Genomic DNA, 72,089 nt, shown 5'->3' with positions numbered 1-72,089 from the left:
CGCAGAACTCAGTTTGTTTTTAAGCTTCTAAGTAAAAGGGAATTGTATAGAAAGGAGTGAGGGAAAGGATTTCCTTTCTTTCTCCTCATAAATTCAAAGCACTGTGTCCAAGTTAAATAAACCAATAAAACAATAATAACGGTAGAAGCCATGAACCAAGCTAGCAAAATAGGTGCCAAAAGAAGAACTGACATAAATATTCAAGAAACATCACTGTGTTCTAGAGATAGTTGAGATAGTTGCACTTTAATCCTTCAGAATCATATTCTATTATTTAATAGATCGTAATATATACTCATTAACATCAACATGGCCATATACATTAGATAAATCTTCCTCAAGTAGAAATCCCGAAATTTTAGTGTAACAAAATGATGAACTGCTAATAATATATCAAACTATTTGTTTGAATAATTAAAATTTGTTTCCAGTCAGATAATAAATTCAGTATACATGTATTAAGATATTGCAATTCTTTTCATATTTTAAACAGTTCAATCAGTAAATAAATGAATGAACCCAGTTAGTTGGGGTTCATTGATGTGCATCTGTTGCCTTTATATGTATATCCGTATTACCACAATTAATTTCATTTTCATCTTCTACTTTTATATTACATAGAAAGAGGGAGAATTAAATTTGATACTCTATCATTAATGTAAAAGTATCATTATAGTTAAAAAAATCATTTTACATATAATTTTTAAAATAATGATATGTCTGTACACCTTGTAAACTGTAATTGCAGCCATTGACCGTTAACAGTATGCAAGTAATAATTAATAGTTGAGATTTAAATAATTATATGTTTTATATGCGAGTATATATATTTTTTGTGACAATCTTATTTAACTGTAACTACATTTTATTCTCTCAAATACACTTCTTATATATGCTTATGCACAAAACTAATGACCAGGAAACTTTCATTGTAAGAATATATCTACTATTTGATATTAATTATAGCTACACTTTTATATTAAAATTCATTATGTATATATAACCAACAAAAACTACTTATAAATACTAAATATTAAGAATGAAACATTTATGTTGTAAGTATTTTCCTCTTTTTTTCAATGGTGAGTTACTGCAAACAAATTTTTTAATTGTAAATGTGTAAGCAGTTGTGTTTTATAAAGTTTTGCTTAAATTCATGAAAAATACAATTATGTAATTTTAACATACATTTTGTCATTTTATTTGAAGAGTTTCATTTGTCATGATCCGTTGTCTAAGACTTTGTCAACTAATAAAATTTACTTAAAATATATATAACTTTTAAAGTGTAATTATTTTTTTTTATCAGCAATGAATAAATAAAATTAAAGGGAATTCTTTAGGGGTATCCCAACCCATATACAGTAACCAGAAGTGGACTTCCTATATCCACAAGCGAAACTCACCTTTATGGTTGGAGCAGAACAACCTTAAAGTGAGAAAACCCTACCAAAAAATAACCAACATCGGCGACCACCGATTACACATATAGTGGACGTCGCTTCATCGATTGGCGATCATGTTGACCTAAGGAGATCGCCGCTTCATCAACCGGCGATCATGTTGATCTTTGCATACCACCGACTATGCACATGGAGATCGCCCGTTGATCGACTGACGATCATGTTGTCCTTGTAGCACTTCAGCACCCTCCGACTAGGTGATCATGTTGATCTTTGCATACCTACGGCGACCACCGACTACGCACATGGAGATCGCCGGTTGATCGACCGGCGATCATGTTGTCCTTGTAAAACTTCAGCACCCTCCGACTACACACATATGGAGAACGCCGCTTCTTCGATCGGCGATCATGTTGACAGAACGCCGCTTCATTAACCGGCGATCATGTTACCCTTTGCATACCTTCGGCGACCACCGACTACGCACGCATGGAGATCGCCTTTTTCGACGACCACCAACTACGCACACATGGAGATCATCGTTTCATGTTGACCCTTGCAGACCTTCGACGACCACCGACTACGCCCGCGTGGAGATCGCCGGTTCATCGACCTTGTATAACTTCGGCGATCATGGCGGAATTTGCCTCATACAAACCTTGCTGGATTTGGATCTGCTCACATCAGTGAATACCTACAGCGATTTTATAATTGTTAAAGTGTAATTATAATTGTTATAAAAATATATTACAACTAATTTTAAAAATAAAAATAATTTACTATTATTTTATTAAATTAGAAACTATTTTATAAACTAAAAAAATCATTAATATATAAAGTAGTTTCTAAATTAGTATCTACCTACGACTTACCAAATTTTAACTACTTAATACTTTATATTTTAAATTAGTCTTTATTAATTTTTTAAAAAACTAATTTAAAATCTAAAATAATAATAACTAAAACATTCCATTGATAACTAATTTATATATCAATTTAAAAATTATTTTTTATTTTTTTATTAATAATAAAAATTATTTTAGATATAAATAATTTTTAATCTCTAAAATAGTGTATAATTTAGTTAATATAGTGACTAATGATTTTTTATTTTTAAATAATTTAGTTAATATAGTGATTAATGATTTTTTATTTTTAAATTTAATTATTATTTTATAATTTTCTTATAATGATAGAGAATTTATTGTTAAATTACAAAATATAGATAATTATTAAACTCTAATTCAATGATTTTATTAAGAGCATATGCCTATTTAAAATCTTCATTTATATATAGTTTCGTCTTAATAAGAATGTGACAAGCACCAGTTGGCTATATAAGAACTAGAATTCTATTTGTGGTTTTTTATTATAAAAAAATGATAAAATTTAGCAAGTAAATATTGATAAAAATATAAAGATGTGAGATTTATTTAGTAAAAAAGATATAAGTTGCAGGGTTTAAGAGAATAAGTTATAAAAAAAAAGTGAAAGGATGCATTAATATGTGAGGTGTGAAAATGCGCGTGAGTGATAAATTGAGGAGTGGTGGAAGCAGAATATTGGATGGTAGCTGCAGATGGAGTTTGTTTGTTTTATTTTGTTCTTGGAAGAGTGTTTGAAATTATGAAATACTACTATTGGTTGAGTCATGGTGACGTGACGTGTAATGTTAGACACAGTAGACGGGGTGGCTATATATGGTTATGACATGCATGCTCCTTTCAAAGCCTACTATTCCACCATCTCCTCAATCTAACATGGGTCATCCCTGTCTTCCATCATAATGTTTCATCCTTCATTCAAGGAACGCACACGTGAGACCCACTCTCACGCATCATAATATCTCTTCTTCATTCTAAACTTCCCAATAATCTATATTCTCCTCCCATTTCTATTACGCATTATCCTCATAATGTTATAATATACTTTCTTTTCTTTTTGTAGTTTTCTTTATTTTTATACACTTTTTTATCAATAATAAAAAATCAATAAATATTATACTTTATCATTTTCCTAACTCCCAAAAATATATCTAATCGGAAACAGAACCTCAAACCCTGACAATAGTAAAAACCCGCAAGTTGCAACATCAAGAAACCAACCTCATACAAATCAAAGGATCCAGACACCAATCAGAATAAGGGAACGAAACAAAGTGTGACTTGGAAGAAATTCAAGACCAAACATTTACTTGAACCAATGCGAACAATTTTGACTCATTAGTCATGCCCATTTTAAAGATGACATTGTTCATGTGTTTCCAAATTTTACTTACTACTTCAACCCAAATTGCATCCCAAACGTCATTAATTGAAACAGAAGCATTGCACATCTTGAATTGTAAAAAATTTGACAAAAGATCATTGTGAAATATAAGTTATCTAAAATGTTCATATAAATTCAATGATAATTATACTACTTTTTTCCTTTGCCTCATTTTTCTTAATTAATATCCCAAAAAGTAAATGAAATGTAATTCTTATTCTTCATTTTGTTATTTTGTTGATTTAAACTAAAAGGGATTGAATTTATGCGCATTTGAGAGATCTATTAGGAAACTAGACATTTAAGTGTTAGGATGGTGTTGCTTTTACAATAAGGTAAACTTTTTAATGTAATTGTTTTTGTTAATTATTTTGAAACGATTATCACTTCAAAAGTTTACAAGTTTATTTTGAATTTCTATCAAACTAAATGAGAGACCTGGTGAAAGAATAATTTAATTAAACATGATTTCCCAAATATTAATTTTATTAAGTGATAATCATTGGGCAGAATCTTTAACATACTTTTAGAAGAAAAGGAGGGAGTATTGACCAACCCAACCTTTGCACTCCCCTCTCTTTCTCTATTCCTCCACACCACCTACAATAAATATGAAATTAATTAATATTTTTTTTAACCTTTTTTAATAGGGTGGAACGATATCTAAAATACTTCTATTTATTTATTATTTTTTATAAAAAAAATTGTTAAGTCTTACTAACTTAAAATGTTTTCACTATTTATCTTTCCGTTAAAGTTTTCTTAACATGCACTAAAAATTAATAAATACTTTTTCTTGAAATATCCTTACACCTTTTAAGTACACGTTTTTTTTTTATGAACACTTGATATGTACTAAGATTTCCCTATCTAATTGACTTATAGCTTGCAATGTATTGATGACGGTATAACAACATTCTTTTTTATCTAATTATTTAAATTAATGTGAGTATTTTAAGAGACATTAAAACATAATTCCAACTATTACATTGAAAGAAAATCTGAATTTTTTTGAAGAGAATATGAAGGAAGAAAATAAATGAAATAAGTTAGTTTGAAGTGAGGTTAGTTAGTTAGTTAGAAAATAAGGTAAATGAAAATGAAAAAGTGTTAATGGATTTGAAGAATGAGAGAGATGATAAGTGGGAGATTAGTGATAATAAGAAGGGTTGTTTGTCTGGTGGGAAGAGGTCAAATATAGAGAATCTGAGAGGTCAAATCAAGGAGGTAGGTGGGGTTAATTGGATCCATGTGATGTGTGGCTCTCAGAAATTGGGTCTTGTCTGATGGATGGATGGAACTTCACTTTATCTTTCTCTGCACAAAACAATAAATGGATGTCTCTCATCCAAACCTATTCAGACTGTCATGTCACATACACCTTTCCTCTTCCCAATTCCCACCATACCCCTCTTACCAATAACCCTAATCTTCTCTTTCTTTTCATCAAATTTCATTCATCTAACTTCTTTAACCCACTTTTCTATATTCAAAATTGTCTATTTTCTCTCTACATAAATCATGATAGCTATCTCAAATTACAGATATTTAGTAATTATTTTGCCACCAAAGTGTTTTAAGACTTTTCTTCAGGGAAAGTATTTTTTACAATTTTTTGTTAATTTTTTTCCAAACTATTCTTTTTATATTTATTTTAAATTAAATTTTAATTTTCTTAAAAGAAGTTATCAGTAGTCAAGTTAACATACGACAATATAAATTGTTTATCATAAATCTAAAATAGAAAAAAAAACTAATTGCGCATATTAAAATACTACTAATCAATTAAAATAGATGTATTTTTATTAAACTTCATTTTTTCCTTATCGAACTCGAGATTTTCATTCTATATTTTGTTTCCTACCAAGAAGAGCCGAAAATATGTTATACTACTTCGCAAGAATATTTGGTTTAGCCTACATAATATTTTTAGAAGTGTTTAAGCCTAGATTTTAAAAAACTTTTATTAAAAAAGTTATATGTTAACTCGTTAAAAAAATTTAATAGATCTATATATATTCAAATATTAAATACACGAGTAATAATATTTGACGACACTTATTTTATATATAATTACTTGAAAATCTTATTATAGTAATGTAATATTTAAAAAATGTCTTTTTTTTTATCGGAATTTAAAAACTGTATTGTTAGTTTAGATATTTAGTTATAAAGTATCTGTATAGAAAATAAATGTTATCAAAACATTAATAGTCAGGTCTATAAAATTATTAAATGGTAAATTTACACATTATAATATTTATTTTTTAAAATAATTAACATATTATGATGTATTTATATACATAATTAATTATGTAATGCATATAAACAACAAATACATAATATAGAAAAGGGTATAATTACTAATGTATCTAGCACAAACTCCATTGTTGCCATGGTAAAGGAGGCAACAAGGTTTTGTTGCAGCACTTGTGAGGGTTGCAGAGAGAGATCATGGACACGTGTCTGAGGTATTCATAAACAGCTTCATCTGATGGATTTGATCAATCCAAATCTCCTGCTATGTATGCCGAGCGGTATATATGATATAGGAAACGTATATAAACTAATTCTTCATTGCAATAAAAGAGAAGTTACAGATAAGATCTACTCGGTGACAGAGAAAGTGGTGATGATTAAAGGAAGAAGATGATTCATTTCTTTATTCTGTTCACACTGAGTAGGCCACATGACATGTAACAAGACATGCAAAGTGATATTGCTTCTACTCCAACAAGTTTTGGTTACAATGATAGTATATTTGGTGGTGTACGATTCAAACATTACCTGATATGGCAAACTATCTTTGGTCATCGCTGAAAGTGATGGAAAGCTCAAAAAAACACCAAACCCTTCCATCCATGCCTACAACGCCGTACAGACGTGGCCATTGATCCTGACACAGTCACACTCATCACAGTCAAAACCCTCCATTGCTTCAATCTCAAACTCCTAAACACTGACTTCATTAACTCAACACATACGGTTGCAGAACATATGTTTAAGTAACTCAAACTTAACTGAATTTTCGATGTTACAATGCTTTATGTGTAGTTTAATCAACTAGACGTTGTAATGAATCTCATGCATACTGGTCAATTAGCTACTTTATTAGTTAGGTTATGTGCTTTGTGTCGGAACACCTACATGTGTTAGTTAGGTGACCAACAACTTTCTTTATGGATCGATGTGATTTATTGTACTTTAAATCACATCTCTACTTAATCTCTGTTATGATAGTAAAGTTCACGTTAGCTCTAATTGGAATCTTCTCTTAAATTTGTCCTATATATGTAGTTCAAACATGGACGAGAAGTTCCAATTTTTTTAATTTAGATCTTACCCAATTTTTTTTTACGTGAAATTACTTTGGTCCTATTTATTTAAATATTCCACTCGTGTACCTACATTAAAGTGATAACAAACATTAAAAATAAAATTTATAAGAACAAGTTAAGAAGTATTAAGACATGCTCACTTAACTCTAATTATTGAGTTTAGTTACCGGGTTTTAATTATAAAACTTTGCTTTACATCAATTTTATAGGGTATTTTTTTTTAATATGATATTAATTTTATTTTCTTTGCTTTTCATGTGTGTAGTCTGATATGGTATTAGAAGATAAAAATTAATGTTGTTCTTTCTTTAGAGTTTAGGATTTAGGATTTACTTTTTATAGTTTGTCATGGCCAATCCTCTAGCTGAGATCCCATCCATTATTTTTTCTTGCACCATTTTGATGGCTTTGAGCTTGATCTCACGTCTCAACCTCTCGATCATAAGAACTACACCACCTGAAGCAAAGTGATTCAAGTGACTTTATCTGTCAAGAAAAAATTGACCTTGTTGACAGGTCTCCTACTCATGACATCTTTGTTGCGTGGTCTCATGTAAATAGCATTGTTTTTTCTTCTTTATCTACAACATAAAGAATAAATAAATATAAGCACATCAGGAGTGCTCCAATCCTTATACAATATAAAATCCACCTAAATTCTCAAATAGTTACAACATCATGTTTGTGCCCCCTATTCAGAAAAGCAACAACCAATTTTGGAGAAATATTACATCTAGATAACCAAAAAAATTGCATCCAATTATGCAAAAAAACACACCCAACAATGCAAAAAGCTGCATAAGAAAAACAAAAAAACCATCCAACTATGCAGCAAAGAAAGTACAATAACAACATATCCTACAAGCAATTTAACTCTCTACTCGTCAAAAAAGACCCACCATTATACCAACCACATTTAACCCTCTAGAACTCAACCCAACATATGTAAACAAAACATAAAGTTCCCAAAATCAAAATCAAAATAAGAGAAAACTGTTATTTATTAAACTGACTCCTTAATATTCTCCAACAACCAATGCCTGCTACCTTCACAACATCTTTCTCTGCTCCCAATCCTTCCTTACCTTTCTAGCTGTAGTTTGGAAATGGTTTTTATGAGCTTACTCACAAAGCCACAAGACTTTCTCTTCCACTATCGTATCATCCAGATAACACATCGGATTGTTCAAAACCATATATAGGTCATACTGGCCAGCCCCCAATTCCATCTAACGTTAGATTTCATGCTTTCCTTATAGACTTCATACACACAAAAGGGTCCACACACCAATCTGAGTAAGAAAAACTTGTGACAACAACCATAGAAGTGATCCAAGACCATACCTTTAATTGCACAACAGTGAACACTTCGACGTGGTCAATTCTATTGTTCCTGAATATGCTCTTATTTCTATGCTTCCATATTTTTCCTACAAGTGTCATCCAAATGCTTCCATACATTATACACTGATTACTTAACATCATTATCCATCTATCTTCCAAATTGACTCTAGTTGTTATCTTGATAATAAGAACCCTCCAGGTCATGTGTTGTCAATTAGAGGTTTATCTGCCCCTCCAACCTCATCCTTTAACAACTTATAAGCTTATTTAACCGAGAATGAGGTTGTCTCTCCCTCTTTCCATAACCACTTATCTTGCTCCTCCCTTACTGGATTCTTGTTATCCAATATTGCCAACATCTGCTCCACCTGATTCTCTTCCCCTTCAAACAAATTCCTTCTCTAAACCAAGTTCCATCTCCACCTATCGTTACTCCACTTCCCTGCTTGGTTCAATCTTAAATCCTTGTCCGTTGTTAGAGAAAACAACCTTGGGAAAATATTTTTTTAAACCTCGCCTTCTACCCACTTATCGGACCAAAACTTGATTTCTTTCCTGTTTCCAAGTACCTAGCTTATGTTATCATCAAACACTGACTTCCATTCCTCCTTTTTCTCCAAAACTCCTTCATATCCCTCCACCAGTTCCTTGTTCATTTTTCCTTGAGTCGCTAGATTTCTCCAACCACCATACTTTGACTTTATAATATCTAACCATAAACCCCCTTCTCCTGAATTCATTTTCTAAATCCATTTTCCTAAAAGATCAATATTGAATAGTCTTATATCTGTGATTCCAAGCCCTCCGAAATCTCTTGATTCATATATCTTCTCCCATGACACCCATGCTATTTTCCTCCATTCTGAGCCCTAACCCCACGAAAAATTTGTTTGTAGCTTCATTTATTCCTTTGCCACTGTTGTTGGTACCCTATAGAACGATAAGTAGAACAAAGTCAAAGATGTAAGAACCAACTTGATTAGGCAAATCCTTTCCGCCATAGAGACAAATTTTCCTTTCCAACTTCCTAATTTACTCCTGATTTTCCCCAACACACCTTCCCAGAAGCTAGCTCTCTTGTGACATCCTCCTACCAACATTCACATATATAAAAGGTAGATTCGTGGTCTAACAGTTAAGAATTGATGTATACCGCTGTAAGGTACTGGAATCTACTCCCACCATCCAATTTTGCTCTTCAAGAAATTGACTTTGAGACCAACATTGTTATCTCCTAGATTTACAATTCAGTTTTCGAAGACATTATAAGCAGCATATCTTCGCCACTTGTGCAAGAAACCTGGAAAGATATGAAAACAAGTTTCTAAAAAAAGAATGGTCCTTGCGTATTTCAGCTCTAGTGACAATTAATGTCTTTAACAAGGTCCCAATGATGTAAGTACGTATTACCCAAAGCTCAAATCCATTTGGGAAGAAATTTCCGATTACAAACCTCTTTTCCCTTGTACTTAGGGTGGTCTGTAACATCTCCAAATACATACCAAATTAGAGTATGTTATGTCGTTCTTAATGGGGCTCAAGAATTCTTTCTATCAAATTCGTGGTTAGATTCTCCTTTTTTTATCTCTTTCCCGGTAATGTCTTATCCCTTGTTCTTCAAGAAAATGCTCAATGTAAAATTATTGGTATTCATTTTAATTCTATTACTACTTTAGACAATATTGCTTTTATTGTTAATACTTCCTAAAACCTAAAATTTGATGGCAATAAGCCTAATTTTGTTAAGAAAGCTAGGTCAAAATGTGCTCACTATGATATGTTGGAACACACAAAATATAAGTGTTATAAACTTGTTGGTTATCCCCTAAATTACTTCAAGAAATGTATTCAATCCACTGTTAATTAAGTTGATGATGCTTTTAAAAGTTCCATCCCTGATCAGGCTTCCATCCTTACATCGACAGTGTCAATAATTAATTTATTTTCTTACTATCAAAATGAATATTGAAACCAAGCTTGATGTTATGGTAACCCATGTTATAGGCAATTGTTTAAATGTTGACACTCATAATTCCCTTCATATATGGATAATAGATTTTGGTGGCATTTCTAACATTTTTTGTTTTAAAGATTTATATGATTCTTACACGCTTACTCACAATTTTAATCTCCTTTTAGAAAATTCCACAAAGGTCAAAGTTGAAAGCATAGGTAGTATCAAGATTTTGGATGATATATTTCTGCATAATGTGTTTTATATTTGTACCTTTTGCTTTAATCTCCTATCTCTTTTGACTTTAAATTGTTGGTAATACATTTCAGTTCATTATGCAGCATAATAGTTTTATTTTGTGGGACATGAAAACCTTGAGGATGATTGGCATTGCAAAAGCTCATCACAACTTAGTGGTTTTTTATTTTCCTAAAAAGAACTCTTATTTTGGTTGTGTTCATACTTGTAATGTTACTTATGAGACTTGGCATAAGAGATTAGGGCATATACCTATTCTTGTTTGCAAATCTATTGCAAATAAAACTCATCTCACTTCTATTGGTCACTCTTTTCCTTGCTCTATTTGTCATATTGCTAAACAAAATAGATTATCCTTTCCTAATCCTAAAAAATTTAGTTGAAATTGTTTTGATTTAATTCATGTTGATATATGGTGACTCTTTAGACAACCTACTTATGATGGTTTTAAGTATTTTTAACATTTTTTTATCAGTAAAATGAATAAATAAATAAAATATGAAGCCTTTTAGGGATGCTCCAACCTTGTCACAAAAGTTGAAAGTTATATATTATACATAACCTCCAAAAAAACCATAAAAAAGTGGCATGTCAACCACCCAAAAACCCATGTGTCTATCTAGGCTTATATTATGGCACCTCTCCAACATCCTCCCTACTCAACTAAAAAAAAATATGCTTCTACTGAGATAACCATTAGCTAATTCTTACTATACTTAAGAATGTTTCCTAACTATTGATCCCTCGCATAATTATAAGAACAACTTAAAATCAAGCTTGGACGTTAATGACAATTAACTTTTGAAGTCTATTCCTAGTACTCAAATATGTTAAGTATTATTGTTTAGGTTAGAACCCTAAAAATACTTTCCATTCATATTTAAGATTCTCAATTTGTCACAACAATTTAGAAGTAAAACAACAATACCAATAATCAATCAAGAACTGAATATTATAATATATAAATATCACTTCAATACATAAGAGTTCAAGCAGATTACTCTCAATCCCAAAGGGTAGAATTATCCACGAATACTTCTAGCACCTTTCATTCTCCCAATAGGGTTACAATTCACTCTATGGTTTTTTCCTCTCATTCTAGTACACTAGGGTTGAGCCTCAAGCCCTCTAACTAACCTATTTTCTAGGGTTAGGCCGCTTCCTATGTTAGGCTGACGGGTTAAGTAATAAAACATAAAAAGACTCAATTTGTCTGACGCATTCTTGCTCAAGCGAGGAATTCTTGCTTGAGTGAGAAAGGCGTCGATTTCCGAAAGCAGTCCTGGAACATTCTCGCTCAAACAAGAATATCTCGCTTGAGCGGGATACTCTTGTTGCGAAATTGGCTTTTTCGACGCTTTTCTCTATTTCTGGGACCTTTCAGCTTTCTCATTTTAGCTCAAATCATTGTCCTTTACTCCAAATCTTCAATTCTCCCTAGAAACCTGCAATTAACACCAAATTTTGGAATAAAATGCTCTTATTCAAAAAAAGATCATAAAAAATGTAAAAAGGTATAAATTCATAAATTAGGGATTATTTTATATGTAAATTAATAATAAATCCTCATAAGTGTCTATATTTTAATATGAAATATTATTGGAATTAGGCATTTATCAGGTACCCCTCTAATCCTCTTATGTTTAGGTTTATTATTATCATAGATGGTCATTTCTATTTCCCTACTTGCAATTGTTCTTAATTTTACAATCTCTATCCCCCATGCGATTTAATTCATTAAGGACCTCTTCCTCATCCCCTACAGATGTTATACCTATTTGTTTCCCATTTCCCACAATTGTATTGATTCTATTTTATCTATTGAATTCCATAAACGATTATTGTGCTAACAATTTCACTATTAAAAATATATTGATATAGAGTATGAATAGAAACTTGGTTGAGTTGCTCTTCTCAATTTGAGTTGTTTCCACACTAGTTAGAGCCTTCCAGTGTGGTTTCTTACTTAATTCCCCATGCAGTAGCCCCCTTCCGTGTTAGAAAACCTTTGAAGTTATTTGAGCTTCTTCGATTAGGTGCATCTTCCGAACAATAGGTTCGTCTCTATGATGTGTCGTCTGTACACGATCTTGCATTGCCCCCATTTCTTCTCCAACGAAGGCTTGACTGATTTGTGTTTCTCCTCTCAATTGACCAGAATCTTCGTTCGCACTTAATTTGAGGAGAACCTTGTCTTTTGTTAACTAAGGTTCATCCCCTCTTATACCTTTTTGGGTTTGGACAATAGTAGATGGTGCACTTTCGGCCAAAACATTATTGGGCCAGGTAGAAAATTTGTTGATTGCAGCAATGATATTACGTAGAGCGTTGATGACTTTTCGACGACAAGTGTATCGTGTTGTTAGAAGTAATAATTTGTCTGTAAGGATGGATATCGAATCCACAAGGAACAGTTAAATAATCAAGTAAAAGATTAACTAAATATAAAACAGAATAATAAAAGTTTGTTGGGATTTGTTATATTGGAAATGATTAACAAGAAAACAAGTCAAAAACTTGTTGCTTCAATTGGAAAAATAGGGATTGGGTTTCATCTTTCTCACTCTTTTGTATTTTGATTAGCTTGACAATATTGTGTACTTTGATTGATATTGATGCCCGTATAAAAATCATTTATATTGATTCATCGCATATAAAATTATTAAGATGCTTCCTAAATATCAATTCCTCGCATATTTATAAAAACAACTTATCCTAATGTGAATTTCAAATCTCTTTGGAGATAAGATTTTTGCTCTGTTCTCTTCCCTCTGAAGAGTTTCGGTGCGGCTAGGATTTGTATGGGTGGTTGTTCATTCTCCAGCTTGGTGGTGGACGGTGGCGCAGGGATCGTGGGTGCAGGTGGCGCGACGAATCTCCACGTCTGCATACAGGGTGTAATTTTTTCTTAAATATTTTTCTTTGTAAAGTTGTGTTAATATGCTTTTGGGATAGAGTTTCTTGAAGTGGTACTTTAAACTTTCTTCTTTGAACTTCTATTGCACACAAAAAGTTGACACCTTTTTCATGTAGCCAGTTCTAATTTGTGGTAAAGTCAAGATTTTTATCAAAAATTGTGATAAATTCAAGATTTTTATTAAAATTTGTAGTAAAGTCAAGATTTTCATCAAAATTTGTGGTAAAGTGAAGATTTTTATCAAGAAACGTGTGCGAGTGTTGTTGGTGGGGTGTCAAGGAATTGCATACAAAAAAATTTCCTCCTTTTTCATGTAGCCTGATCTAATTTGTAGTAAATTCAAGACTTTTATAAAGAAATGTGTGTGGGTGCTGCTGGCTTGCACACAACAAAAGTTGTCACCTTTTGTGTTTGCTTTGGTGCGACTGGTGTGCGGCAGTGGTGCGGCCAGTGGGACGATGGCGGTTGGGGTGGGTTGGTCGGAAGCTTGTTAGCCTTTGAGAATGGTTGAGGACACTACGGGTTTCCTCATCCCATAGGCTTATTTGATGGATCGAGAAGTATTTCCTAATAAGAAAGCATCTGTTGTGTCAGACCAAAGGAAGACTTTTGCTCAAGCTTTGGGAAATACATGTGGCATTCCTTATCCCAGCTACCTACTCCTTGTATTAAAGGAGGCATGGTTGTTGTCTTGGTTGATGAGGAAGATTACTTGGTTGGTCTTGAGAATTGTAAGACCCATCTACATGGTCAGATTATTCTATCTAAGGAGAATAAACCTTTCACACACATTGATTTAACTAAAAAGTTGCAACTTGTGTAGAAGGCTATTGGATCGTGGAGAGCAATCCCTCTTGGGAAGGGTTTTTATGAGTTTGAGTTCACTTCTTTAGAAGACATGCGGTGGGTTCTCGGGATGAGTTCATGGCAGTTATCTCTTTTCTTATAGCCTATTATTTTGTTTTTCTTTATTTTAAATTATTCGTTTTTGTTTATTTTTTAAAAATTTAGTTATGTTTTCTTTATTTAACATTTTTTGTTTTCTTTTATTTATTTATTTTAAAAAATATACTTATTTTTTTCTTTATTTAAAATTTTTCGTTTTACTTTTATTTTTAAAAAAATGTTATTTGCTTTTTTGTGCTAATTCTTACTTTAGTTATCTTATGATATATGATATTAAGAGAAAAATTTCTAGAGATCAATTGTAGTTAGATTTAGAAAATGAGAAGAACTCGGAAAAATAAAGTAAGAAAAGAGAAGAAAAGTAAGGACAAGTTAGAAAAGAACTTTCAACTATGTTTACCCCTCACATTGAGATAATTCAAGAAGAAATTAACATGGCTGAGGAAGGATATTAAACTAAGCAATAAGGAATAGAGAATGACAAGCAATAAGGAATTAGACTAAGCAAGCCAAGTAAGTGTGTGTGAATCTTAAATAATTTGAGAGTTTCATTGATGAATTGACAGTTGTGGTTACTTGATTGTTTATTTTATGTTACATCATAAAAGAGTATGAAAATGATTAAGACATTTGTATTAATTAGAAACTCAGGGCCAAATAGTTAACCTTTGTTTAAATTGATTATGTCTCTCTGCTAGCCCTTTTTGAGCAAAGAATATTTTTTTTCAATTATTATTGTACCCTGAACCTTAACTTATATTTTCCTACCTATATTAGCGTGTTTAAGAAAGGAGAACATAAATGCAACTTATATATAAAAAAAAATGAATTATTGGCTTTAGTTGTTTGAATAATTTAAGTTTAAATACTTTATTCGGTTGGGTTTATTTTTATTATCAGAAATTTGAAAAAAAAAATATACAAAAAAAAATTAAAAAAAAAATAAAAAAAGAAAAAAAGAAAATGGAGAAAAATATTAAAGTCAAAGAAATTGGTGATTAGATAACACATATGTAATGTATTTAGATTAGATTGTAAGTATATTCTTTTTATTTTAAGTGTGCATTTTTTTATCTAAAAAACTAATATACTTTTTTGGAAGCCCAACCTCATTATAACTCTACAGAAGACCTTAAGATTCATTTTTCTAATGTGATTCTGATATGAAGGTGAAATGAAAAGCAACTATGATTTGTTAGGATTCAATGAAAATTAAGAGAAACACCTACCTGTGAGAATATGAGAAGAAATTCCTTGATAAATTGTCATTTCATTGTTTCAGTTGTTATCTTGGAAGTCGATTGTATTTATATCTTGTTATATTTGAAGTTGGAAGCACCATAAGTTTCTAATTTAATATGTTGTTTAGTAAATAACGTTGTTTTCATATTTTAACTCAAATATGTTTTGTTTATATTCATTTACTTTGCTAGAGGACAAGTAATATTCTAGGTTGGGAGAGTTGATAAGTGTCATAATTCAATAATATTTCATACAAAAAGATACGCCCTTATGGACTTTAATTTATAAAATAGTTATAATTTAACCTCTAATTTAGGAATTTTAACCTTTTTACATATTTTTGGATTATAAGATGAATAAAAACGATGTATTCCCAATTTTGTGTTAATTACTCCAAGAATATGTTAATTAGTCCAAGACTGTGTTAATTACTCCAAGCTTTCTACGTCATACTCTCATTATATATGTCCAATATTTGTCAACATATAAACAAGACACTAAAATTCTCATTGAAAAAGTGTCATAGAAGATGAGGTTGTTGCTACCATGGAGATTAATAATACTTGGTTTGTCATCCATCTGCATAGTAGGAAAAAGCATATTAGCTACAAGTGGATTTTCAAGTTGAAATATAATTATGATGGCATTGTTTCCAAGCATAAAGCAATGCTAGTGGCACCTGGTTTTACATAACAATATGGATTGAATTTTAATAAATGTTTTTCCATCTTGCAAAGACAACTACCCTACAACTTCTATTCTCCTTAGTTGCCTCACATTAATGACATTTTGCTTAAATTGATATCAACAATGTCTTCCTCAATGGTGATCTTGAAGAAGATATTTTTATGCATATTCCTCAAGGATACAATCATCATTTTGCAATAACATCAACGACACTTCTTGTCTACAAATTAAACAAGTCAATCTATGGCCTAAAGCAAACCTCTAGAATCTGGTTAAACAAATTTAGTGTTAGTCTTATTTCTTATGGCTTGAAAAATTCAAAAAGTGACTATACTCTATTCACCAAAGGAATCAAATGCACCTGTGTAGTTGTTCTTGTCTATGTTGACGACATCATCATCACTAGTCTCGGTCCTCTTGAAATTACCAATATCATCAAAATCAGGTTACATGATAACTTCAAATTGAAGAATCTAAGAGACTTAAAATTCTTTCTTGGTTTGAAATTCTAGAAATCTCAAGCAGGTATTTTCATATGTCAGAGTCGTTATACTTTAGCTCTTATTGAATATTTTGGTGTGATGTCCTGCAAGCCCTCAATTATTTCTATGGAACCCAACTTAAAACTACATGCAAATTCTTGGACACCTCTACTTGATCCAGACACCTATAGAAGGCTTATTGGTAGGCTATTCTATCTCACTATTTCCAGACTGTATATTTGTTATACTATATATATGTTAAGCCAATTTATTTGTAATCTCTATTCTGAAGACCTTAGTGTAGATTACACCCTTCTTCGTTATTTAAAACACATTGTTGATCATGGTATTCTTTCCAAATCTAGTTCTCGCAAGAAAATACATGTCTATGTTGATTCTGATTAAGGATCATGTATTGATAGTAAAAGATTCACGACTTGTTTTTGTACCTTCTTAGGGGATTCTTTAATTTCTTGGAAAGGAAAAAGATTGCACAATGTTAGCAAATCTTTAGTTGAGGTTGAATATAGGTTGTTGACTTTTGTTTTTGCAAAAATCATTTGGTTAAGAAATTTGTTAGTTGAATTCAATACTTCAACCTCTTGTGGTTTTTTATTGTGATAACAAAGTTGTGATTCATATTGCTATTAATCCTACTTATTATGAAAAAATCAAGCATTTTGAGATTGAGTTGCACTACATCTAGGAACAGGTTGACAACAGGCACACTCAAACTATTTTATGAAAGAAAACATCATCAATTGATTGACATCTTTACAAAACTCTTACCAAAAATGCTTGCCTTAATATCATTACCAGGATATGAATCAAAAATATTTTTCTTCCATCTTAAAGAAGAGATTATTGTGTGTTTTTGTTCAATTATAGAACTTTGATAAAACTTTGATGTATATCAATTTTATGGAATACTCTATTTTCTTAATAATGAGATTAGTTTTTTTTCTTTATTATTTCCATGTTCTTAAATCAAAATATATAATATGATCTTCGTGATGTACACATGTAACATTAATTTTAAAGGTTAGTTGTAAAAAAAACATTAGAAACAAAACAGAATACTATATCTTAAAATAACTATATTAAATAAAAGATACAAAGTTCATCTAATCATAATTTTACAATAAAATTAGCACAAATATATAGAAAAAAAATTATCATAGTAAATTCTTTGAAGCTTCAAACTTATTTTTCGATGTTTACTCTTAAGGAAAAGGCCAATAATATCCTAAAAATAGCGTAAGTAAAAGAAGATTTTGTTTTGCTAGCATATTCTACCTTCAATGGACTGCACACAATTTTTTAGCAATTGAAAATGTGTCATTTCCTAATTTAATTATCCTAAGTTAATTAGATATAATGAATTGTCCTAATCTAATTATTGACTCCTTTCACAAACACGGTAATATTTGAGTAGATCAATCTCTACTTTCGTGGATATAAAACCTAATCAAATTCATTGGTAATGAAAAATTCCAAAAGGCTTTAACCAATTTCAATTGTTAAATTTATGAGTTTTTTAATGTCAAATAGTCTTCTTCCATTAACATATTAGATCATATCAGTAAAAAAAAAAAACAAGCTCTTTACCTAAAAAAAAAACTTTTAAAGTTGAAAAAAAAAATCCAACATTAACATGCAAATTCAAAAATAAATCGTTAGTTCCTCTTTCGAATCTCCTAGTTCCTAGAAACAAGAAATTACTCATTCACGATGAGTTTACAATCCCAAACCATGATATTACTCATGAAAATAATTCCAAAAAGATTAAAAGAGTAATAGTAAAAATTGTAGGAAAAATTCTAAAATCTTAAATTATCTAGCGATTTTAAAAAAAAAATTGAGATGGACAAAAGAAAAAAAAAAGACAAAGGATATGAGAAGAAATATTAAACAAAACATAAAATCTGAATATATACGAGCAGTATATTCATTATAGGTCTAGCTAAAGGGACAATGTAAAACATATAATAAATAAAGACTAGAATAAAAAAAATAAAATAAAGGCTAGACATATGTACAAAGAGAATTAGCTAAGAATTAGAAAAGACAAAATTAATATTAGCTTCCTTCTAACAGTTTTATATCCATATATGTATCAGTCGAGGCTGAGTGAGCCAATTCCTCGGTCCCGTTGACCGACCGACCAGGTGATCAACCACACTAAAGAACAAATTGACAATGACAAGTAAAGAAACATTCTATAAATATGGGTCACACCCCTTGAAATCAGCTAACACTGGTTTATTGAAGATATGCTCTAGATTTACCTTCCTACAAATCTGGGTGACACCCCGAGGAATCACCTAATACTAATTTATTGAAGATATTCGCTAGATATGACCCATCAATCAAATAGCTCAATATCAAACTCTATAAATAAGCTTTCTACGAAAGATTAAGGTATGTTTTTATAGGGTTTACAATATACACTCTCAATACAAGTATTTACTTGATCGTTTGAGAACTTTCTGCAAATTTACTCGGTTGAGCGCTAAGGAGCTAAAGAGAGAAAGTATTGAGGACGGAAGGAGTGAAGGAACAGAGGAACTTGAGTACAAAGGAGTATTACCGAACGACCGACACCAACAACAATAATTATAACTAATATCAGATATTATCTATGCCCACTTTATCTATACAAGTACAATATCCTTTGTTATTTTGTTAAATTTTCATAATTTCCTTCATCATGCTTTCCCTTTCGTTCTTAATCTCTATTTCTCTTTATTTAATTTTATTTATAAACTCCACTTAAATTTAGAAAAATTAATTAAGTAATTTTGTTGTATGTATAGGGGTCCACATTTGAAGATTAAAATGAAACATGATAAGATGAATTTCGTTACATTTTGTTCATTCTTCCTACTTTAATCCCATTTTTTATCATTGATTATATTTACGAAATTACTCTTTTATCCTTCGTTAACCTAAAACCTTATATATATGATTTAAGTTCTTCCAATTTTTTAGAATATATTATGAATTATTTGGAGAAGAAAGTTTGAGAAATGGTCGATGTTGCTAGCTAGTCACAGTCACTCTACTTGTCTTAATTACAACATCGCATGTGTCCTAATTTTTTTTGTTCGTTCCGTTCCTTACAAAATAATGCATCAAAACTGTAACCCAGATAAGGATAAGGGATTATTTACTTTCAGGACTTTTTCTTCTCTATTTTTCTTTTACAAAATAAGAACTTAATAAACTAAATACTTTCCCTGTGTCATAAATATTAAAAGGTATATTTTTTATAAGTTTAGATCATTGTGTAAAATTACGTAAATTAATCTAATAAGAAAACTTAAAACATGTATCTAAAGACTTTTGTTTGGTCACCAAAATCATATTTTTTGACAAAAAAATTAAAGTGTTTTCGGTCTCTAAACAAAATGTACCTAGCAAATTTGGAGAAAATATATAAAGTGCATATACTTTCCACTAATCAAATCAAATTTCTGTAAATTCAATTTTTAATCCACATATTTGAAAGAGGGATGCTACTTTTTGATAATCTCATAAAAATTAGAATCAATTTATATATTATCTTATTGATTCTAAATAATATAATTATAAAATTATTTTTTTCACTAATCCTTCATAAAATATGACTTTTTAAGGAGTGATTGTTGTTATATATTCAATATTCTCACATAAGTTAGGATAAGTTAGGAGTCGAACGCAATGATACACTTTAAATACATATTTTTTTATTAATTTTAAAATATTTTTTAAAAAAAAAATTATGATGAAATTTAAACTTCAAAACAAACAATGCCTTCCATTAATTTTAAAATATTTTATATAAACAAAATTGTAAAGAGGCTTCAAACTTTAAAAGTGACCAAACCTAATAATTAATAACTCATTCTAATAATTTTATCTCAAAAGAATGATTGTGAAAAATATCTTTTTTCTTCATATAAAACTCATTTTAAAAAGACATTTTGATATGCTTCCATCTAAACTCTAGACCTCCTTTCAAAATTTGTGTTTTCAGCAAACATTCGCACTTGCAATAAAAGCAAAATGCATTGAAAACTTATAACAACTCACTAATAAGATTATTTTTATTTTTATCAATAAAAAATTAATAAAATTAAAATAACATATCTCAGAAATTTCTCAACTCTTATACAATCACACTTAGTTTAAGAATTAAGAATAGCATTACATGCTATCTAAAACTATACTTAAAGTTCAAAAAAAATCCTAAGCTTTTTAGTGAAACTCCCACTGCCATAGATAAGTGGATTATGCATCAAAACAATAAGATTAATAAATATGGTGGATGTTTTAAAAAAACTTGTTTTCTTTCTAGAAGAACATGGAACGTATATTATAAAATAATTAAACTTACTAACGTAACATGATGGTGAGATTTAAATTTAAAATTTTAATTTTATACCCTATATCTTAAGAATACAAACACGTTTCAATACATAATTAATTAACTTTTAAATTATAAAAATAGAATAAAAAGTAGAAAAGTATAGGTTTTATAAAACTTTAGAGCGAAACTTGCAAAAGAAGCTTTAAATATTATGAGATTTATTTAAAATAAAATAAAATTTTATATAAAAAATTATAAGACTTTTACTTTGGAAATATAAGCTCATCATAATGTATAGCATAGTTGTATACAAACACATATTTTATTTAAAAATTGAAAGTCTAATATAACCAGATTTAATGTAGTGAAATAGATTAATTAAAAAAAAGCATTTAATCTATTTAATAAGAAAATTTGAAACAATGAGCTAATGTGACGTGCCTGTTGGGCCTTATATACCATATGCTTTAATATTTGGTTAGATTAGAAACTATTTAAAGACTGGTAGTGACCAAAGTCCTCTTCTTTAGAAAAAAAAAAACTAAAGCCTTTTTTGTTTTAAAAGAAATACCAAGCAAATGTGGAGAAAGAATATATAAGTGTATATTGTCTTTATTGTTGTCCCTTTAAAATAAATATATATTGATATTTATAATTATTAGTAAAAACAAAAAAGTATTGTCAGAAAACAAAAATGTTTGTAACAAATAAATTTTATTTTATTTTAGTTCATATATCTGAAACCCGTAAATAATTTATAAGACATAACTTTATTCTATAATTAAATTTTAGATTTTAGTAGATTTGTACAATGAAAGGCTTTTTATTTGCGACATATTATGAAGACACAAGTGTTTCATTTGTTAACACTGTGTTGTCTACGTCTAATAAGTAATGTGTTTGCTTAGATGATGCACATATAATCTTAAGCTAACATAATATTTTTATGAATATGTTTATTTTATGGCTTCTTACGTTTGACCATTAAGATTTGCAATATGTGCATGCTTTGTCAATCCTAAAAAAGTCTATCTTTTACATACGATTGTGTTTTACAAAAGTTCAAGTAAATACATTCTAATAAGGTTAGAGAGATATGAGTACCTCCAAGTATAATGATGTTTAAAAAAGAAAAAAAAAACATTTAATGAATGCATGAAGTGCATTTAACCCTTCCATCTTATGTTTTACCTGTTTTTCAAGATTGGTATCAAAGTCTAGCCTCTAAAGGGTTGAGCACCTTCCTTGACTATAGAAAAAGATCCAAGTGGTAGACATGGAACCATATTTGCTAGCAAAAGGAACTTCCTTCTCTAGGCCTCCTATGTTTTTGGGAGAAGACTTTCCTTCCTCAAAAGACAAGATGGAAATGTATTGAAGTCCACATATTATCAACTGTGACAAATTATCACCTATGGTTCTTATTTTCGTTTTATTTCAAAAACTCTTCTTTTGCTACACAATTTTACATTTTATTTTAAAAATTTAATTCGTTTAATATCTCCCAAATTCACTCAAATTCTTTTGGTTACTCTATTTTAATATTTATGCACTTAAAATTTCTTCCTCAAAATTTGACAATGAAGAAACTAAAATGTATGTGCTCTTTACACTAAGTTTATAATAATATCATATTTTTTTCTATATTTTTTATAAAAATTATTCAAATATTAGGAGAATATGGATACAGATGCAAGTACGAGTACAATTGCTACTCGAAAGGGATGGAGATACATCACAAATTTCATACTCAACGAAAATGAGGACCAAGATGACTTTTAAATTTGATTTTGAAACTAGGACGAGTGTAGTGAAATTCGCATCGCTCAATCTTTTTGTCATCCCTAATTCAAACATCCTTTCAAAAATTGAGTTTTATTGGTGTCGTTATCACAATTGACAAATTAAAATTAAACAATATTTTTAATATCTTATTATCTTTGAAAACCTCTTTTTCTTAAAGCTTTTATATGTAAAAAAGTTATTTGACACGTTCTTTCAAAATTTTATTTGACACAATATGTTTTTTCAATAAAAATAAAAGCCTAAAATAACTAATTTTAGTTAAACATGACTAAAAGAGATAAAAATATTTATTTGGATAATTTGATGACTTAATCTTACTTAATCTAACTTACTAAATTGATTTAAAGTTTATTTATGATTGAGTAAAACTTAACTCAATCTATTTTATAGAAGGTGATATATTTGTCCATTGAAATTGAGACTCAATACAATCTGAATACAATTATTAAATAATATTAATACTTAACTACACATTTTACTACCAAAATTTGTTCATAACATGAACTTTACTACTAATTTTTTTAACATATTGCACTATGGTGAGATAAAAATTAAATAAATTTTACCATTTCGTCAATTGCAAGGCAACAATACTTACATGGTAAATAATGGTTTTTTTTTATTAGTATGGGTTTTTTTTTTTATCAAAATGGAGTCGTTTTTACGAGGTTAGGAAAATCGTGTCACCTTGACATGACTTCACTTTAAAAACCAAAAAAAAAATTAGTTTCTAAAATGATCTATAATTTAGTCATTATAGCAACTAATTATTTTTTGTCTCTAAAACTTGGTTTCTATTTCATGATTTTCTTGTAGTGAAATAATCAAAATCTTGAAGAAAAAATATTAAAACTAACAAGAACTAAAATTACATTTGGAATAATCTCTCACAAAACTATTTTTTCTTAAAGTTTAAATTAACTTATGTTCTTTTATAAAAATAAATCTGTGAAAAGTAATTCTTAAATTATTTTACATCAGAACCACTTTTTTTTTAAGAGATAACAAACAGGCCATTAATTTTAAATAATTGAATTCACAGTGTTCTTGAACTGAAGCAGCACAAGTGGCTTCTTCTATGTCTAGTTTGATCATCCTTGTCTTATTTAAACTTTACCTCATCTTCCCCACTCACTTGTATTTAAATTATAATGTCTGTGGATAAGATAAGTGAATGACAAAGACAAATTCACCAATGGCAGCAGTTAGTGAATGTTACCCTGGTTTTGTCAAAATAAACCTAAGTCCTATCAATGGGGAGCATATGTTTACAACTGAGAGCCACAGAATGTAAAATTTCAATCAGTGGTCCCTCCCTTAAGGCTGTCTCAAGTACTTTGGTACAACACCACCAAACAAGACACCAAGAGTTCTGCCACAGCTTAACACCAATATGGAAATGTGGTCCATGATGCTCAAAACTAACAAATGTCAGACATTACGTTACTTTACTACTGCTAAAATCCTGTGCTTCAGTAATGACACCAAAATGTTGTTTGTTCTTTTCTCCCTCAACATGTTCTTCAATTTGCTTATTTTTGTTTCAAAGTTATGCTTCAATTCATTCAAGGGCTTTGGTTTTAATCTTTCTCATAGATACACCCATCTTCTAGTGTTAACAATGTGAATAACAGAAGAATCTGCTACTTCTGTTAGGTAGTATAGTATACTTTATAATAATAATAATTACAACAAGGTCTTGTCTAATCAGCTACATGAATTTTACGATGTGATTGTTACAGTTAAAAATCAAAGTTTCAAGAATATTATTTATCATAAGATGTCTGGTGACTATTTCATCCAAAATTTATTTTGGCCTCATTCTTGTCTTTTTCATTACCGCTGGTCTCATTATAAGACTATAGTGGCGATAATGTTAGTGCATATGCTACTATAGTATTATGTTTATGCGTTCAAAAACTTTCTGCAAAAAAAAACATAGGCAGCTGCAGATTTTGTCTTCTCTTAATTTGGTGATGGGGTGAACATGGCTATTGAAAAGATGAACAGAACTTTTAGATGGACATATGCTTTATAATGAGCACCTGGCAGCATAAAAGAACATGTACGTAAGATTTGTCATTTCCATGCGCAATATAAGCTGACAGATCAAGATTATTATCTGCAGGTAAATCAACATATGTCTCTAGCTTGTTCTTCATGAAGTGACCATATTGGAACCCCTTTTGATGAAGAAACTCTGTGTAAGTCTCCAACGATCTAACTTCTTACTAGCTTGACAATACCTAACATTACAAAAAAGTGAACCTGAGAAAATAGTAACACTGATTCACACAATACATAATGGTAGACAGTACAAACTTGATAATAACAACTATTGTTGAACTCGAAGTCAAGTAGTTAATTCTTCATAAAAAAAAAAAAAAAATTAGACATGTTTAAGTTAAGACTCTAATTTATAGAACAAATGAGAGGGAAAAAAACATAAATATAATCATATGAAATACATTGCTGATAAAAAAAAAAATCATATGAAATACTTACACGACAATGCTTTCTTGCAAAAAGTGCAGTTTATGAAAAATACTTGCTGATGTATTGTTCATGATAGTCTAGTTACTATGGCATTGATGATAAACTCCATTAATGTACATTGACCAGTTACATGCGTAAGTTATTTGCATGATAAAGTTTAAATGCATTATCGGGAAGTATAAAATATTCAAATGAATGAAAGGTATATTTATAATCCTACTCAACTTTAAATTTTTAAATGCACAATTTACAATGGCACTTAAATATACAAAAACAAAAAAGCAATTTAATATAATATTATTTACATATATATATATATATATATATATATATATATGTTTACATATATAACTTTTGAAACTCAATATTTATATAGAACAGCTCAGTAATAAAGCATAGGAAACCACATGTGTGATATTGCATTGATTCTAAATAAGATCAAACTTCATGAATGATTAAATCATACATAAAAATTTTTACAAATGAAGATATCAATTTTAAAGTGAAAATATTTCTAAAGGAAAATTATTTTGACACTCAAATAGTAAACCACACATTTGACAAATAATTATAATATAATAATATTTTAATTAAAAAATAAAATAAATATAATTAAAATAATAATTTATTAGTGTGTGGAGTGTATGTATTTTACTGAATAAGGTGTTAAAGTACCACCCATTTCTAAAAAAAATTCAAATTATCATGAGTCCTAGTCAAATACTAACCCTAAAAGGTTAATGGAACAAAAATTACGTGAATCGTAATCCAAGAATATATACAAGTTTACTCGAAATTATTTGAAAGAGTTCAACGAGAAGTTGACTTATTTTTTCTAACTAAAATTGTAAGCTTATAATGGTTTATTATTCATGGTCTCCAGCCCAAAAATAGATCTTCTGAAAATTTTGCTATTCGTTTTCTTCTTCATAACTTTCTTATCGTTTTGTCCACTTAATTGGCAATCAAGCGCTTCAATCTCGTTATTCTTTTTTCTTAATCCCACTTTTGTTAGCCATCAATGTAGCAGCGATAAATTTGCAAACTCCAGGTTGGAACCTAGAGAAGTATTGAGAGGATTTGTCTATCTCATTATGTCGGTCGTACTATTCTTAAGCTCCCTTCCTTTTAAACTCAACAAAGACATTCAGTAAGTACTTGGTTCATATGATGACGTACCTGATTCTTGAAATATATGTTATTTATATTACTTTTGGAGAACTTTCCATATTGGATTAAGTTAAAGAGTTGGACCACATTTACGACTACATTACCTAACTTTTAATCTTAATTGTGGATTAATTTCGCTGACCTTGCTTGATTGAACATAATTGAACTTGTGATGTCGGTCAACCCTATGAACGTGGACCTCTTTACCTTGGTCGGCCCAATAATAGGGACCGAGATATGACATCAGTGATACGACCCTTACCGGTACAAGTATAATCTAAACATGCAATAATTTTTAAGAGAATCTTTAATAGTGCAAATGTCTTCATGGTTGTCTTATTCTGATACAGTATCTAATTTTATTTTTCTTCCCATTGACACAAGCATGCATGGCATAGAAGTTTTTTTCAGAATAAACTATGTATTTTCTACAGAATACAGTTGCATATTAACAAAAAATATTTTACTGATATAGGAGAAGAGAAGAACACCGAAGAAGGGAGAAGGAAAACAAATCAGTACCCAGACCAAAAAATTTAACAAATCATAAACAGTAAACTTGAATATTAGAACCAACAAATCAACGAAAATGGTTAAAAAATGGTCTCCTTCCACAACCAACCAGTGCCAACAGATGCAAAGTGCAACAACAGTCTTCTTGGAATCTCAAAGAAGCTCCTTAAGAACCACGATCTGATGGGCTTGTAGAAGTTCGCAATCCAGGCCCACCGAGTGGTTGGAGGCATCGTCTTCTGCCGTATGCTCCTAGCCTGAGCTCCGATCGCTTCCAGCCTAACGCTTCAGACATACCATTCTTCTCCCACGGTCTGATCATGCAGGGCTAAGGTGTGCACGGTTACATGGGACTGGGGAAGAAATTGGAAGAAAAAGACTTCGGGGATAAGTTTAACTTATTTATAATGTAACATAACATATGACGTATCATTCCGAGAGTCACTTAAATTGTACTAGAAGTAATACTCAATAAATTTCTTAAATTGATGACATTAGATATACTGCTACATACCATTGTCCTATCATGAGTCATTGAACACTTAGAGGCCACTTTGTATTCTTTTGTGCACGGTTTGGGTTTTAGAGCTTGTTTTTTTAGTAAATCACTTTAGTCCTAAAAGTGTGTGTGTGTGTGTGTGTCTATATATATATATATATACACCTGTCACAATAGTCCTAAAACTGAAAAAATTCTTTAAAAAAATATCATCTAAAGTATAATTTATCAACCATATTACTTTAAAAAAATAAAAATAAAATGTTGACTTGAATTATAAGTGACCAACATGACAAGAAATAGTTAAAGCGTAGAAACTTAAATGAAACAACTAGAAATTTCAGACTTATTTAAAATCTCCTTAGTCTCAAAAGTCAATGTGTCAACATGATACACTTTTAGGGATTAAAATGGTTTATTCCTTTATTATCTGTTCGGTTGTAAAACTTAACGTTTTCTACTCTTTGAATCACAAACATCGAAGACCAGCAGCAGAAGCATAAGGTTTGGTGCTTTGCTATGCTTCTTCTGTGGTTGGCATTGATGCTTGCAACAAGTTATCGGAGTAATGTTATCTCTCCGTATGCAGTTGAATTAAATGAAAGACTGTATTACATAGTTTTATGTTATTAACTTTCATAAGCACAAACAACAAATATCCTAGTGGCTCTACATCTAAATGCACAACACCAATGTAGAAGTGTGCACCTCCAATGTTGATCTATATAAATAACAGTTAACTTCCATAAACAGGGTAACAAATAAGACCACAAAGCATTAGATCATGTCAATATAATTTCACCTGCAGTAGAAACCCAAAATGAGAGATAAACCTCCGGATCAAAACTCAACTGTAGTAGCGTGAACCAGTGTCATAAACACGACCACCAGGGTATGGACCCCTAGGTTCAAATCCTTGATCTCTACCACCCCCAAGAAATCGAGCTCTCTCTCTGTAAGGATCGAAGTGATCTGCAGAATAGCCTCGCTGCACTTCTCCCCCTACTGGAGCATTCGCATTATTGAAACCATGAGGGTCTCGAGGTGCCATGCCACTGCTGGGGTAAGGATCCCTTATGATTTGCTGGTACTGCTGTTGCCTAGCATGTGCTTCCCTTTGAAGAAATTCAGCTCTGCGGTTGCTATGCTGAGCTCGAAGTGCAGCCAGTTTTTCTTCGTACTGAGCATTGATTGCATTTATTTTCTGAAAAGAAATATGTAGAACTTAGTTAAAGCTCAGTGGATTTGAAACATAGTTTTAGAGAATATATGTAAGAAAATATACAGAATTTAACATGAATAAGATTATCCTTGCAACACCCAATGTGCTGCAAATATCCAGCTTCAAAACATAGGGTGTAGATTATTTAATATACAAGGAAAGATGCAGGTGACAGAACTGACCCAGTGCTCACAGTTAGCTGATAGAAGAACCCAACTCAAGAATAAAAAAAAATTATCTTGCAAAGGTGATTTTGTACATCAATTTAATATTCAGGAAGTGTTCTAAAAATGGGTTACATAACAAAGATCTAACAAGACACTGGGTTAGTTTAAAAGATGCACAAAGTACACACAACAGCTGTATTCGAAGCTTTGCATTATCACTTCCAAGATTATCAACTAAGATGCAGAAAGAGCAGTATATAACTGCAGTTGTGCATTTGCATAATTACTTCAAGTTGATCAAATGTCATGGAAAAATCCAAGGTATACAAGTTACGACAAGACTATCCATTACAAAAAAAAAATCTTCCAGAATTTAATTCCAGAAATGCACTTAGCAACCTGTGATAAGCTTGCATTCCCAGCAGTGTTGTCAAGATCGCGATCTAGATCACCGATCTTATGAGAAGAAAACGAAACGAGTCGGATCATGGGGTGGATCGGAATCTGTCCGGATCGGAACGATCCGACGATTCATGGGTTGGATCAGACGATCTATGGGCCTCCACGATCCATGACTCGGCCCAAAGAAAAACTGAAACCCAACCCAAATAAACCCAGAAACCCTAATTTGAAAACCCCTTAACCCTAATTTCAGAACCTATGCAGCTCACGACTCCACTGCCACTCGTGCCTCCATTCGCGCCGCTGCACCACTGCTCGCGCACGCATTTCGCCGCCACTCGCCCCTCCATTTGCACGCACCACTGCCCTGCCACTGCTCCACTGCTCGTGCCACTGCCGCACACTACTCTTCATTGTATTATGTATTTAGACCATTTTATAAATTATGAATCTATATTTAATTATATTATGTATTAGGATCATTTCATGAATTATGAATCTATTTTTAATTATGTTATGTACAGTAGTAACTAGAATAGTAACTCTTCCAAATCAAGTTACGATCCTCGGGTAACAAGTTTTCATACCCTTTCTGATCCGCTTCCGAGTTACAAGTTTAACAACATTGATTCCCAGGATGTAGTTCGATCCCTGCAAACCGTAATTCTACAAGAGGATCTGTATCTGATACCTTGATGTGTTACTAACTTTCTGTAACAGCTATAAAAAGTTTTACAGCTTCAACAGTACCTTTAGCATCTTCAAAAAAGGCAAACTGTTTAACAAATCCCAGAGTTTTATACCAAAGTGGAACCATTCTTACAAAGAGAAGCAGGTCCCAGTTTACACTTGCAGGGGAGACAAGACAAGACTACAGGATAGAGCATACATGCATTTCTTCTTCTCATCACCTTTCAATTTGGACCATCACGTTTTAGCTATAATAAAAAGGGAGACTGTCTTAAATTTTATAGACTTTATTGACCTTTTAAAGCAGCATAAACCGTGTATAACAATGCCCTCTAACAAAACAAGATTGTCCAAACCTAAACCAGACAAACACGCATCAAAGCCATAACTAAAACAGGTCATCAAATGAGAACAGTGCATGTTTTCAAAAATTAATATTAGTAATAAGTTTTGCACCCTGGAAGTCTGGAACATTTGCTTCAAAAAAAATCTAATTGATTTTATTATTATATGATCACTAGTTTATAAACTCTAAATATTCATGAAACAGTCTAGACTCTAGGTGGCTCATTTTAGTCCAGTTTTCAGTGCGATGATGCCCAAGAGGTATGCTAGACCTAGTGATGTCTGCAAAACTGGACCCAGTCCATCAAGGGTACTGCATGATTATGAGTTTGTCTATTAAGAAAAATAAAGAAAAAGACAAAAAAAAAGACACAAAAAGAGTAGAGGATTTAGGGTATTTCAAGAACACAGTAACAAATTAATATTGTTTATTTTTATGTTTACCACAAACCTCTCTGTGCCTGGCATATTCTGCATCTTCAGCATCATTCTGTTCTTTAGTAAGTTTCATAATGTCATCACGAAAATTCTGCTCAAGACCTTCAAAAGTTTGTGATAAATGATTTCCTTCATATCCAACATCCATATCTTCTTCATGAGCCTGAGATCTGGAATCGTTGTTGTTCCGGCTCTGCCCTTGAAAATAGGACTTTGAAGCATCAACCCCTTGACCTACACTAGAACATGAAACAGCTCCCCTATGTTTAGGAGTTTGAAAACTCTTTCCATAATATAAACCTGTGTAACCACGCATTCTAGAAGCAGAAGCTAATGTTTTAAAAATTCAAAAGTAAAATAGGTTCTGAAAATGTGCCATGTTCACTGAAATTATAACTCCATAAAAGCACACATCAAAAGTAAAATAAATTCATCTCCTATACATCAAGAACTACTTTTAAGTGTGTTCATTGAAAAAAAAAGCAAATTTTGCAGAAAGGATGCCAGGAACAAACAAGAATAACAATATGCAGTTAACAACAAATTGGAAAGTATAACATTTAATAGGATTATGCTGCCAATTGAGCCACATGAATTGTTAATCTGTTTTCTGAAGAACAGTCAAAAGTATTGTGCTAATACCTAACTTCTAATTTAGAAACAAAAGTCTCCATACTGAAACACAGAAGAAAGGTTAACAATTACAGTCTACAGGGAAGCAGCAGATATATCATACTTACACACTATGCTCCTTTAAGTCTACATCATAGATCCTACTTTTTATTTAGTGAAAAACCAACCGTTCAAGTGTAGACATTTTTGTCAATTTAATGAAAAAATTGGCAAGAAAACAAAATTTACATTATACTAACTAATCGTGAAAATTTGTAAAAACAATATTTAGCTACAACTTCTAGAAATCTGGATCCCTCACGAGACATACTAGAAAAAAAAATGATTGTTTCCGTAAAGCAGATGCAGCACATAGCTAGGTTAACAGAAGGATAAACAAGTGTGAAGGGGCAGTGAAAATACTTGCCTTCACTAAACATTCGAGATGCCATTGAATTGGACAGCTTCGATTCGTCCATTTCCCATCTCCACTGACCCTCCGACTTGGAATTTGCATACGGATTCTCTCTCTCTGGAGTAAAGGCCTCAAGACGTCCTTCAAAATTACCAGACTTGGCCTCCCCCCTTGGACCGGCCACCATATGATGCATCTGGCCACCAACACTAGTGTTGGCCGATGGATCCCCATAGTGCCCCTGCCGTCGCATTGTCACAAACAACTCCTATGTGAACACAACCTCTGAGACATCAAAGCCACAAAACCCAAACCAATCACTAAACCACATAACCCACACTACAATCATATAGCATCATGCATGTACCGATTCTTTGCTCTCACATGAACCATTCCACAAACAAACTGAACAGATGTTTCAAAATAATTACAAAATTTGGCAACTGAATCCCCAATAGAACCCGTCAAGACATATGAGTCTGTATAATAAACGTTAGTTATAGTTATAGAATCCTAGGGTTAAAGAAATCAAACTAAAAAGTGAAGTAAATCAAATATAACAGACTATTGCAAGTGTAAAGAACGTGCAAATTAATGGGAAAAGAAAAAAAAAATGTCAAAAGAGCTCTATAACGTACCGAATCAATAAACACTGGAATATCGAGCTAGCGAAACGAGAAAGAGGAATTGGGATTATGTGTTCAACAATTAGCGATCGAAAGGAAAAGACATTGCAGGTGATGAGGATGGTGAAATGAACCTAAAAAATGAAAATCTGAAAACCCTAATTCAAGATGGAGGAAGAACCCGTAGTTCTACCAGCATTGCTCACACACTTTGCAAAATACACAGGGAAAAATACACAAAAAGGATTTTATCAACAATAGAAAAAATATAAGAATTAAATAACTTTTTCATCTCCGTGAATTTGCTAAATTTTAATACGTTCTCAATGGTTTTTTTTTTTCTTCAATTTCAGTATTAAAAAAAGTCATTTTTTTATTCTTATTATTCAGTGACATTGAGTAATAAGTTGTCTGCATTTTTTGTTTCCCATAAATCTATATATTTTTCTTTTAGTCTTCAATTTTTTTCTCACTTTTGTCTTTGTAATTTGTTTATTTCTACGTTTATGTATTTTATTAGCATATGTGTAAACAATTAAGTAAAAACCTTAATTTTTTTAATTATTTTGTTTAAAAGAAAAAAATAATCAATATGACCGTGTCATTTAGAATATATATTCTTGTTAATGTGAGTAGAACTAATATCCATCTTTTTAAATTTATTTTGTTTGGAAAAAAATTAATCAACTTGACGCAAATGTCTTCAATTAGGATTTTAATCTCTCTTTTTTTCTTTTACTATTTGTATTTGAAAGTAAAACCTATAAAGAATAAAAAATTCCAGAAAAAATCTTATTCATGTTAATCTTCATAGATTCTACAGCTGAATATTGAAGATGAGAAGAGATAGCAGACTCAAATTCTAAAAAAGAAACAGAGAATTTACAATTGTTTGCTTTACACTGATTAGTTTTCTGTCTTTAAAAAGTTATTTAAAAAATAAAATACTTGTGTTGATTTTATTTAGTGGCTAACTTTCTCATTGTTCATCACTTAAAACATATTAATAAATTATAGGAATTAAAACCAAAACAAAATTATAGATCAGATGGGAAAAAATTATTGAAAAACAAAAGAAAAAAAATACATATTAATCTTTCTCAACAGTTTATGTCTTATCTAACAAAAAAACTATTATTTAACCTAGTTTAAATAACTAGTAAAGATCAAAATCAAAATTTAACTTAAAGACAAACTGACAGATTTTTTTTATTGAGAAATATATATAAAATTCATAAATTTATAAGGAATAAAAATTTATTTAATCCATGATATAAATTAAAAGGTAAAGATATATACGTTTTGAATTTTTATTTTGTGAAATTAGTTTAATCAATAAAATATTATGTTAATGATAACTTGTTTATATAACTCGCGTGTTTTATTTTTTAAAATATAAATTTGACATTTTTATAGTACTTTTTATAACAATGATGTATGCTAACTGTGATTTATACTATCTCATTTTGTGTAATTATTTAAGTATGATAACCCATATTTTCTAAATAAGATCTCATATTCAAAGAAGATTTTAAATTAAAAAAGTCATTAAACCAAGACTTTATATAATTAAGGGAGAGAAATTTTTTAATAATAAACATATAAAATAAAAATATAATTGAACAGTGATCTATATAAAAAGAGACAATTAAAAAAAATAGTAGTAAATTTTCAAAATTTAAGGCAATAAAGAAGACAAAATGAGATTTCTAAGAGAATATACTATTCCAATACTAGATGAAGTAAAAAATAAATAAACACAAAAAAGTGAATATATTATTTCACTAATTCAAGTTATTCCCTTTATTTTTCTGTATTATAGATGGCTGAAAGAAAACTTAGTATTTTTATACAACTATTTATTGAATAATTTAGTATTGATTTAAATAATTTAAATATTTTCTATAAGAACTAATTGAAAATTACTAATTTCATTTAATATAAAAATTAGAAGACAAGATTTAAAAATTAAGATATATAGTTTTATAAAAAGAAATGTTACAATTATTATTTGTAATATTAAGAAATCAAATTTACTAGTAAATATATATTTAGGTTAATAAATTACTGAAAGAATCTATAATGTATTTTTTTTAGTACATGTTTGGTTTCACATTATATCACTGATCCATGATTCATGTTTAATTTAAAACTATTATGAATTACTTTTATTTTGTACACTTGAAAGAGGAATTAAAAATTCCAAACATATTCAATTAACTACAAGCTTATCTTTGATTAATTTGGTGGAGGCCTTTTTTCAAAATACAATGATGGAGTTACATCTTTAATACTTTTAAAACCCATTAGGACATGACTAATAATTTAAATGTCTATATAGATTAATATTTTATTTTCATTTTACTTCCACCATTAACTACATTTCTATAACCATGGTTTACTCACGTGTATTTGGAAATTCATGTCCAACATTAACTTAAAAAATTAAGATTAAACTAAAGTGATTTATACTATCTCATTTTGTGTAATTTTCTCCTCTAAGATTGTTTTTTATGTTCCAGTACTTAAAGGAGAAAATTATAATGGGACCTTTTTAGCATGGAATATACTCTGCATGAGTCCATATGCTGGCAATTGTTTTCTGCACCCATTTTTTTCAAACATGCAGCAATTGTTTCCTGCACCTATTTTTCTTTTAATATATGGTGTGAAATGATAAAATTATCATTTTTAGTTTTTAAATAGGGTTTAGGGTTTTAAATATGAGAGAAGATGTATGATAAAATGTATTATGAATTTGGATTTCTGGAATATATTTTCAGATTTAGATTTCTAGACACTTTTCCAGATTTGTATTTCTGAATTTATGTTTTTTGAAATATATTTCTGGATTTTATTTTTCAGAATTTTATTTTATTTCAAATTTTCTTTTTTAAAATGTATTTTTCAATTCCAATATAAAGGGCAATTTTAACATTTTTTGAAATTGATCGAGTGCAGTTTCAAAATCATTGGATGAAGGAAATTGCCCCATATGTTTTTCTCAAACTTTATCATTTCCATTCAACCGATAAGCCTATGCCTTTCAAGGATAGCAAAACACAATGTGAGAGACAATATCTCATTAGGCAATTTCATAAAATTGAATTAAATCTAAACTAAAAGACTAAAATAGTATTAGAAAGTATCTTAAAGCCTTATACGTAAGAGTATGTATTGAAAAAATATTCAAGTCGTTACATATCTATTCTCTCTTCCCATTCCCATTAGCTTTTAACCGTCAAATATTTTCCTAATCCCTATCAAATTTGTATGGACTGCATTATGCAAATGAAACTTCTGAGTTAAAAGAAATATAACTTTCAGTCATGAACCTTACATAGCATCACAAGTTCAATGTCATTGACATGAATTTGACATCAGATAATCTTAGCCTTACATGATTCTGACTCGTGGAAGGTGATATACAGTACACATTACAATAAAAACACTTGACAATGAAGCAAAGAAGTTCACCAGATCAATCATACAAAGGACACTTCACATATCAGACACCAAAGATCCAAGAACGATCTTAAAATTAAACTTAATGCAAGTTAACAACTCGTCCCGATCATTCTTCAGTGTCATCTTCAGAGAGTAAGGTCCCTGCAAAAACGAACACAGTCAGGGAAATGAGCTCAGTAATGTAAGCTTTAACCAAAACAAAAGTTTTACCTCAACAGAATTTTGCTGTCCAAGACAAGGATGATTAAACCAAGAAGACAGTTCAAGAAAACTTTAACACGTGATTCTGTGCCTTAGGACCCAACCAAAATTTCATTGCAATATGTGACAATAGGTGTTGATTACCACTATTAAAAAAAGTTGACTTAAGTCAACTCAACCTTACAAAATCGACTCATAAGATGAGGTTTGCACTCACTTATATACTATGAAATGTCTTTATCATAGGATCTAAAACAACCACCTTATCAATCTCTATACCCTGAGCGCTCAGATCAAGCATCAAATGAAACAAGATTTGTCTTTTGTGGGAGATGGGTACTCATAATTCACATTCAGCTTGTTTTTTTGTTACAGCAATTACAAAGATGTAACATTTTCCTTTTACCTCTGGTTTGACCTTAATAATTACTTGTTATTTTTCTGTTTTTGTCATCAGCTTTATTTTCTATTTCATGGGTTATTTGTTGTTTTTGGGTTGCTGATGTAGCACTAGATGGTGGAGTGGTTTGTTAGAATCTCTTTTCCGGATATTGCAGTAACTGCCTAATACTATTTGGTTTTTGGCCTAGGGGGCTCAATGAAAAAGTAATCAGACAAAAATAACAATACTTCTCTTTCTTTCCATTGGCAACGGATACCATTCTTAATTCTTGTTCCCAGCTTCTGGATATAGACATTCTCGGAGTTGTTCTCCCTGAATCCAAATTTCATCACATTCTTCTAAGATTTAGATATTGTGACACACCATGTGGAATGCACATTTCATCCCAAGTCCCTGACACGAGATAGGTATTGTTATGTTGAAAGAAACCACAACAGTTGGCATTTAGGAAAAGTTACACATCCCAGCACCCGCTCTATCATTACCATTTTCATCTCCCACTTCCTTCTAGCAACCTTTAGCAGGAAACTCCCTCCCTTCTTACATTCTATTACATCAATCCACCAATGCATAAATGTGTCCATCCATCCTTGTACCTTCAATATATTCTATTCACCTTTCTCCTTAAGAAGGCCCTATATGCCTATAAGATTAGAAAGGTTTGCCCGTGAATAAAACCAACCAACAACCGTGAATAAGACCAACAATTGAGTCAAATCTGACTCTACAGACTCTCATAAAATAAATAAATTCAACGCATGAAGCATGTATTGTTCTTGCCTACTAAATTTAAATGCCTCTTGAAAAGAATCACGCTTCTAGACTAGCTTCAGAATATTTCATAAACTAAAAAGAGATTAAGAACCTTAGAAGGAACTTTGGATGGAAATATGAATATCCAATGACTTAATATCAAAAAGAAAAAGGCCAAACTTTCAGTAAAAGTATTTTCTAACAGTTTTTTCTGAGGCTTCATTCAGCATTCCTTTATCACTTTTGATTGAATTATCTTCCACTTGATCAACATTTCTTGCTAAAGCTTATATTGTTCTTCTCATATGTCCAAACATAATCTTCTCAATAGGAGATAATTCAACTTTCTCCCAAATATATTTGTTCCTAATTTTATCTTTTCTCGTGTCTAACCTCTCATCTCTGCTACACTTGCCACTGCCTATTATTAACTACCATATAGAGCATTGACCATCTTATACATGTATTGTAGAGTCTTTGACAGACATTTGTTTTCACGGATTGTGCTTTAAACATTTTTAGCCAACAGAGACTGCTGATCTAGACAGGCAGAATGACTATTGATTCAAATCCAATCTTTTAGATTGGTTCGGTAACTCAATCTCTATGACCATCATAAAAATAGCATTTCAATGATCACTTATTAGCATTCTCACGGGTAGCAAAATGACTTGTGACTTCACATTTCGGTGATTCATGAAGTCGTAGAGAGAGAGCAAGAGAACTTTTAAAAGTACATTTAGATAAAGGAAAATGGGTTGTGTGAAAACAAGGTTAGCTTGAATCTTCTACAATAAACCCACTTTTCAAAAGAAAAAGAAAATCATGTGTGTAAAAGAACGCTGAGCAAAAAAAAAATGTGTAAAAGAACTACAAGTGAGGATCTCCTGGAAGTAAATCTAATGGGATTAATTTAATTACTCTTGATTATAGCAAACATTAAATTGCAATAATTTTCAAGTTACAAGCCTAAAAGAGAAGATGGGCAATACACACACCAAGTGCAAATTTGTAAATGCTCAACAATAAGAAAATTAGCACCAAATCAAAAGATATATTTCCTGATAAGATTATATTTTTACAACGTGATGGAATTTGTAAGATAGTGATGAAATGAAACTAACCGGTGGAGTAATTACAGGCAATGTTTGGGTGTGTGAAATCACAAAATTGCCATTAGCAACAGGGCAATTTACTTCTTTACAGAGATCAATGTTTTCAGTATGGACAGGCACCCCAACGTATGAAACTCCAATCACTACCTCTCCACCAAGAATAGCTTTACCTGCATGAAGATAGACAGAAACCTCGGTATAATTTGTTAAAATAGACAAGTGCCACTCTAAGATGAGGAACAAATAAAGTGAACCAAAAATATAAATGATAGCTTCTGACTCATTTGCAAATAACACGCGTCTAGACAAATTATTTTGCTTACACATACTTAAAAATTTAAAAACAACATTGAAATGTATATAATGTACTACCATGCAGATAAAATAAAATTTGATTAAAACAACAAAACTAGATAAATAAGAAGAGAGGATGGGGGGATTACCTGAAGTAGCATAGATCTTAAAGGTAGCTGGATGGCCACTCTTCACAGGGTCTGGTGAAATATCAACTCCGGACACCTTCACAGGATAGTTTGTCTTCTTATCTGCAAGGATTTTTTAGCGGAAAAATAAGTGCACAGAAGATAACCCTGATCTAAACAATCTAAATAAATCATAAACACAGTTAAGCTGCCAGCATTACATGACATCATAGTCACAAAATTTATAGAAAGAGAAATATTAGCAATACTTGCTCACACCAAAGCACCTCTCACTACATACTGAAATTGATTAAAAAATACAACTTTTCATAGGTCTCACCTACTAGCATCCACAATACATAGTTGTTTAAATGAACTATTTAGATTAATTTTGTGGATCTTGAAATATAGATTTAAACACTATTTCAATGAAATTGATGTCAATAGTGACGTTACTTGTTTTGTGGATCCTACAATTGGTTCTTTTTTATGATATTCTTAGGGATCTATGTTCTATTGCTTGAGTTTCATTATTCAACTTTTGTAGTTTTCATTGTACCTTCTGTTTTGTTGATCAATAATTGTTCTCCTCAATATTTTTTTTCTCCAAAATATTTTAAGCAGCATTGCTTGTACAATCAATTGTGCTAGTGTAGTCAACGCCAGCTCATATGCTTCGATGCTAAAAAAATTTAAGTAACAGTCATTATCGTTGATCAACCTTCTTAAACACTCACATAGGAGATAGTCTGAAGGAGCCAGCCACTTTCATGATTTTATTGTTTTCAATAAATTTCAACCTATTGGCATGTTCCGAGAGTTTTTCTTCGTTAACAGATTTCAATTTCAAACAGAAACAAAATCAGAACCCCGAAAAAAAGGTTATTTTTTCATACAATTGGAGGGTGGGAGGAGTAGGAAAAACCCATTATGCAAAAGTTAATATCAACAAACAGAAGTAGTGAAACATCAAAACACAGAGAAGTAAATCTAAGTTTCTAATCTTATCTTGAACTCATCGGATCAAACGAAAATGATAACAATAAAAAGGTCAACACAGAAAGAGAGAGTGATGAAGTACCGCAGTAAGTGATTTTAGTTGTAGCTTGTGCTTGAAAGGATGAAAGGAAGAGAATGGATAAGGAAAAGAGAAGGGAGAGTTTGGGAAGAGAGTGAAACTCCATTGCTCGGTGCAAAAGGGTAAGAAGGAAGAAAGGATGGATGAAAGAGAGAGTGAGAACTAGGAAGGGAGAGGTACTGATAAACACAAGGTGTTGCTTAGGTATTAAACAATATTAGTGGCTCCCACAATGTGAACCAACTAATAAAATAAAACAAAATTAACGTTATTTATAAGGAATTTTTTACTGTTTTCCTATTTTATTATTATTGCTTTTCTATTTTATTACTGTTTAATATTTTGTTTTATTAATTTATTTTAGTTATTTAAACCTTTTATAATTTTAGAAGGTAATAAAATAATTTTTTAATTTTAAAAATTTATTTTATAGACATGAGGGTGGAGAGATTGTTACCTTAAATTTAATTTGTTGTCACATAACTAATTTTCAGTAATTTTCAGAGAGTTGAGAGGTTGAAAAATTACTTACTTTTATGTTTTAAACTGATATTCTTTTTTATTAAATAAGCAGTTTTTTAATTTTAAAATTTTATTTTATTTGTTCTCACTATACCCTCTGTTTCTACATCAAATCTCACATATCAAATAAAATAACTTTCATTTTCAATTACTCTCTTCACTCTATTTCAAACAACTATATTTTTTGGTAAAACCATTATTCTTTTGTATTTACCATCAAGTCAGTCATAACTTTAACGTGAACATTATAACACTCTTTGATCCCAAAACTACCAATGGAAGAAGAAAAAAACTTGAAGAAAAAGAGAGACTCAAACCGGAGAAGAAGAAAAAAGAGGTTGTTTAATCAATTCATATTTTTTTACATGTTATTTTTTGTTTTTCATTTTCGATTCATCCAAAATTATTTTTGTATGTATGTTAAATTTTTATCATCGTGAAAGTTGAGTAAAAGAGAAAAATATGAATACACAAGCGCGCGATTGCACCTGTGTTTCCGCTAGTATATATAACTGCGAAAGCACATGAACGCGTGTGACTATTTTTTTTCCAATTACCAAAATAAAAATAACATTTAGCATAATTGTTTTTATTTAAAAATAGTTTAAAAGTAAAGATAAAATTATAAAAGAAATAGGTGAGTCTATGTTATAACAATTCTACTTGATCTAATTCACCTGCGTAGGAAGTATACTCAATTCCTTATATAGCACTATTTACATTTTTATTTCTCCATCTAACACTCTCTTGTTTTTATTTCCATATCTAGCACTCTTTTGTTTTTATTTCCCTATATAACACCATTTCAAAAGTAAAAAATATATATAAATTAAAAAAATTGAATGCATTAAAAAAAATAATTTTAATGTTTAAAATAGTTATTAATGAATAAAGAAATGAGTTTTTACAAAATAAAAATAAAAAGGTAATAAATTAAAAATGTTTAGTTTAATTTTTTTTAATGAAGAAAATAAAAAATAAAATCCTACAACAACATAAAAGTTGAATTTATAAACATAAATTAATATTTATTTTTATTATTATTGATGATGTAATTATGTTAATTTTAAGTAAAAAATATAGGACATATTTATAAAAAAACCAAAGTCGATTAGTATTAATTAGTAGTGGACACAGGTAATATTGAAGTGTCTATCCTAAATGCAGAATTCTAAAAAAAATGCAAATACTACCTTTAATGCTTAAAAATGAGAAGAAAAAAATGTTAAAAAAAATAAATATAAAAAATAAAAACAGAAACAATAAAAAAAACAGAAAAAAATAAAGAATAACAGAAAAAAATAATAATAACTAAAAACAAAAAATATATAAAATAAAGGTAAAACAAAATAATAATGATAAAAGATATAAAAAATAAAAACAAATCTAACCAATATAAAAATAAGATATATAAGACGATACTAAATAAGTATGTCACACCCAACATTTTAATTTCTCTATCTTTCCTTTTGTATTACACATCCAACATTTTGTTTGTTGTCAACAAATGACTTCATTATATGTCATTATTCACTATGATGGATCAATGAAAGAATGTCTCATTGAAGGATGTGCATTCACTTCTATAACACCAAAAATTGTCCTTATCAAAAGGAGAATGACCCTACAAAGAATGAGTTATCCTCGGAAAACTGCATAGGAAAGCAAAACAAAGGGTCGCAACAATTCACTTTCGCTACCCGACTAGACTTGGTGGAGGGATAAGTCATTACACCGCCATTGAGATGATCGAGGATGATAATGTTGAGACGTTCTTTGGCATCTACGACTCTATTCAACTACAAACCATACTCGAAATGTACGTCACATTTATTTATTTTTGCATTTTATTCTTCTTATTTTTAAGTATTAAGTGCAGTATTTGCATTAGTTTTTTTTTTAGGATTTTGCATTTAGAGTAGACACTTCAATATTATTCTTCAATATTATTTGTGTCTACTACTAATTAATACTAATTGACTTTAATTTTTTTATAATTATTTTATTTTATTTATAATTATGTCCTGTATTTTTTACTTGAAATTAACATAATTATATCATAAATAATAATAAAAGTAAATATTAATTTTTGTTTATAAATTCAATTTTTATGTTGTTGTAGAGTTTAATTTTTTTAATTTTTAATTTTCTTAATTTAAAAAAAATAAACTATTTTTTTAATATATTATTTTTTTTATTATTTTGTAAAAACTTATTTCTTTTATTTATTAATTATATTTTTAACTATTTTAAACATAAAAAAATATTTATTTTTTTAATACATTAAAATTAAAATTATCATTTTTTTTAATTTATTAATTTATTTTTAATTTTTAATTTTTAATTTTAAAATTGTGCTAGATAAATAAGAAAAAGGTGTTAAGACGATGAAAAAATGCTAGATAGAAAAATAAAAATGTAAATAATACTTTATTAGATTTATTATACAAACTTCACTTAATATCTATAAATTTATTTTTTAATATTTAATTTCTTTATACGATTATATATTTTTTATATTATCAACTAATACAAGATTTTTTAGATATAGATTTTAAAGTGGTGTATTTTTATTTGTATTATAAATCTTGATTCATATACTAAGTCAAAGAGTTGGTATTCTTTAATTAACAATATAATGAGATAAATTGACGAGATTTCAAGTGAGAATTAGAAAAGAACACTTATTTATATATCTAATTATATAACTATATTTCATGAGCTAAAAGTTAATTATAAACTTATAATAAAGTATTTTTACAGTAGCTTAAATTAACTTCTTACTTAAAAAATCCATTCCTCTTTAACATATATATTTTTTAAATTACAATAGTATTTTTCAAAACATTAATTTTGTTAAACATACACTTAAAAGTTGCTAAAGGTAAAATCCCGTTAAGATCTGGTGTAAATAGTAAAAACATTAACGATATTAAGATATAAATTTAAAAATAAGGATACTGTTCTATTTACAGTTGGCATCTTCCATTAAATTGTATGAAAATATTATTTAATTTTATACCATCTTCTTCATATTTAAAAAAAAAACTTTTTATAACATTTTGTGATAATTATTGAATCGTAACAGTTATAAATTAAAATAAAGAAAAGTGAAGCAGCACGTGCAGTGCATGGCGATTTTAGTTTTAGGACTTGGGTCCCATTCATTTAGTTTACTAGATTCATAGCTGAGAGGCTAAATCTTAATTATTTACTAACTTTCTTTGTACCAACAAAAAATAAGCGTTTATTTAAATTTCTTAACGTAATATAAAATTTATCTGCAACATTTCAGCTTAATTTTACCTAAAAAAGTTCACCTAAAAATTATTTTTTTCCTTCAATAAATATTTATTAAATTATTTATTCAACTCAAAAACATTTGACTCGGTTGGTTCGATTTATTTTATTTTATTAATATTAATATAAAAAATACAATTAAATTGTTGTGAATCCACACTTAAAAAAAGAGTGAAGATATAAAGAAAACTTGAAATCAAGCACAATATAATCGATTAGGGTATGTTAATCTTTTTTGTGAGTAGAGAATGTTAATCGATTAGTTAGGAGTTATGTAGTAAAATGAGTTATTCACTTCTAATTAGCGAGATAACTCAAATTAAGATATTTTTAGATGGAAAAAAAATAAAATTTCAACAAGATAGCTACGAGATCTCCACACCTTGCAGTCCTCCATTTCTTCTTAAATTAGTTATTTTTCAGAACATCTAACCGCACACCTTCCTCCCTTCTCATTAAGAATGACCCTGCAAACAATGATCTTCCTGGAGAAAACATACGGTACAACTGCTCACATGCTTCAACCTCTAAAATTGCTCAATCAACTTTATATTATAAAATTAAGAAATATACAATTCTATAACTACAAAAATAAACTGTAATCTTCAACCACTCGAAAAAGAAAGAAAAACTCTTCATAGTCATTAACACGCGCCTATTGCTTCTTAGCCTTATAAAAAAAGGTCTTTGCCTAACCATGAAACGGTAATTCATTAGCAACCACACGCAAACATGAGATGGTAATAAAATTAAATAACCGAAACAAATATGCTTAAAATAAACCAATAAACAGAAGTATTTAGGATGCCAGAACAGAAATTATCCTTTCCACAGTATTAATGTTCTTCACTTTCTCACAATCAAACACTACTACAACGCTACTCGTCTTTAGTCCATAGTCCACGCTACAGTTACGGATCATCAACAGTATCATCATCATCATTCATTTTATATAATTCTGATTCTACATTCCTTCCACACAAGTCATCACTGCTGGGCGCACTGTACCCTCTGTGCACCACCAGGCATATCATCATCCTCCTCATATGCCTCCTGAGCAGCTTGTTGCTGCCTCCTCCTAGTCTCATCCTCCATGTTGACATCATGAAGTGTGGTCTCCTCACACTCGTCCAGCTCCATGTCTGTTAACTGTGAAGGCTGCTTTGGTGGCAGAACGGCCTCCAAAGCCTTAACCTGTTCTGGATTTAGAAAATCTGGAAATTCCACAGTGAAGTGAAGATAAAGCTTCCCCTTCATGAATGGCCTCTGGTACATGGGCATTCCCTCATCATTAATAGCCTTGTATGAATCTGCACGTGTAGACCAGTGTACACAGCATTACCAAAGTTTATCAAAGGAAAGTAGAGGCCCAAAAAGGATTACATATTAATCATTTACATACCTGGTTTGACAACTTCCCCAGGATTAGATTTGATAAGAAGTTGGCGGCTATCCAAGTGAGTCAGGACAAATTGGAAACCACACAAGGCCTCAGTAAGGGACAAGGTGTGCTCGACAAAAAGGTCTTCAGCCTTTCTTCTGAATTTAGGATGCTCCTTCTGCTGAAGCACAAAGACGATATCCCCAGTAATTGTGTCCGGCTGCACACACAAACAAACATTGATTATCAAACAAATTCTGTAATCAATCATCATCAACTTAAATGCCAGCAACAATATGGTCAGAATCTCCGCATACCGCTTCATCAGCTTCACCAGGGAATGTAATCTTCTGGCCATTCTGCATTCCCTTTTCCACAATAACTTCAAGAACTTTCTTCTCCTGCACAACCTTCTCTCCCTTGCACTGTGGGCAGCGATCTCTATCATTGATAGTTTCTCCAGTACCCTTACATTCATTGCAAGCATGCTGCATTTGCTGAATCATGGATGGACCAAGGTGTCTTATAGAAACCTTCATACCAGTTCCTTGACAACCAGCACACTTCATCGAAGCCCCAGACTTCGAACCCTTGCTGTAAACAATTCACAAACAACTAATTTAATAAATCCCATGGGTAAAACAGTCAACAATAATGCAAACAATAAAATCCAACAGGTTATATATGATTCTGCTTTTAGTCCAGTAAATATAACAACGTTCTTTATTTACAATCTATCAAAAATAATATCATGTTATAGCCCTTGTCTCACAAAAAAGGATATATATGCTTTCAGTCCTTCGTTTATGAACACAAGCTCATATATGACACATTTCCACAAATGAGAACAAATAAGGAGTCATATCATTTTTTGAAGACTATAGGTGATCATTCTCCTAAACAGAGTGACTAAAAAACAGTTAACACTCATCGCATCCTTCCTTCAAAACCCAAAAAAGTATTATTCCCTTAAACTTAATTACAACCAATAACTAAATCGCTCAAAACACAGACAAATGTCTAAATTGAACAAAATTAAAAGAACACATTCAATGTACCAACAAAGAATATAAAGCAGATCATGTCCAAACTAACCAATATCATACATCTAAACTCAATACATGCGACTTTTCAATGAAAGAATATTATTAATCAAACCCAAACAAATTCTGAAAATACCCACCCAGTGCACTTGGAGCATATGACATTTCTGGAGAGCGACAGCTTCTTTGAAGTCCCAAGGTAAAGGTCCTCCAGAGAGACCTTGAGAGGGTGAACCACATCTTCTCCGCGTCTCTGTCTCCTACCTCGACTACTACCACCTGTTCAAAATAGCCATAACTACTTTAGCACACAGCCAATCGATTATAAAATTATTGATCAATTAAAGTCAACAATAGTTCATTATATTAACAGCCAAACCTGATCCAAACGGACTCCCACCGCCAAAGAAAGATGAAAAAATATCAAACGGATCATGGCCACCGCCACCGCCCATTCCTTCCTTAAGGGCATCTTCACCGTACTGATCATATACCTCACGCTTCTCAGGGTCACTCAGAACCTCATAAGCTTGAGCCAACTCTTTGAACTACACCAGACAACAACAAAAAAACATAAGCCTCACCTCACTGGCATAAAACAACCAACGACAGAAACATAATCTAATTAAACTCTAATTCAATAACAGCCCCTAGGTAACCTTATAATTGAAACCTTAATCAACGAATAAAACCCTAATCAAAGTGGAAATGGAAAAATCGAGGACTACTAAGGTACCTTCTCGGGATCACCGCCCTTGTCCGGGTGATTCTTAATGGCGGCTTTCTTGTAAGCCTTCTTCAAATCATCCTGTGAAGCGTTCTTGGAGACGCCGAGGATTTCGTAGTACCGCGTGTTATCGCTCTTCTTGGGTGCTCTCCCAAACATCTTGCTCTAATGGATCGAAATTGGAAACCCTAGTTTGAGGAAGCGAAGAACAACGAGAAGGGAAAACTCTAGATCGGAACAAACGAAAGATGAAGCAACACCCTAGCTATCAGAATTCTAGAGTTGGGTATTTATATTTATATTTGTGTTCCTCTTTATTTTTGTCTCTATTTTATGTGGTGGAGATTGAGAGATGAGTTATTAATGGACGGCCGTGATGGAGGGTGCTCGTGGCGTGGGTCCCACAGGAGAAGAGTCTAGAACTTTTGTTTGCTTGTTTGGGTAGGTTGGAGGTGTGAACCATTGGATATGAATATGTGTTTGATTTGGAATTTTGTTCTGGATCCTTCATGGTAATGCGAGAGAATTCCATTTCCTTTAATAATATTTTTATTTCTTTTAAAAAATTATTCAATATATTTCATTTTATTTTATCCTTATTTATTAGTAAAATGAAGTATTTTGTTATTTTATATAAATCATTTAAAAATTAAAATTATTTTTAATTTTTAAATTAATATTAATGTAAAAGAATTATATGAAAAAAATTATATGTTAACTTTTATTTATTTGTTTTTTATTTTAAAAATAGGAGAAAATATATTCTAATATATTTTTATAACAAATCTTACATATCATATAAAATAATCTTCATTCTCAATTATTCTTTTCATCATACTTTCTGATTTTAAAACTATTTAGAATAAGAGAAAAAACTTTAAAAAAAAAGTTAAATCAAAGAAAAAGAAAATAAATTATTTAATTAATTCATATTTTTTATATGTTATTTTTTTAATTATAACTCATTTAAAATTATTTTAAATGTATGTAAAATTATTAGTATAAGATTGAGTAAAAGAGGATATTGCAATAAACAGACGTAAGTTTAGCTTGGGCGCTAGTATTAATAACATATTTTTCTAAGCAATATTAATTAACGGAGGGTCAAAAGGAGTTGGTTAAGCATATGTATTCTAAACTTTACTTTGTCCGAGAGAAAAAAATATTATTTGTATCATTGTCTAAACTATTCAATATTCGAATTTCATTCACTTCATTTTAAACACTAAATAAACCAATTAAACACGTGTGTTTGCTAAAGTATTTTTATTATGTTATAAATAAATAAAATGTTGATAAAATTGTTTCATTTATGACTAGTACTGTAGTTTTTTAATAATATTTAACTTGTTTTAGTAGGATGTTGATATTAGTGTTTCAAAATTATTTATATTAAATTACTATACTATTTTATTTTTAAAATTAAATTTTATCATTATTTATATTGTTACAATTTTTTTATGTTTTGTTTGAATTAAAAATGAATTTAAAAAAAAATGTGAAAAAGTTAAGTTATTTAGATTAAGATAAATACAGTAAAATGTAAAGAAAATATTATGAAAGTGAGTGATTTCATACATTTAATAAATTTTAAAAAATATAAATAATACTTATATATATATAATAACTAATTACTTATATTACTATTATAAATTAATTTTAACTAAATAAAAACTAATAATTTTAATTTTATTATTATTACTAATATTATTTATTTTTATTATTTCATTTGTTATTTATAATTATTTTAATTATTTAATTATAGTTATTATTTCATTAGTTATTACAACAATTTTATATAATTATTTTATTTTAATTGTCATTTTATATATTTATTAAAAAAATTATTATTTTGGAATTATTATTATTATTTATATTATATTTATTATATAATTATTACACTTATTTTATTATAATATAAATTAATTAATAATATAAAAATATAATATATTTAATATAGTAATTATAAAATATATATTTAACTCTATTTTTTTCACCAGAATTTTATATATTTATAAAGAAAAAAGAAACAAAGTTTTCTGCCTATTTTCTGAAAATTTTAATAATATTTTATTCTTTAATTTTTACACTTTTTATATCTTTCTTCACTTCGAAAATAGACTGCTAATCATTATGATTGACTTAAGATGTGTTTGAATTCAGTGATGGAGTGACGGATTTATAAAAGTGAAGAAAAAATGGAAAAAGTTCAAAAAAAACAAGAAATAAAAAATTAATAAAATGCAAAATACAAGATGAAAGAATCTCAAATTTTTTTTTCGATCACAAACATGCAGAATCCATGTTAAAAATATACATTTTATAATTATTATATTAAATATATATTATATTTTTATATTATTAATTAATTTATATTTATATTATAATAAAATAAGTATAATTAAAGTATGTAATATAATTATTGATACTTGATATTTTAGCATTGAGATTTTAAGTTATATAACAAAAGCTTTTATTTAAAAAAAATATATAAATATATATAATATAATATAAAAAATTATTATTATTAAAATCTTAATAAATATATAAAATAATTTTTAAAATAAAATATTAATGATAAATAGATGAAATAATAACTATAATAAAATAATTCAAAAACTATAAATAATAAATAATAATGATAAAAAAATTAAAATTAAAATTATCCATTAATTATAAAATTATTATATTTTATTTAGTTAAAATTAATTTATAATAATATAAGTAAATTAGTTATTAGATATATTATTTTATAATTTATAACAAATTATTATATCTATCAAATCACTTACAAATTTTGTGGTAATTTTTTCTTTCACCTTTTGGTGTCTATCTTAATACAAACAACATCATTCTTTTTGCACTTTTTTTTCAAATTCACTAATTCAATTGACTTCCTTCTTGAAACAAAACATTAATTTTCTTAATTATTTAATTTATTTTTATTGTAATATGTTTTTATTAAAAAATATTAACTATAAATAATAATATTTTTTATACAAATATTATTTGAAATTTAATTTGTATAAAAATATTGGATATTTAAAATATTAAAATAAAATAAGAGAAGGTAAATTTATAATTATTAAAATATGTAATTACTTAACATTAATCTTGCTTCTTGTGGAAGTAGGAGTATAAAGAAGTTTATTGGTTCTTTGCGTTTATTGAAGTTCATATTGCGATGATTGTTGAGTTTTATGAAGTTATACATGCTATAGAGCCAACTCAAAAGATGAGGCTTGCTAATGTCTGACTTTAATGTGATTTTGCCTTTGTTTGTGCGATGTTTACTATTATAACTAATGTTTTGTGAATACTTCGTAATTAATCAAATACTTGTCTTAATTACTATGCGAAAATCAGGTTTATGTTTACTCATATTTTTTCGTGAAGAGAATGCGTATGCTGATAAGTTGACTTATTTATGATTTATTCATAAAAAAATCATTTCATTGGTATAATAAACTTCCATTTAGTCTATTTTTATAATTCTTCATGGATATGTATAGTCTACCTATATATCGTTTTTCTTAACATATGAGTTTTAATATAGTCTCTCAATATTTTAATATTTTTTTTAATAATAATATTTTTTTCATATGATGACATATGATAATTACTTAAGGTGTCAACCTAACTAACCTAGTTGAGATGTCAAGTTAGATAATGATGCCTAACACAGTTTTAATATAAAAAAATTTACTTGACATTAATACTAAAGTAAATATTAACATAAGTATGTCTTATCAGTAGATAGGTACTTGGAAAACTTATTTGTTTTCATATAATGTTTTGTGTGTAATTACTTAATATTAAGATCTGAGTAAATATTAAAATAAGCATGTCTTATTAAAAAAATTATGTTATAGAAAATTTAACTACTTATATATAATTTATTGATATAATATTAAAATATTCATATGTAAGTAATTTTTTTTTAATAACTCATTTACATAAAAATTTTAATTAAAAACCTACCAACAAACACACTTATATTACAAAGATTAAGTTAAGTATTTATTCATTAAAAATTGATTTAATAGTAATTATGTTATTATTTTCTATTTTACAATTATAAAAGTCAGTTTTATCAAATATATAACTTTTTAGTTTTGAAATAATTTTACAACTTTAAACTTTGATCTGCTTTTTAAACTACTTTTTCATATTGAAGCTGATTTTAACCAACTATGTGTTCAAATTCCTCGTTCCAACAATTAAAAGACTATTCAAATTAATATAAATCATTATTAATAAGGTATATTGAAATTAGATTAAATATTATAAAAATTATATCTAAATTGTAATTATTATACTTTTTAGAGTTTATTCTATTATTTAATTTCATTTAAAAAATCAAATAAATTAGCTAGTTTGTTTGAAAATATTATCTATTTCTAAATATTTTCTCTCTTAAAATTTATTTTTTATTCTTGTTTGAAAATTTGAATATCTCATCCTTCCTTCTTAGACTTCTTCCCTGTTATTTCTCATTTGTTTTTTACTTTTTTTCAACCGGTCTCCAATTATTTCATTTATTTTCTAATTTAAATTAAGTATTCTTTCCGTCACTAATTTCAAGACAACAATGTTGTCCAATTTTTATATCAATTATATTTTAATTATTCTTATTTAATTTATGCATGTATACTAATTTAAATTATTGTATCTGTTATCTTATTAAGTTTTAATATATTCTGATAATATTAACTTAGTGAATATGCATTAAAGCATATTAATAAAGATAAATAACAAAATAAAAAAATTAACTTATTATTTAATAATATGTTGAAGAGCTTATAATGATTAGAGACTAAGTTCAGTTATAATATATACATGATCTCTTTATTTTACAAATCAGTTTTGTATATTTAAATTTAGCTTAAAGATAATATTGGAGTTATTAAGATTATATTTTAATAAGATGTTGGATATCGTATCATCTGTATTTAGATATTTTTTTAGTTTTTTATGCTATTTTCAATGTAATTGAGTATGTTTGAAAAACTTATATCAATTAAATATAGAAATAAATTATAGTATATAAATCAGTTATATTTTATTTTATAATTTCTTTTCTAAGATTAAATTATAATTAAATTTTAATACAATTATACATATATATTTTCAAGCATGAAAATTGATCAATTATTTTTTTTAAATATGATTAAAAAAGGTAAATAAAGAGTTGGCAGTAACTTTTTATCTGATTATAAATTATGTATAATGAATTTAATTACTTTATAATAAACACCTTAAAATAGACTCATAATAACTTATAATAAAATATTAATTTTAAAAATGTACATATACTTGTGTTTCGTCTTATTAATTTTAATTATTGTAATTTTATTTTTTTCTCTTGTATTATGTGACTATGATATTTATATTGAATAAAATAATAAATATTTTTTATAAATAATAATAGAAATATGGATAAGTCACTTGAAAGTTGGGTATTTAACGTATTTAAAAATACATTATTTTTATTATAAAAAATATTACTAATTATTATATATGTACTATCTATAAAGTATATAATATTATTATTTAGATTATTTTATAAGTTTAATAGAAGTATGAGATTTTCAGTTAAATATAAGATTTTAAAAAAAAAATCTAACATTTCCTAAATAAATAAGTGACTGTAGATCATGACAGATTGACAAACTTATTTTCACTCCATTATCATTTCAAACACTACATTTTTTTTAGTTCACCGAATTTTATTATAACTTTTTTTTTTTAAATTACACAAATAAACTTTCCTAAATATTATTTAAATAATGCTAATATTATTATTATTACTACTACTATTATTATAGTATTTATATGTCTTTTTAAACTATTTTTTATATAATAAAAGAATTACTTTTGAAACTACAAGTTTTTTTTTAAAAAAAAAACTAAAAATATTATCGATTCAAATATATTTTTTCCTTAAAAAAATAAAATATAATTTTAGAACTAAAACCCAATTGTATTTTAAAAGAGTCAAATTGAAAAAACCTTACCAATAGATATTACTCTCATTTAAGTGAAGATTTATTTATTTATATATACGCATTAAAAAAACAATGAGCATTTATCTCACTCTTATATTTTATTTTTCTTTTCTGTTCGGTGTAACGTTGTTTTTCATTTACTACAAGAAAGGATGCACTTATGTTACTATCTACCGTAATGAAAAAAAATAGTAATAATAACATAATAGGCAATTACATATTACATTACATCACTTTTATCATTTTAATAGTTTATTTTTATTTCCTAAATTTTAAAATATAATTAAGAATAAAATAAAAAAATATTGAATTTATATTATTTTTATATACTGTTATAAATTCTTTTAATTTTAAAATATAACTAAGAGTAAAATAAAAAAATAAAATGTATACAAGAGATAATCATTTTATAGATTATGATAATATATCTTTTACAAGTGATATTTGTAACATAAGAAAACTAAAAGAAACAGCTTTAAAATTAATTACAAAAGATTAAAACAAAAAATTTAGTCTGAAAGGCAAAAATAATGTTTTTTAGAAACTAAAAATATATTTTCAAATAAATGAGTCAGAAAATTATATTTTGTTATTTGTTACCAGATTTGCCACCATCCCAGAACTGTAATCACCATTTTCTTCATATAGCTCTCCCAAAGCTTGTAACTTTACACTGTAGGATTAAAACCAGCCACACCCCATTAGTAGCCAGTAGATTCAAAGTTGAAAGAAACAAAAAAACAAAACTTGGCATCTCCTACCACACCATCATCATCATCAAATCCAAACACAACAATGGCACTAAAAGGGGCATTGTGGTTGATGATGCTGCCACTGGTAGTAGTTGTTGTTATTGCCACCAACACCAACAGCGTGTACCAGCCTTGTGCTGACTCCAAGATTCAGAGATCTGATGGCTTCACTTTTGGCATTGCCTTCAGCTCTAGGGATTCTTTCTTCTTCAACCAGTCCCTTCAGCTCTCTCCCTGTGACCACCGTCTTTCTCTCTCCTCCTCCAACTCACAGCTTGCTCTCTTTCGCCCCAAGGTTGATGAGATCTCTCTCCTCACCATCAACACCTCTAGTTTCTTCCCTGTAAGTAGCAGTGTTACCTCTCTTCTCGTTTTCTCACCATCTGGTCTTATTCTTTGATCTTTTTATCTGGCCCTGATTGATTGAAATAGATGATATCCTTTTGTTTCTCTTGGTTGTGGACTTGTTTGTGGGGGCTATAATCTTACTGTGACATGGATGTTTGATTCTGTTGTGTTGAAAAGTTTGGAACTTTGAGGTGACATGTTGATTATATTCATAGAAGTTTATCGTTTTTGTAGAATAAATGTATAAGAGAGTAAGAGAAGACAATGTTTAGGATAAAATAGTTGACATGATAATATTGTTGTACGAATCAGTGATCTATTAGATGATTATTATATTTGGAGAAATTTTATTGGTATAGAAGTTTTATACAAAAATAGTTAGATGGTGTGATAGAGATAGAGGTAAAAGATAATGTTATAGAAAAGTGGATGATACTATTGTATGAACAAGGGATCCGTTATATTTATGTGTTGTAATTTTCATTGTAGAATATGGGATGGGGATAATGGGATTGTAGCTTCTGTTCATTGGTTGGTCAAGTGGGGCACTTCTATATTTGATATTGACATGGTGACTTCTCGGGTTTGTTGTAGTTGTTGTGAACGATGAATTCATCTTTCGTGTCATGGTGATGGTTCAACAATAAATGGATATTCTTTTGTTGGATAATATGAATTTGGGTGGATTGCTGCTCCAATATACTAAAAACATAAAATATGGCACAAGATAACCATGTTGCTGAGAGATGAAGTAGAGTTTTGGCCAAAATGGTAGATCAAAGCCATGGAATAGAGATTCAGTCCCATTGCAGTAATACCTATTATATAATGCATGTAGCTCCTGAATCATGCTTAAAGAAGTTAGGTACAATGGGCAAACCTGACCTATATTCTTTGCATCTAGCTCAATAATGTCATTTTCTTTTGTTTTTCCGTTATGCCACATTTTTGCCACTAGTATTGACATTTCACCGAAGCAAAGTTTCTACTTTTTGAACCATCTTAAGCTTCCTTATGGATACCATGGTACAAGTGATACTAATTATATTATGTTCTCGGCATTGCTAATTAAATATTTTCCCCTGCTAGTCTGTGCCTCATTTACCAGTTTCAACCATAATGTATTCTTATTATGTTGAGTTGTTGACCTGTTGCTATTTCCCCTTCTTCTTGTGTTAGCTTCCAACTTAAAGTTAAGCCACCCCTTATTGGTATAACCGTTGAACTTGATTGCACACAGTGTACTGACCACATTATCTAAATTTTTTCTGTAAATGCACTCCTCGTTGGGTATATGCAGAAGTCAGGCAAACTTGGCAGTATTTCTATTTTTGTTTGGCATGACAAATTTATTTAACACATGGTAAAAATGTATATCTGATACTCAATATTAAACATAAACTCAAATTAAGATATTGATGTTAACCATGACTCTTAACTATTAGGACTGCAATTTTTCTCTGATCTTTGTTGAATGTGATCAATGCAATTTACTCTTAACTATTAGACTCGTTCACATGCACATAGACATAAAATCAATAACCACAAATTCAAATAATTAGGCAATATAATCTGAAGTATGGAGACTGCTACCTTTAGAGAGAAAAAACACAGAATTAGATGTACTATTACTGTAAGAAATTTTAGGCCACAACTAATTAGAAATTGTCAGAGGAATGAATTTCTATTGTAATTTGCTAGAGTTGTTGTCTAAGTTGACAAATTTATCATATCTGGCAATTTCAACTGATGACTTTCTAGAATCTTTTTGCACTGCTAGTGTATTTTGTGATTTTTATATGGAATTTGAAACTTACCCTTAATGCATGTTTGAGTTAATAATAAAATGGTATTTGTTTTGTTTTTCATGGAACATTCAAATTCACAAGATTCTTATACAAATTCCCTGGTTGACTTTATACTAAAATATCTGTTTGTAACACTTCTGCTTTAATAGGATAGAAGTGAAAAACTCAAGTCATGGTGACTTGCACTGGGATCCCTTAAACCAACTTTAGTTCTCCTGAAAACAAAAATGAGAACTACAAGCTAAAACAAAAGTTGCATGAGCAGTGTTATCCTAACAACTGATTTATAACTTTAATTTTCATCTCAATAAGTAGGATACTTATGGTGGATATATGGTGGCATTTGCTGGGAGGAAGTATGCTGCACGATCTCCACTTGCATTTGTTGCAAACAGCACATATACAGTGACAAGTTTCACACTGGTAAGAGATGGTAGATCATGGACATGATGAGTTGAGTTTTTGGTTAGTTATTGAAAAATCTAAGGCTTGGTTTGACTTTCCATTTGATTAGGTACTGGAGTTTCAGAAGGGTAGGCTACAGAACTTGTACTGGAAGAGAGATGGTTGCTCTTCATGCAAGGGAAATTCCAACTTTGTTTGCCTCAACAAACAAGATTGTGCTATCAGAACATCATCTTGTAAAGGTAGAGGAGGTGCAGTAGATTGCAGTCTAGGAATTCAGCTAGCATTTTCTGGGACAGACAAGCATCTATCAGTGCTTAATTCATGGTATGAAGTGGAAAACCTGCGGCAGTACTCTCTCTACGGCTTGTACTCAAATCTGAGGGACTCTCTCACCAGCCAGTATAACAAATTCTTGTAACAACATCAAGAAAATTTCTTCCTCTGGATTATTTTGATGGTTTGGGATGATATTGTAACTTTGTGACCAATTGCTCTTTGCCTTCTCATTTGTTACTGGATATTTATTTCATACCAATTTGGTTTATAACAACACTACATGAAGAGTATTTGTACATTAGTTTGATGAAACATTTTACCATCAAATCTGAAATTGTGTATTGAAAATGTGGTTATAGCAAATCAGAATAAAGCGATTTATAGTACAGTGGTTTAAGAATAAAAAGAAAAGGTTCGATGTCAATTCAGAAAAGAAAAAGATACATTGTAGTCCAACCTAATTAATTAATCACTAGCAATTCACGCAAACTGATCTTTAACACAATCATAGTAAATTCTACACTTTATTAAATAAACATTTTAGCATTATTAACGTCATTAAATTTTAATTTGCACACAAAATCTACTTTTTTTTAATTCGGTGAATCTTTCTCCAAATTAAACATAAAGATATCTATCAAATAATAATTTAGTTTCATTAGAGGTTCCTTAATCATTATTAGAATATATTATGACATTTCATAGTATATAAGTGAATGCAAATCTTATGAGCTAGTTTTATAAGATTGAGTTAGACTTAAGCTCTGTTTGGATTGTGGAGGGGGTGTGGGGATTTGAAGGAGTGAATGTATAAGGATGTGAGAGGAAAGTGTGAAAAAAGTGAGGGTGTTTGGATTAAAGTATGTTAGGGTGAATGTGTGAGGAAATTTTAATTTTTTTTAAAGGTGTAAAATGTTACTTTACAAATTTACCCTTGTCTATTAAAAAAAAGTAATAATAAAATGAGTTGTTTTTATTTAAAAATGAACAATTTTCACGAAAATTTAAAAATTATAATTAGAAAAAAAATGTTAAATGTAAATATGTATAATATAAAAAGTATAATTAAAAAAAATATGTATTCAACAAATTAAATAAAAATAGAACTTCAAGTAATTTCTTTAAAATTTTATTTGCTATAAAATTGGAAAATAAATAAGATCTTATATAAATAAAAAAAATATTTTTTAATATTAAAAATCCTGTAGTAATGAAAATAAAAAATACTACAACAACAAAAATATAACGTAATTAACAATAAAAAAAGTTCATAAAAAATTATAATCAAATAAATTATAATTCATAAACATAATAACTATACACAGAAATATATTAATATAAACACAACAACAGATTAAAAAAAAAAACAGAACTTCAAATAATTTCTTTAAATATTAAACATATACTATAAATTAAAAAATAAATAACATTTTATATAAATAGAAAACTACTATTTTTTAATATTAAAAAAATTACTATTTTATCACCATGATCTTGGTCAAGAAAAACTTCACGGACCTTGTATGCCTGTTTAGAGAACATGCTTTGCATGAGTCATATAAAAAGTACTGTTCCCATTAAACCAAATAAAACATAACATAATACACAAATACATATTTTAATATATCAATTATCTTTTCAGTTTCTAATGAATAATTTAAGTTATAATAAAATTATTTTAAGTGTTTAATTATCACTGCACTCTTTTGAGAAAAAAAAAATAATACGAGAAATTTTAAATTACCCATAAACAGTGATTACTTATTTGAATATATTTGATTGACTGAATTCAAATAACATTATTTATATAATTTTAAATATTCAAACATGGAACCATAAAAAATCTTCATTTTAAGATTTTCTGAAACTCCCCTGCATTTACCTTCGTCCACCAAATGTCATAGGAACAGGTGAATTGGAAACATCAAATGTATTTCTCCAAAACTCCATCAACATTCAAATTTGAATATAAAATAATATAAGATACAAAGATATAAAATTTGGATAAGTGATGGGTTGTTTTTAGAGATTTTTTGTATTAAATAAATTAAATATTTAGTATAATTTGTGTATTGCTTCGATGTGTATGAGGAGGAAAAGTAATGTGACATATATCCATGTTGGTGATTGTGTATACTTGATGCAGGTAATTTAAAATGTTTAGTTGGTATATGTAATGATTTCCCATCCATTTTGTGGTTACTGACATGAATTTATGACATGAATTGTGTAGATATGGGCTCTTGAACAATTATTCTCTTACAAGCGCTAGGTGTCGAGGAGTGGGAATAGATATCCTCTTATTATACATTGGATGGATGTTAGGCTCCGTGACATTGAAATTGCTTCTAGGCTGCAACAGATATGTGGTTTCTCCAGTACATTGAAATTTGTATTAAATGTAGAATAGTTATTTTTTTTTCAATTATGTTGGTATTTGTTGTGTGCATGAACAAGTTATTGTTAACTTATTTGAGTCCAATGAAGAGTTGCAAAATGAATTCGTTAAAGAAGCATTTAAGGGAGTTGGACATGGATTTACAACCGACATGTAAAAAAAAAAGGAGCTTGGTAAAAGTCGTTGATTTGCTTGGCAAAGCGAAGGAGTAAAAGGTTGTCATCAACAGTCTGAAGAAGGATGTGAAAGAGTTACAAGAATGGTTAGTTGTAAGGGAAAAATCTTGTTTGCATGATAGTCCTTCTAGAGTAGATGACGAACATCTGTAGAGGCCTTATGTTAATGATAAAGGCGTATCCGAAGAGCACGACGGGGGAAAAGAAAAAAAGTATCATCTTCACCCGAGTTAAGCACGAAACAAGGAAACATGTGTCAACTATCATGAAAACACCATGGACTACCTATGCAAGAAAATAAAATAAAATTCTTAGTCATAATTGTAAGGGCTCGTACATGAGGTGTTTAGTACTTAAGTATGTTTATTACCAAATAGTTGGTAAGAATGGTACATGTTTATTTGATTGGGTGTGATGTGGTTTCCAAAATTTAACATATGTATTTGGCAATTGTAAATTGCTTGGATTGTTTGAAGTGTTTTTCATTTATGGGCTTAATTGACTTTCATTTATGTAGTTGAGCTGACATATTTTTTGAAATTTGAAGTTAGTTTAGTTGAACATGAAGCCAAATTTTTGTAATATCATTGTCAATCTTGGAGAAAGTCACATGATTATCTATCTACAATATCAATATGTAGTGACCTCTCTCTTTGTCTATATACTCAACAATGACTGAATTCACAATATCATAACTTCAAAAAAGGCTTTTCTTGGAGAAAACATATAAAAAAAAACATACATACGTGCATACACAAACTAAGTACGCGAAAATAAATAGTTTTAACAATATATTCCACAAAAATCAAGTGATACTTTAGAAAAAAAAGAAAATAGCGCAGACACATATGATCACAAATGTAGTTCTTTGTATATTCTAATTCTAATAAATTCATCTTGCACAACCCAATTATCGTGAAAAGAGATGTCAGGTCTCCCCTTGCAAACACCCACGAGAACGACGATGAACGATAAACGCTGGAAGAGAAGTTGGAGGACAGACAAACCCTTGAATAGATGTTAGAGGAGACATTGGAATAGAAGCTCAAGGAGAAGTGGAACTGATGCGAGAGTAAAAGAGGCAATGAAGGTGGAGAAGTGGAGAAGAACGGAAAACCCTAATTAAAAATTTATAACCACAAATTCTTTTAATCTAAATTCACAATGTAACCTAAGCACCCTAATTTTAAATCTTTTCAAAATATTACACTACATTCTCGAGACCCAAAACACAATTAAAATATTACTATTTTAGCCACGTGGGTGGTTGTATGCCCCTCATTTGGAGTTGTTCAACCATAATTTTTCTTTACAAAATCATGTGCGCAGAAGAATTTTATAAAATCATGTGATTTCTTGTAACTGTAATTTCTTATATAAATTACAAAAATGATAAATTATAAGCAAATTTTAAAATTATATAAGTTATACTAGTAACCTATGAAGCTCCGACACGACCGCTTTCGCATGTCAGACACGTATTGGACACGGATACCTGGCCGACACGAGGTCGACACCGTGTCGAATGTGTTGGGTTCAATAGTGTCAAAGTTCAAGAGGGGGGGGGGGTGAATTGACCTTTTAAAAGTTTAGCGTAGAATCAATTTTTATCACAGTACACAGAAAATAAATCGATTTATTTGGCAATGAACAGATTTATTTTGACACTGTTTATGTTTGAAAACGTTTAGATCAACCAAGTTAATCTTGAGATTATACAGATTAATTTGCAAGCCACACACACTGATTTTAAAGAGAAAACTGTGAACAACAAAAACAGTGACCTTCAATTTTTAAGCAAGTGATTAAGGTTCAATTATTAGCTTAACAATCAATTGGGTAACCTATCACAATCAACCTGTTCCAGTTGTATTTAACAGATCATATATCTTCTTCACAGAACCAAACTGATTTTCCAGAAAATAAGAACTGTATGAACAAGCCCAGAAAGAACAAATTTATTTTTAATTGAACATATTCAATTTCTGGCAGATTAACAGATAAACAAGAATTCAAGTGCATGGATGAAGAGAAATGAACACACAACAGTTATACTGGTTCACTCAAATGAGCTACATCCAGTCTCACCTAATTCATGGTGAAATCCACTAAACAAAATGTACCAAACACACTTACACAACCACTGTTCTTGAACCCTACAAGAAACTTGACACACTTGCTGAAAAGCACTATTTCAGCACACACACTCTTCAAGAAACCCTATCAAGAAGAGTTTACAATCACACTTTTACAAGAATTTGAAAAATGAAACGAATACACCTGATAGAGGATGCATAAATCTGCCTTAGACTAGTAGAACAGATTGCTCACACAGTAGCAACACCTCTCACCAAGCCTTAGAACCAAACAAGAACAAGCACACTTTTGATTTTTGAAATCTTTCAAGAACACTGAAGAGTTTTCTCAAATGTATGATTCTTTTTTAAACGTAGGAACAAGTTTTCTTTTTATATAAAAACAACTTATAACAATTTTTCAAAAAACAGTTAAAGCTGTTATAAAAAGAACAGATTGAAATAAAATGAACATATTTATTTTCAAAAGCAGTTAGAGAATTTGTTATTTGAAGGAGACTCAGTCAACCATTCTGGTGCAAGGATAAAACGAAAAAAGCTTTTAAGATACACATGGCACCAGACTAAAAAGAATCCATTCATTTACAGATGAACAGATTTATTTTTCAAAACGATAACAGAAAAAACTTGACTATTGAAACACAATCGTTTTGAAAGAGAGAAGACTTAGTCAAAATACTTGATGCACAAAACCTGATTTTCGAAAGACTTAGTCAATGCATCAGTTTAAAAAAGAATCTGTTTATTTAGAAAAGAACATATTTATTTTTATGCAGTAAAGGTGTTTTTGCAAAACATGTGAAAAACAGTTTCAGAAAATTTGTGCTTACTCTTATCACATGGTCAGGGGTTAAGAGGTGAGTTACCCAGCAAAAAGCCTAATCTTAAACAACCTCTAACTTATACCTAAGACATTCTTAAAGCAAATACAACTATACATGAAATGTACACAAATGACTTCATCAAACACATGTCTTGAAGGGGCAACAACCATCCTCAACAATCTCCCCCTGTTTGATGGAGACAAATCCCCATAGCTCTGTTGCTTTAAGAACCTGTACTGCACCAAATACTAAACCAGAAAATTGAAACATTGCATAACATGTGAATTAGTTTTAAGGTACAGAATGTAACTTCCTGTTTCAGTTAGCTTCACCTAGCATGGTGAGCTATTTTTCTCCCCCTTTGGATTCATCAAACAACATTTAAGCATAGAGAAAGATAAAACAGAAACACAACCATAACAGTCCAGAAACAAATACAAATTGTTCAACATTGCAGAAATATAAACTGATGAAAGAAAGCATGGAAAGAAAGATACTTCTAATCTTTGTAATATAACTCTGCAAGCTGCAACTGAACTCCTTCAATTTGATCATTAAGGTGCTGAAACCTTGCTTGAGTGGTCTCAAAATATGCTCTCTATTCTGTTGTCATGGTATCAAGGCGATACAGAACCTGCCTTTCAAACATAGATAATGGTTCACCTTTGTACTATGGGGTTTGATAGGCAACAATAACATTCTGATGAGTTGCAGCAGCTTCTTCATGCACTGATTGGGGAGCAGGTGAATCTCCTCTGATTTCTACAGATGGAGAGCTTGTCCTTTGACTTCCAGCATGACCAATAGATGGCTCTTGCCCGCAGGAGTGATGGATAACATAACATGAGTGTTCTGCAGCTTGAACCGTGTCATCTTCCATGGGAACAGCCTCATCTCCATCTTCATTGTTGAGGTTTGAGGCTCCATGTTCTTCTTGAGGATCCTTACCTTTGAGAAACACCCAGCTGTCCTCCACTTTATGAAACCCCATTTTTGTGAGAGTTGAGTTATCAATCTCACTTACAACTTTGATGGTTTCATTTCGCTCATTTGAAGTGTCAATGCCAAAGTGGTCAATCAATTTTGAAACAAGTATAGCATAAGGAAAGCGATAATCACTTAATCTTTTGGATTTCAACATATGCTCATTGATGATATACACCCAATTAACCTTGATCAGATTCATGATGCAGTATAGAAGGATTAAATCCTCTTCATGTAAAACAACATGATTTGTACCTCTTGGGATGAGTTGCCATGCTATAATGTAGGCAATAAGACGTGGTGTTAGGTTCAAATGACCTGCATGGAATCTGCTTATGCTCTGGGTAGGGGTCCTCATACAATTTCTGTAATACTGAAGTTTGTTGAACTCCTGAATCCCACTTGTGTTCCCTTTTCCAACCTTTAGACCATAATATTTGATTCCAGCCACTGAATTCCAAACATCACTGGTGACCTTCATTTTGATTCCTTTCACATAGGATACAATGTTCTTTCCATCCAAGGTTAGATTTGTGTAAAACACTTTGACTAAATCAGGATACACATTACCAGTTAATTCCAGCAGCTTTTTCAATTTCTGGTGCTTCAATGCAGACCTTGTTTCAGCCAATTTCTCTGATTTCAGCCAGTTGAAATACCTTGGGTATGTTAATCTGTTTTCTGCTCATTTCGTGAATGTAGGCATTGATACCCTCTTCATCTCCAGCGAACCAGCCTTCCAGCACGCCTTGAAAGGTGCTTTGCTTTTCCTGATTTTTCTTTTTCTGTCTTGAAGAAGAAGCCATGGTTGAACCAGAATTTTCTTGTGTTTCAAATGATGAGAACCGAAAATGGACAACCAATGTGGGTAGCAAATTTTTACACAAATTTATATTGCAAAATGAATGATTTGATGGAGCAGTTATGAAGGGATATGCATGAAGATTTTATGCTCTGAAATTGTGCAGAGAATCTTTGAAAAATGCAGCAAATATTTGGGGTCACGATGCACACATATCACACCTTAATTGAGCACCCAAACCATCAAATCGGTTACATAACCATGACCAAAACCGTCAAAGGTACAGTGGTTAATACCCACAAAGTCAGTCAATTAGTCAAAGATCATAATTTCTCTTTCCTGGTCATCAAGGCATATCAATACCAAAAATAAACACATTTAATTGCAAATAAACAGATTTAATTTTTCACTGCGAGGTACAATTAACATTTATAATTCCCAATTCATTTAGCAGAAAATTAAACCTATCCTTAGCCAATGGTTTTGTGAACAAATCTGCAAGTTGTAAATCTGTACCAATGAACTTAATCTCACATGTTCCATTAGATATGTGTTCCCTTAGAAAGTGATGCCTAATTTCAATGTGCTTTGTTCTTGAATGCATGACAGGATTTTTGGTTAAGTTGATTGCACTTGTGTTATCACACAACAGAGGTATATGGTTAAGTAAGATACCAAAGTCATTCAATTGTTGTCTTAGCTATATGGTTTGAGCACAACAACTCCCTGCTGCAATGTACTCTGCTTCAGCAGTGGAGAGAGCAACACATGCCTGTTTTTAGCATTGCCATGAGATCAAGCTTGATCCAAACAAGTGACAGGTACCACTGGTGCTTTTCCTATCAATTTTGCAACCTATAAAGTCTGAATCAGAATATCCAGTCAAACTTAATGAAATGTTACCTGGATACCACAAGCCAACTTCTTTAGTTCCTTGCAAATATTTCAAAATCCTTTTGGCAACATTGTAGTGTGATTCTTTAGGAGCAAATTGAAACCGAGCACACATGCATACTGCAAACATTATGTCAGGCCTGCTGGCAGTGAGATACAGTAGAGATCCTATGAGTCCTCTGTATTTGGTTTCATCAACAGGAATTCCAGCTTCATCATGATCCAAGTGGCAGCTAGTTGAGAAGGGTGTGCTGATTGATTTGCACTTGTCCATTTCAAATTTTCTCAACAGATCCTTGCAATACTTGGCTTGATTCAAGAAAATGCCATCCTTAAGTTGTTTGACCTGCAAGCCTAGAAAATAGTTCAACTCACCCATCATTGACATTTCAAACTCACTCTTCATGATTTCCACAAAAGTTTCACACTCCATTGTTTGATCCAAAAATGATGTCATCCACATATACTTGTACTAGAATTTTGTCATGCCCTTTCTTCTTGATGAACAAGGTCTTATCTGATGTGCCTCTGTCATAACCTTGTGAGGTGAGGAAATCACTTAGCCTCTCATACCATTGCCTAGGAGCTTGCTTAAGCCCATAGAAAGCCTTTTTGAGTTTGAACACATGTCCTGGATGTTGATGGTCTTCAAAACCTGGTGGTTGTGAAACAAATACCTATTCATTTATATAACCATTCAAGAAGGCACTCTTCACATCCATTTGGAATAGGTTGAACCCTTTGATGCAGGAGAAGGCAAGCAACAATCTAACAACTTCTAGCCGAGCCACCGGTGCATATGTCTCATCATAGTCTATTCCTTCTTCTTGATTATACCATTTAGCCACTAGCCTAGCCTTATTTCTGGTAATCACCCCATGCTCATCCATCTTGTTTTTGAATACCCATTTTGTTCCAATTATATTCATCTCAGGTATTCTAGGAACAAGAGTTCAGACCTCATTAAGAGCAAATTGATTCAGTTCCTCTTGCATGGCCAGAATCCAGTTGCTGTCCTTGAGGGCTTCATTCAGATTTTTGGGTTCCACTTGAGATACAAAGGCCATTGTTTCACAGAAGTTATTCAAGGATTTTCTAGTTGACACTCCTTTCTCAATGTTCCCAATGACATTATCAATGGTTAGGTCTCTCGGGGTTTTCCATTCTTTTGGCAAACCTGCAGAAACAATAGGTTCTTGCATAGCATGTGTATCAGCAGTATCAATATGAATCAATTCATTTTGATTTAAAACAAATTTAAATTCATTACAGTCAAAGTCATCAACAACAGTTTTAGATATGCTATGATCTGCTTCATCAAATACAACATGCATTGATTCTTCTACTATGAGCAATCTTTTATTGAAGACTCTATATGCATGACCATTCAAAGCATAACCAATGTGCACACCTTCATCGGATTTAGCATCAAACTTACCTGAATTCTCTTTGCCATTATTCAATACAAAGCATTTACGCCCAAACACTCTAAGGTGGCTCACACTGGGATTCCTGCCCTTATACAATTCATATGGAGTTTTCTTAAGGATGGGTCTAATTAAGGTTCTATTTAACACATAAGTTGCAGTATAAACTGCATCTGCCCAAAAATACTTAGGAAGCTTAGATTCATTTAACATGGTTCTAGCTAGTTCTTCTAATGATCTGTTTTTCCTTTCAACTACACCGTTTTGTTGGGGAGTCTTAGGGGCTGAAAAGGTATGTGATATCCCATGCTTCTCACATAACCTCTCAAATCTAGCATTCTGAAACTCTCCCCCATGATCACTTCGAATTGATTTTATGCAGCAACCATTTTCATTCTGCAGAACCTTTGCTAATTTCTTAAAAGCATTGTAAGCATCATTTTTATGTGCAAGAAACAAAGTCCATGTAAATCTAGAGTAGTCATCCACAACAACTAAAGCATACAAATTTTCAGCCAAGCTAGCAACTCTAGAGGGTCCAAATAAGTTCATATGCAATACATCCAATGGATTTTTTTTGTAGAAACAATATCTTTTGAATTGAAAGAGGATCTGATTTGTTTACCTTTCACACAAGCATCACAGAGCCTGTTATCCTGAAATTTAATGTTAGGTAAACTAGAAACATCTTTAGATTTCAGTTTATCTAAGTAATTAGTGTGTATGTGAGCTAGCCTCCTGTGCCACAGCCAAGACTCGTCACTTCTAGACAGTAAACACTCATTTGAAGAGATAGTTTCCATGATATCCAAGATGTATATGTTATTCACTCTCTTACCAGTAAAACACACCTTACCAGAGGAATCACTTGAGATTGTGCAGCCTTTTGACTTGAAGTTCACCTTGTATCCTTTGTCACAAAGTTGACTGATGCTGAGAAGGCTATGCTTGAGTCCTTCTACATAAAGCACATTCTCAATAGTGGTTGAATTCCCTGTTCCAACAGTGCCTCTGCCCCAAAATCTTCCTCGGTTATTATCACCATAGGTTACATGTCCCTCTCCTTTGAGCTTCAAGCTAGTGAATTTTGTAAGATCTCCAATCATATGTTTGGAACAACCACTGTCCAAGTACCATTGATTTTTCTTGCTGCCTTTTGAATCAGAGATTGACCCTTCATCTTTCACCATGAAGCACAGATTGTTTTCCTCACTTTCAGTTGAAGAGCTGCTGGTTGAAGATACTTCATTCTCTTCCCATGAAATGTAAGCTCTTCTCCTCTTGCTCCTTTCAACCTTTTTGTTGGCAGATTTGTCCTTTGATTGATTGTTTGGACAATCCATTTTGATGTGCCCTGTTTTGCCACAGCCAAAGCAAGTATAGTTAGAGGAATTTGAGTCATTAGGTTTAGGATATCTTCTTTTTCTGCTGGTTCCTATCTCTGCTTTTCTTCTTCAGGAATCTGCTGAATCTCTTTGTAAGTAGGCTGATTGTATCATCATGTTCAACATCTTCTTTTTCCTCACTGATCTCATTCTGTTCACTTGCTTTCAGTGCAAGTCCTTTGGGTTTTCTTTCCACTGTTTCCTGCTCTTTGAGTCTCTTGAGCTCCAGCTCATGCTCCATTAATTTCCCAAAGAGTGCAGCAGTTGACATCTTTGATAGATCACGACTTTCTGATATGACTGTCACCTTGGGTTGCCAGCTTCTGTCGAGGCACTTCATCACTTTTATGTTGAGTTCCTCTCTGTCAAATTCCTTTCCCAAACCAGTAAGGTGATTCACAATATGAGTGAACCTTTTTTGCACATCAACAATGCTCTCCTCGGGTTGCATTCTAAACAATTCATATTCTTGGATGAGAGAATGTTTTCTTGACCTCTTCACATCTTTAGTACCCTCGTGAGTGACTTCCAAGACCTCCCACATCTCCTTAGTTGAACTACATTGGGATATCCTGAAGAACTCATCTATTGTTAATGAGAAGGTTATGATGTTCTTGGCCACTAGATCATATTGAGCCTTCTTCCTTTCGGTCTCATTCCATTCAGATCTTGGCTTTACCACTTCTTCATCCTTGACAACCTGCATTGGCAGGTAGGGTCCATGGACCACAGCCTCCCAAATAAACGAGTCAATAGATTCCATAAAAATTTTCATTCTAATTTTCCAAAAGGCATAATTCATTCCATTGAACATAGGTGGTCTACTAACAGAAGATCCCTCAGCAAAAAGCACTTTAAACTCATACATTATTGCAAACAAACTTGATTAAAATACAAGTCCTAGCTCTTGATACCAATTGTTGGGTTCAATAGTGTCAAAGTTCAAGAGGGGGGTGAACAGATTTATTTTGACACTGTTTATGTTTGAAAACGTTTAGATCAACCAAGTTAATCTTGAGATTATACAGATTAATTTGCAAGCCACACACACTGATTTTAAAGAGAAAACTGTGAACAGCAAAAACAGTGACCTTCAATTTTTAAGCAAGTGATTAAGGTTCAATTATTAGCTTGACAATCAATTGGGTAACCTATCACAATCAACCTGTTCCAGTTGTATTTAACAGATCATATATCTTCTTCACAGAACCAAACTGATTTTCCAGAAAATAAGAACTGTATGAACAAGCCCAGAAAGAACAAATTTATTTTTAATTGAACATATTCAATTTCTGGCAGATTAACAGATAAACAAGAATTCAAGTGCATGGATGAAGAGAAATGAACACACAACAGTTATACTGGTTCACTCAAATGAGCTACATCCAGTCTCACCTAATCCATGGTGAAATCCACTAAACAAAATGTACCAAACACACTTACACAACCACTGTTCTTGAACCCTACAAGAAACTTGACACACTTGCTGAAAAGCACTATTTCAGCACACACACTCTTCAAGAAACCCTATCAAGAAGAGTTTACAATCACACTTTTACAAGAATTTGAAAAATGAAACGAATACACCTGATAGAGGATGCATAAATCTGCCTTAGACCAGTAGAACAGATTGCTCACACAGTAGCAACACCTCTCACCAAGCCTTAGAACCAAACAAGAACAAGCACACTTTTGATTTTTGAAATCTTTCAAGAACACATGCCAATTCTCTGTAAATCCTTAATTCTCTGATGTAAAACTTGTTTTCTCAAATGTATGATTCTTTTTTAAACGTAGGAACAAGTTTTCTTTTTATATAAAAACAACTTATAACAATTTTTCAAAAAACAGTTAAAGCTGTTATAAAAAGAACAGATTGAAATAAAATGAACATATTTATTTTCAAAAGCAGTTAGAGAATTTGTTATTTGAAGGAGACTCAGTCAACCATTCTGGTGCAAGGATAAAACGAAAAAAGCTTTTAAGATACACATGGCACCAGACTAAAAAGAATCCATTCATTTACAGATGAACAGATTTATTTTTCAAAACGATAACAGAAAAAACTTGACTATTGAAACACAATCGTTTTGAAAGAGAGAAGACTTAGTCAAAATACTTGATGCACAAAACCTGATTTTCGAAAGACTTAGTCAATGCATCAGTTTAAAAAAGAATCTGTTTATTTAGAAAAGAACATATTTATTTTTATGCAGTAAAGGTGTTTTTGCAAAACATGTGAAAAACAGTTTCAGAAAATTTGTGCTTACTCTTATCACATGGTCAGGGGTTAAGAGGCGAGTTACCCAACAAAAAGTCTAATCTTAAACAACCTCTAACTTATACCTAAGACATTCTTAAAGCAAATACAACTATACATGTACACAAATGACTTCATCAAACACATGTCTTGAAAGGGCAACAACCATCTTCAACAGAATGTAGTGAGTTGGGCTGGACACAACCTAGATTGTGGACACGCAGTGGATACTTTTAAATGCGTGGAGGATGTGGAGGAGAACGGAGAAGATGAAGGAGTGACGAAGATGACTGTGAAGTTCTGATGAAAGAAAGAAGAAGATGAAGCGTTAGGATTTCTTTTTTTTTTAAAGGAAAACTGAGATTCATTAATTTATTACTGACATGTGCCTGCTTTTCCTTTATTTATTTCAAGAGTGACAATCACACGGTACTTGCTTTGGGGCTTGCCATTAAATTACATTTTATAATTTAAATTAATTTTTAAACAATAATATTTTTATTAAATATTAATATTATAAGATTAAATTTTAACTTCAAAAGAAATAAAATATTTTAAATCACAATATTTTATATTTAATTATAATACTTTAAATAACTCTAAATAAATATAACTAGTTATTAATTACTACTTATTGATAAATATTTATATGTTAATATAAATATAATCAAATAATTATTTTTATGATTATACTTAATGATAAATATTTTTATGATTATATAAATATAAACACTTAAAAAAAAAATATTTGTATGATTATGTAAATATAATCCATTAATGATAAATGTTTTGATAGTTATTATGATAAATATTTTTATGATAATGTAAATATAATTACTTAATTAATGATAAATATTTATGTTTATTTAAATATAATGACTTAATTATGATTATGTAAATATAACCACTTAATGATAAGTATTTATGGTTATGTAGATATAATCACTTCGTGATAATTATTTATGGTTATGTCAATATAACCACTTAATGATAAATATTTATGCTTATTTAAATATAATCATATAGTTATGATTATGTAAATATAATCACTTAATGATAAATATTTATGGTTATTTAAATATAACCACTTCATAATAAATATTTATGGTTATGTAAATATAACCACTTAATGATAAATATTTATGGTTATGTAGATATAACCACTTCATGATAAATATTTATGGTTATGTAAATATAACCACTTAATGATAAACACAAGTCTATAAATACAATAATGAAGGAGTATTTCTGACTTACTTAATACTCAATCCATTTAGTTATTAATCATATATCTTACACTCTTTCTCTTGAGCATTGGAGAGGTGAACTTCCACTCGATTTTCATCGCTAAAGCTCAACAAGAAAATTAGTCTCAAGACAGAGATTGGTCTACCTGAGATTCACCACCTTGGACGACTCAATCTCTAACCCGGTTAGAATGTTTATTTTAAAAAATCTAGTATATTATACTACTATTAATTTTTAATTTACTACATGTTTTGTTTTTTATTCATAAATTATATCTATTAGATGAATTTATTTGATTTTTATATTTAAGTAAATTTATTATATTTAATTTATTTTTGTTAGGAAATTAAGATGAATATACCTAATCAAGCTATCGAACAAGAAGATGAAACAAAACCTTTGTGGAGATATGTTTCAAAGCTAAGAAAAACAACTGGTGGTGGAAATAATATGATCCAATGTAGTTTGTGTAATTTTATATTGAATGGATCTTACACTCGAGTAAGAGCTCATTTATTAAAACTTACGGGAGCAGGAGTTAGAAGTTGTCCGTATGTGACCGCGTCAAAACTTGTTGAGTTAAAAAAATTAGACAATGAAGCAAAATTGAAAATAGAGGGTTTGAAACAAAAAAAAGTCTCTCTACCACCTGTATCTGATGAAGGAAATCAGACTAGGAGTGATGTTAACCCAAAATTCAAAGGTTTTTTACAAGCTGCTTTCAATATTCAGATGAGAGATACTCTTGATTGTGAAATTGCAAGAATGTTTTATTCTTCAGGACTACCGTTTCATTTAGCAATAAGTCCTTATTATAGAAGTGCATTTTCTAATGCAACCAATACTTCTAATCTTAGTGGATATGTACCGCCAACATATAATAAATTGAGAGGTCCTTTGCTTTCAAAGGAAAGAAGTCATGTAGAAAATCTTTTGCAACCTATACGAAACTCGTGGAATCAGAAAGGTGTAACAATTGTTAGTGATGGGTGGAGTGATCCTCAAAGAAGACCACTCATAAATTTCATGGC

General features: G+C 30.2%; 5 protein-coding genes across 8 annotated transcripts in view; 2 read left to right on the top strand and 3 right to left on the bottom strand.

The window, feature by feature from the left end:
• Nucleotides 1-27,070: 27,070 nt before the first annotated feature.
• Nucleotides 27,071-32,836, bottom strand: LOC137823559 (uncharacterized). Of its 4 annotated transcripts, none has more exons than XM_068628756.1 (5): nt 32,564-32,804; nt 31,938-32,210; nt 30,912-31,132; nt 28,437-28,838; nt 27,071-27,488 (listed from the first exon to the last, which is right to left on the bottom strand). In XM_068628756.1, exons 2-4 carry the CDS (start codon nt 32,176-32,178, stop codon nt 28,482-28,484), a joined length of 819 nt encoding a protein of 272 aa, XP_068484857.1. In that variant the 5' UTR covers nt 32,179-32,210; nt 32,564-32,804; the 3' UTR covers nt 27,071-27,488; nt 28,437-28,481. The 4 variants fall into 4 exon arrangements, with proteins under 4 accessions (XP_068484857.1, XP_068484872.1, XP_068484864.1 ...); XM_068628771.1 differs by having other exon boundaries at nt 31,938-32,166; nt 32,564-32,773; XM_068628763.1 differs by lacking the exon at nt 27,071-27,488 and having other exon boundaries at nt 28,229-28,838; nt 31,938-32,166; nt 32,564-32,836.
• A 3,013-nt stretch (nt 32,837-35,849) lies between these two features.
• On the bottom strand, nt 35,850-40,192 carry LOC137823698 (uncharacterized). Its single transcript, XM_068628927.1, has 4 exons — nt 39,995-40,192; nt 38,935-39,036; nt 38,501-38,661; nt 35,850-36,160 (listed from the first exon to the last, which is right to left on the bottom strand). The coding sequence occupies exons 1-4, from the start codon at nt 40,095-40,097 to the stop codon at nt 36,053-36,055; spliced, it is 474 nt and encodes a 157-aa protein (XP_068485028.1). The 5' UTR covers nt 40,098-40,192; the 3' UTR covers nt 35,850-36,052.
• Nucleotides 40,193-44,567: 4,375 nt separating this feature from the next.
• On the bottom strand, nt 44,568-47,446 carry LOC137820667 (dnaJ protein homolog). The gene is made up of 6 exons (XM_068624854.1): nt 46,974-47,446; nt 46,617-46,785; nt 46,378-46,516; nt 45,512-45,788; nt 45,216-45,414; nt 44,568-45,123 (listed from the first exon to the last, which is right to left on the bottom strand). The coding sequence occupies exons 1-6, from the start codon at nt 47,121-47,123 to the stop codon at nt 44,801-44,803; spliced, it is 1,257 nt and encodes a 418-aa protein (XP_068480955.1). The 5' UTR covers nt 47,124-47,446; the 3' UTR covers nt 44,568-44,800.
• A 6,121-nt stretch (nt 47,447-53,567) lies between these two features.
• LOC137829398 (uncharacterized) lies at nt 53,568-56,912 on the top strand. The gene is made up of 3 exons (XM_068636202.1): nt 53,568-54,067; nt 56,196-56,303; nt 56,395-56,912. The coding sequence occupies exons 1-3, from the start codon at nt 53,768-53,770 to the stop codon at nt 56,704-56,706; spliced, it is 720 nt and encodes a 239-aa protein (XP_068492303.1). The 5' UTR covers nt 53,568-53,767; the 3' UTR covers nt 56,707-56,912.
• A 14,497-nt stretch (nt 56,913-71,409) lies between these two features.
• LOC137834063 (uncharacterized) overlaps nt 71,410-72,089 on the top strand; it is a 2,012-nt gene continuing 1,332 nt past the window's right edge. Inside the window, exon 1 of the mRNA XM_068642131.1 lies at nt 71,410-72,089. This exon is cut by the window's right edge and continues 164 nt beyond it. Within this exon, the coding sequence (XP_068498232.1) occupies nt 71,410-72,089 (680 nt within the window).

The sequence above is a fragment of the Phaseolus vulgaris genome, chromosome 11, assembly GCF_000499845.2.
Source record: "Phaseolus vulgaris cultivar G19833 chromosome 11, P. vulgaris v2.0, whole genome shotgun sequence".
In the NCBI taxonomy this organism is placed as follows: domain Eukaryota; kingdom Viridiplantae; phylum Streptophyta; class Magnoliopsida; order Fabales; family Fabaceae; genus Phaseolus; species Phaseolus vulgaris.
This window is presented reverse-complemented; position numbering and strand designations above follow the sequence as displayed.

Bases quoted from the DNA above. Each gene is read 5' to 3' on its own strand.
- LOC137823559 (XM_068628756.1), bottom strand. From the start codon at position 32,178: ATGCGACGGCAGGGGCACTATGGGGATCCATCGGCCAACACTAGTGTT. The intron at 31,133-31,937 runs GCAAGTATTTTC...GTTCTAGTGTAG, and splicing joins ATCTCGAATGTTTAGTGAAG to GTCAAGGGGTTGATGCTTCA. The intron at 28,839-30,911 runs GTTTGTGGTAAA...ATTTCTTTTCAG, and splicing joins AATATGCCAGGCACAGAGAG to AAAATAAATGCAATCAATGC.
- LOC137823698 (XM_068628927.1), bottom strand. From the start codon at position 40,097: ATGGAGTTTCACTCTCTTCCCAAACTCTCCCTTCTCTTTTCCTTATCC. The intron at 38,662-38,934 runs GTAATCCCCCCA...ATCTTCATGCAG, and splicing joins TAAGATCTATGCTACTTCAG to GTAAAGCTATTCTTGGTGGA. The intron at 36,161-38,500 runs GTTAGTTTCATT...TCGTTTTTGCAG, and splicing joins TGCCTGTAATTACTCCACCG to GGACCTTACTCTCTGAAGAT.
- LOC137820667 (XM_068624854.1), bottom strand. From the start codon at position 47,123: ATGTTTGGGAGAGCACCCAAGAAGAGCGATAACACGCGGTACTACGAA. The intron at 46,786-46,973 runs GTACCTTAGTAG...TGTCTGGTGTAG, and splicing joins AGGGCGGTGATCCCGAGAAG to TTCAAAGAGTTGGCTCAAGC. The intron at 45,415-45,511 runs GTATGCGGAGAT...TTGTGTGTGCAG, and splicing joins CTGGTGAAGCTGATGAAGCG to CCGGACACAATTACTGGGGA.
- LOC137829398 (XM_068636202.1), top strand. From the start codon at position 53,768: ATGGCACTAAAAGGGGCATTGTGGTTGATGATGCTGCCACTGGTAGTA. The intron at 54,068-56,195 runs GTAAGTAGCAGT...CTCAATAAGTAG, and splicing joins ACACCTCTAGTTTCTTCCCT to GATACTTATGGTGGATATAT. The intron at 56,304-56,394 runs GTAAGAGATGGT...CCATTTGATTAG, and splicing joins CAGTGACAAGTTTCACACTG to GTACTGGAGTTTCAGAAGGG.